This window comes from Silene latifolia, chromosome Y, assembly GCF_048544455.1.
Source record: "Silene latifolia isolate original U9 population chromosome Y, ASM4854445v1, whole genome shotgun sequence".
NCBI classification, from domain to species: domain Eukaryota; kingdom Viridiplantae; phylum Streptophyta; class Magnoliopsida; order Caryophyllales; family Caryophyllaceae; genus Silene; species Silene latifolia.
The window spans coordinates 93,066,723-93,138,811 of record NC_133538.1 but is presented as its reverse complement, the minus strand read 5'-3'; the positions used below and the strand labels follow the sequence as shown (position 1 = coordinate 93,138,811).

Genomic DNA, 72,089 nt, shown 5'->3' with positions numbered 1-72,089 from the left:
ATACGACTCGACAAACATTTCCCCCATGTGATCGCGAGCAGTTTTAAGAGTTTTATACACCTTTTATATGTAGTGTCGGTATGTTTGTCGGGATGAGTTGGGTTAGTATCATGTGGGAGTACCTTTGTTTAGTATTGGTTTGAACTTCGGGGACGAAGTTCCTTTTAAGGAGGGAAGACTGTAATACTCCGTATTTATAAGTCTTGGGGTACTCTATCGAGTAGGCCTTACTCTGTCGAGTAAGGGTAAGTTGCGAAATAGAATAGTTTCTGACCTGTTGGGTACTCGATCGAGTAGCTGGGGTACTCGATCGAGTAAGGGGGTACTCGATCGAGTACCTTGGGTACTCGATCGAGTGTCCGGTTTTACGGGGAGTTTTCTCGGGTTTTGTTAATTATGCGATTAAGGTATTTAAGTATCGTCGTCATTGTTTTAAATCACTTTTACAAAACCTAAAACCCTGTTTAAGAGAGAAAGCAACAAGTTCATCTTCCTAATCGCATTCTTAGCAATTCCGGAGTTCGAGACGGTCGAGTTCTTGTCGTTATTCGTATCGTTGAGTTCCTTGCGTCGAGGGTAAGATCTACGTACCCTTTTTATTGTTTTTCCCTTGATTTGGTTAAACCCTAATTTAGAGATTGGGGGTTTTTGTGTGTAGTATGTGATGTGTAGCCTCTATGTGTTATATGATAGGAGGAGGGTTCGTAGAAGAGGCTTTTTGATACGTTTGTTGTTGATACCGGTCATTTGTTGTGCTTTCGGGTAGGATTTCCTACTCGTATTAGTCCCATAATGGGATATTGGTGATGTGTTGTATTTGGTTGTTTGATATAATGATTGTCCTGTGTTTGTGGTTGTGATTGTTGTTGATGGTTCTCGAGATGCGTTCTCGGTTGAGTGGGGTCACTTGCGGGAGTGACTTCACGCCCTAGTTTTGCCCTTCGTGGAACCCGCCACGGAAGGGGATGTGCACATTAATGGACGGGGTTATCGCTCACTATGTGGAGCGGGGATTTGGTGGGTACGGCTGCGGTCCCCCCTTTGGTGGCGGGTCCAAAGTGGACAATCGGGATTGAGATGATGGGAATTGGTTGGGTGTGTGTGTGTGTGTGATTAAGTTTGTCTATTTATCTTATTATTGTTATACATATTAATTGTGTGATTAGTACTGACCCCGGTGTTGTTTTGTAAACCTGCGGTGATCCATTCGGGGATGGTGAGCAGATATTGAGTAGGTATTGAGATGAGTACTGGGATAGCTGGGATGCCACGACATGATGATATGAGTCTTCCGCTGTAGCCTTTAGTTTATTTACATTTCAGTTAGACAGTCAGTTTGAAATAATGTATCGTGCTTTTGGTTTGGTTTGAGGATTGTATTTATTCACTAAATTATTTATAATAAACGTTGTTTCTTTATTGTTGTTTGATTATCATTGCCTCGGGTAACCGAGTTGGTAATGTCTTCATACCTGAGTGGTCCTGGTAAGGCACTTGGAGTATGGGGGTGTTATAAATGGTATCAGAGCGACCCTGCGACCGTGTGGTGAGCCCGTGGTTGGGAGTACCCGGGTCACACACCTAGTGGGGGATGATTCTGGGCTTTGCTGCGGTCAAGTTGGAGGCACAACGAGGACGTTGTGTTCTTTAAGTGGGGGAGATTGTAACACCCCAAGTTATTGAGAGTAAGGTTGTCCCACATCGGGGAATTGAGGAAGTTGTGATATCTTTATAAGAGATTCTACCCACCACTTAGTAACAAGGCCTTGTGCTTTTGGGCTTAAGTGAGGACAAATATGGGCCCAAAGGTGCACACCCATCTTATTGGGTTGTGTTACGACGGTGGTGAGTAGGGTTGTTATATTGTGATTTATAATTGATAAAACATTTTGTTACAAGTAATTACGAATTACTAGTCGATTTTGTATATGACATATTTTATGAGTATGTTGATTTTTAATATGTTAAAAATACATTAAAATTTCATATGTCAAGTAACATGTCACATATGTTACAATTGACAAATGACAAAATAAAATGGACCATCCATTTTATGTTGAATGTGCCGAAATAATGGAGGGTGTGTAAGATATATATTGTGTTTTTATCTTAAGTGGAAAACACAATGATTATATCTTACTAGTAGCCATGCAAACCTAGCTTTTGAGAAGAGCAAAAATAAAAGGCATTGGGCATGCTACCCAAGGCCATCTTTTTCGGCCACCCATAAGAAAAGGAGAGAGTTTTTCTCTTCTTTAATCTATTATTCATTATAGTCTAAAAATTAGTTCTTCTCTCTAGTTTTTGAGATGATGCTTAAGAGCAAAAATAAACTCTCACATACTCCCTCTTGAACCGAAATTTCAAGAGAAAAAATAACATTTTTGTGTCAAATTTAAGTATGATTAATATTATTACTAGATCATAATAATATTGGTTTTAAGGGTATTCCTTGGGTATATGCTTTTGGGAGAGATTCTAAACTTGAATCTTATTCATCCATATAAGGAAAGCTCAAGAACAAGTAAGAAGGAGATCTTATTTGTGCCCTTTGATCCGAAATCTCAATGTAAGAATGACGATTTCTTCTCTATATTTATTTATGTTTGCATGCATACGATCTAATTAATTTTATGACTAAATTAAAGTGAAACATATATGAATATGTTGAGTATAATGAGATATAGATTTCCAACAAGTGGTATCAGAGCCTTAGGTTGTTTGCATGCAAATCGGTTATTGTTTTCCCGAGTTATACGATTAACAAATAAAACTTATAAATTTGTGTTTATTATAATATATCACGAAATCAATCATGAATGTTAAAGTTTCGGGTCCTAAAATGTATTTAGGATATTTTGGTTAATTTATGGATTTTTATTGTTCATTTTATATAATAATGGCATTAAAATGTGATTTTATGATAAAAATGTCATTTTTGGACTAAAATCAGCTAAACTTCGATTTGTCCAGTGGTTTTTGGATATGTTTTCACATATATTATTTTATGATGACCTCTAATGTTTCATAATTTTATGAGTTTTTATACTCGAAATATGGATTTTTCAAGATAAAATCAAATTTAAATGGAAAAATAGGTTAATATGAGTTATATTTCGAATATTATCATAGAAATTTAGTATGTTGTCACATGCAATGTTACAAGATGTGTGTAAAATAATTGGCTATAATGAAGTCTTTATGCATGATTTATGAATTTTTGATGAAAAATCACATAAATAGTGACTTTAATTAGTAAAAATTGCTAAAACATACTTCATGACTAAGGAAAAACGTCACATGTTTCATTTTATCACCTATTTCAGATTCAAAAGTGAAAAGTAAATTAAAATAATTTTTTTCATATTTTTATGATAATATTGGTAAATCCGATAAACCGCAACATTGTTTTTCTCCATAATTTTCGAAATTTTTAACCTATGTTTTTGAGCATTATGAGTATCATGGTATTTTTCCAGAATTTTCATGAGTTTAAATTTCAAATTTCAAATTTATTTGAAATTTTTATGATTTATTTGAAGTTTACGGCATTATTTTGTAATTTTAAGTCCTTTTATGAACAATATTAAGAAATATAAGTTAATTATTGTCAAATGTTAGTGGAGACTAATTTTGAGTCCTAAAATGGTTAGGGTAATTAACTAGTACATAAATATGATTTTATGTAATTATTGTGATTTTTAAAATGTTGAATCACGCAAATCCGTAAAAACCGATTAATATACGATATTGGCTCCTTAAAGGCGATTTAGCATAAAATTGGGCATGTTCATACATATTATAATGCTGCATTTTATTTATGATTGTCATAATTTTATTTTATGTAATTTTTGAATTATGTAATTTTGCTTAGTATGGCCTTAGTTTTTAATTGATATTACCCGAAATTTATGGGAATATCGATTCGGTTGTAATTTATTGTGATCTCGTATCACCGTTTTGTAATTTAATAGATTTATTTTTATTTAAATTACAAATGTATAATAGGAAATTATGTAATTTGTTATGTAATTTATTTATTTATTCCGGAGATCCTTGAAAACGGTGTCACTCGAGAAGGGGATCCATTAAAGACGGTGTTACCTCGAGATGCGTGCCAAAACCGAAGTTCAAGGGACCAATGGAGTTGGTTTCCGAATTTGTAATAGTTTATTATATTTACTATTTTAGGAAGGCCATACTAGGATTTATATTTTATGCTTTGCATTTTATTTATATGTTGCATGCATCGCTAAATCGCCATAACTAAAACATGCATTATCATTATATCGAGTTTATCGACCGTTTCAATTAAAATTATGGTAGTTCACCGCTTTTGTTCACTTAAAACGTGATAGATAATAAATTGACATGACCTCTCGCTAAATAAACAATTGAGACTTAGCCTTACCAAAAAAGTAGAAACCATGAAAACCTATTTCATGAGGGAGTGCACTCGGCCACACCGGGGTACAAACCTTGTTGCGTAGGGGAAGTGGGTGATAAATGTCTATCCACCGAATTCATGTTGATAAGGGATGAATCGGCCACACCGTGCCCAAGTTAATGTGAATTTGGATCATGGACACATTTATTCGAAATTTGGGTTGAACTCAACAAAAGTATTGATAAGGGATGAATCGGCTACACCGTGCCCTTGTCGGATATGTTTTGGGCTAAAGATAAATGTTAATGTAATTTTATCGACCAAGAGTTCTAAAAGTAGAATCGATTAAAGAGTTAATCCACCGAGTTATATTGATAAGGGATGTATCGGCCACACCGTGCCCAAGTTAATATGAATTTGGATCTTGGAATCATTTAGAATAGTTGGGTAGAGGTAACTATGTAAATGCTTTACTTGTTATTTACAAGTATTAATAAAACGATAAATGTTAAGTTTTCCACTATTCCGTTATCATATTGTTCTATTTCTTTACCACAATTCATATACGATATCATTTCGATTTTTGATTCAAATCTCCATTAAAACATCGTAACTAAAGACAAAATTTGAAATTTTCTTCTAAAAACCTCGTATTATCCATTGTAAGGATCTCTTGTGAAGAGTATAGATAAAAGTTATTCGTGATCAAAAGGGTTTTTGATTCTTGACTAACATATCTACTTACAATGAATTGTTTCTCATATGCTTAATTGAGTTAAGTACTTTGAAACGTTAAATCATTTTGGTAACTAGATTTGTTGGAAATCAAAATTGACCAAAATACCGCAACCACTTCAATGAAAGTTTTAAGACTAAAACGATTGAATTGAAGAGTAGTCTTCATAAGACTCAACTTTGCTTCTCTAAAGTAAAGATTCATTGAATTGAGTGGGAGCATTCTCTTAAACCGTTAAGAAAAGGATAAGGTTTTAAAGAAGTAAAATTAGAATGGAATTGATACAAGGTAATGTTAAAAGTAAAGTTATTGAGAATAACGATACTAAACCTATCAATCTCGACCGATATAGTTTCCATTGTCTTAATTGTTGGACGATAGAAAGGAAACTACCCCAAATTATTGAAGAATCAACAAGTTAGTTGTGGGACATCTAATGGGACCTTCTTCTTTAAATGTTTATTTGATTGACATAAATTTTGCTACTACTACTTCGTCAATATTAGAAATCAGTGGTGGTTTTCGTCATTGTACTTGATACATAGGATGATTAGAATATGACGACTAGCAACAATGATGTTGAGAGATAGAGTCATTGTATACTCAATCTAGTTTTTGGGTTTATAGTTGTACTTAATTGTGACTATTAAGTGCATAAACTCCAAATAAGAATATAAACTTGTTAAGATACAAAAAAAAGGTTTCACTTTTGTGACCTTATATACCATGATTTGATGTATGGCTAGCCCATTATCAAGGTGATTATATTCTAAACCAAACTAGAATGATATATCATGAAGATGATGCAAGACTCAAATTGGTAACCTAAGATTAAAAATTAGATTCTGGAATGATGAACGCAAAGAGTTATCGAGTACTCTTGAAACCATTAGATCTTATGGTATATGCGTATCTTGTATTCAAAGCAAGATGTCTCGTGCCTTTTTGTTGAAAAGGAGATCGAGGTTGTAAATCATTGATCCAAAATAGGTTGATCATTTTCTTTTACCAACGATTTAAGTTGACGCTAATGTGTTTACTTAATAAGGTAAATAGAGAAATCCTTGAAGAAATTCAATGAGTTCAAAGAATCACGATTTAGTCGTGATGTGATTATCAAAGTGAAGACTTTGATATAAGCCAAAGGAAATGTGATATAGTATCACAAATTAATCTCTCTTAGCACACATTATGGGATAATGTGTGGTTGGATAAAGAAATCAAACGCTATTCGATATGGTTTAGACTTCGATCAAGTTACTTTGAGTTACTTGATCCTTTTGGGGATTTTATCATTTTGTCTAAATTATTTTTTTCACTAAATCTAAAAGGAATCATGTGAGATATGAAATGGTAGGGTACCATGGTTGTAAGTTTTCAAAAGAAACAAATGCTCATTTTTCCTTATTATAATCACGAGTACAACCAGTTTGTGGCTCGTGAAGCTGTCTTTCTAAAATACAAGTTTATTTCTAGAAGACAGAGTGGGAGAAATTATTCAAGAGCCACAAAGAATGTTATGTCACAAGAAACTGGTCCTTCTTGGCTACATGAGACGTTTTTGTATAAGACGTTGTTTCTTTAAAACTTAGGAGATTAAAGTCGTCACTTGTTGAAGATGATGAATTCATGTTACTTTTAAGAAAGTAAAGAGCTTACAACTTACAATGAAATTGTTTGATTCAAGTTGATTACTTATGGAAAGTAATGAACATATGACTTACATGAGAGTGTTTAAGTCACAACTCAATACAAGGCTTAGAGCCATGAAAATCCGAAATAAAAGGCTTGATTAGTGACAAAGGGTTTTGCACTAATAAAGAAAGATTTCAAAGCTTGATTGGTTGCAAAGGGTTTTGCACTAGTTGAAATGCTTAAGTCTATTTGGATTTTCTTAGGAACTGTGTTTCATTATGAGATATATATAGCGAGTGAATCTAAAACCCACTTCTTCATAGAAGGAATGTATTCGATACATGTTATGAGTTTTGTAGATTCTTACAATCCTAAGATAATGTGAAACTTAAGAGAGGGTCTTGAGTAGGACATCAATGAGTTGGAATCAATGATTGGACCATGGTATAAATATTTTCCCGATAAGTCGTGAAGTTATGTTTATACATGAAGTTTAGTGGGAGCTACGGTCATTTTAATTAGTCTAATATGTGGATGATATATTGATAATTGGGAATGATTTAAGACTTGGAGATATATAATACATCTTTAATATCCAGATTTATGGAGATAAATCCACATGATATTAGCGTCAAATAAGAAGTCTTATGTTGATGAGATTCATGACTAGTTCAATCAAGTTGAACATATTTGATTGATTCCATTTGCTTCCGCTGCCGAATCAATTAAATAGGAAATGATGTATAACACTTCATATACTTTGAGTATGATGAATTGTTTCAAATCGAATTTAAATAATAGTTACCAAGTAAGCCATGAAGATTACCCTTAAGTGCTTGCAGAAGCATTAAGGATGTAATGCAAAGTGTTTTTTGATGCAATTTTGTGTAAGGGTGTTACACAAGTGACAATTGAAAATTGAGATTGCGCATGGTTTCCGACAAAACCATAATCAAAACACATTAGGATGGTTAAGATACTGATGTGACCATAATTAGAGCATATTTAGTCCCCGAATTAGCCTCGTTCCCATGCTTTTTAGTGCATATTTGGGTCATTTATTGTCTTTAGTTCTTTGTTTTGCATATTCTTTGAGGTTTTGTGTCCTTGGTAGGAAAGGAGTGCAAACCTTGAATTTTCATGGCAAAACGAGACTAAATTGATTGAATCCAATGACCAAGCATCAATGAGAGACAAGATTAGAAGGCCTTTGTACATACTATAATAGATGGGCAATGATGAGAAAAGATCCTTGCATCCCCGAGGAAATCCCCAAGGATTTTATGAAGGAAAGGGAAGAAAAGAAGGAGGAAGCACGCTGCAAGACAATCCGTGCGTCTTCTCAAGAAGACGCCCGTCCACCAAGCCACAATCCGTGCATCTTCCTTACAAGACGCCCGGGCAGCAGCAACCAGAAGACGCCCGTCTTCTCCCAAAGACGCCCGGGAAGCAATTGAAGAATCCGGCCGACCCGTGCCTAAGACGCACGGATTCCAAGACAGCACAACTTTGTTTCGTCAAGCTTCAAGAAAGATGCACATCCTTCCAAAAATACCGGCGTTTCCCTAAGTAGGGACTTAATCGTCATTTAAGCCCTTTGTTAACCCTAATTTCTACACCTAATCCCCACTATAAATACCCCATTAGTCTAATTAGAAGAGCATGTTCTTCTTATCAATTCTTAGAGTAGTTAATATCAATCAAATCTCTCTTTAGTTTTGTAATCAAGAATTAATCAAGTTTTAATACAAGTTTTATTTCCTTAATCTCTCTTTTGTTCATCCTTTATTTTGGGTAATTGAAGATTATTTGGGTTATTATTGGGAGATTGACAACATCTCAATCAAGCATCAAGTACTTCTTTTATTCTTTGCTTTATTTTTGGAATCATTAGTAGGTATAATTCTCTTAATCCCTTTTTAATTATTGCTAATTACTTTCATTTGTTCATCATGTTTCACTTTGTTGGTATGATTGACAACCTTGCTAGCATGTTCAACATGATAATGACTGAGTAGTTCCATAGCTAGGGTTAATGGGTAATTAGGGGAAACCAACATGGGGAATGATTCATGCTTAAATTAATATGCTTTCATGGTTTATTTGCTTGCTTGTTTTGATCTTAACTCATGCACATGTTATGTTTGATGAAATGCGAGCCTATGAATCCTTTCATTTTTTACCCATTACCTATCTTTTCAATGAGACTTGTAAGACATAAACCAACTCGAGTCTCATTAGACCATGCATGTTGTTGAGTAGGGAAGACTAAGTCGACTTGTAGGTGTTGTACAATCTAATCGATTCGGCTCCGGGACCCAAACTTTTCTAGGATTGTAAGATATAACCCAACTCAATCCATCACAACAATAATTGCTTGCTTATAATTTGAGAAAATGTTTGTATGATCAATTCCCATGAATCCCCTATGACCCCATGATACCCTAGTGCTTTTTATCAATTGTTTACAACCCTTTTTAATTCATCTTGCTTATTTACTTTCATTGCTATTTAGTTTAGTGACCTTCTACATCAACCCAAATTGTGACACCCCTAAGACACCACTAGTTGCAATAGAAATCTCATTTCAATTCCCGTCCCTTGGGATCCGACCTTTACTTGCCTCTTTACTAATCCACTACAAAAAAAACGCGGGAAACTGACGGAAAAATAAAGCCCATACTGACGGCATTTCCGTCAAGATTACAATTTCTTGTGGAAATTCCGTCGGGAATCGTGGTCGACTTTTTTCGTCGAAAATACCCTATCTTGACGGAATTTCCGTCGATCTTCCAAAAAACTAACGGATCTCGTGACGGAAAATCCGTCTTTATTTCTAAAAGTGATGACGGAAAATCCGTCGATTTTACGCCTTATCGGACGGAAAATCCGTCGGTGTTATCGACACGTGGCCTTCCACGTAATTTTATGAATTCACAATAAGAAAAAAGGGCGTGACGGAATTTCCGTCGGTAGTTTCTATTTCCGACGGAATTTCCGTCGCTGTCGTGACACGTGGATTGGTGTCAGTTTCCGGGGGAAAATCTTTGAAGAAAAACACCGACGGAAATTCCGTCGTTTTACTAAATTAATGACGGAATTTCCGTCGGATCTATTAAAAAGCTGGAATGGAAAAGCACTGCCTTTGCCCGGCCCACGATCGTTTTTGCATCGTTTCAAATACTGATTTCTTTGCCCAGCCCGCGATGCCTATTTGCATCGTTTCTAATATAAACAAAACCTGCAAAACACATCCAATCGTCGACCGCCAAGCGGGAATCCATTTTCACGTCGACCGCTAATGCGGGAATCAATAGACAACAAAAGAGAAGGGGGCGCAAATTTTTTTACATAAAAACATAGTCAAATTTGTACATTGTCTTACAAATTAAACACGAAAGAGAATTGTCTTACCATGTCTTTCATACTTACTAGACGACAATACTAACTAAACTAAAGTTCTAACCTAAAGGCTCTAACCTAAAGGCTCTAACTTAAAGGCTCTAAGTGTTTATAGGGTCAATAAAACTACCACCAATACCTCCAAACCCGTCATCACCACCCCCAAAGTCATCCCGTCTATGTGAAGTAAATTGTGAACACGTGTTTGGGGGTTGAGATGCTTGCAAATCAGCCCAAGCCTTTCTCATTGCCGCCATTTCTTCAGCCTGTTCACGAACTTTTTGTCTTCAAGAGCAACTCGGCGGATCGCTCATCATTCATTTGGGTGGAAAGGCTGTGAAATCATGCTAGGAGCATAAGATAAAGACCGTCGGCCAGCTTTGTTAGGAGGAAGATCATACCATATTTGGGCCCCTGTATCTCCTGTCCCAAACATCTGGTTCTTCTCGTCAAATCCTCCTACAGCCTTGTAGTAGGCCTGAATCTCATCGGGAGACTGTCCAGGTGGCAATGGCTGGCTCATCTCCTCTTGGAAATCACTTATTTGAAAAAATAGAAAATCGTCAGAAATGATATATATATACCTATCTTTATAAGAAAGAGATTATCGTTCTTTGTAATAAAAATAAATATTAAATTAAATTCAAGAATTTACCTCAATATCAGCCGCTCGAGGGTTAACCCACTCGCCCTTCTTATTTTTCTTCGTCTTCATGAACATCTTGTGGGGGTGGCCTCTTGACCCTGAAATTATTATGGAAACAAGTAAAATCAAGTATATTTTTGTCAATCATATATATTAACCACTTTTTAAAAGCAATATAAACAATACTTACCAATTCCTTGAAAGCATCGGAGCAACTCTTCCGACCAAGAGTGTGGGTGCCCAATTCTTTCCCATCTTTCCCACCCGACTTCTTATTTGCCGTGTTGATTTTCGAATGTTTGGCAAAAGTAGCATCATTTGGCCTATTCCTAAGGTTCTCCAACCAAGAAGCAGGCACCCACTTTGGCGGTTTCTTGTTATATTTTAGTCCATTGATAAGAGTGGTAATCCGCCTCGTTACCCTCGCTTTGCCACTCGGGAATAGGATCATACCCAGGATCGATGGATCTTACATGAGTCTGTTTTAAAAACAAGTGTGAAATTAGTTATATAAAACTTTGGAAAATTCTTATAAACTTAAGAAAATTATTATTGAAAAACATAATTACCGCAAAGTAATTCCACATCTTCCGACGCTGTGCGTTACTCGCTTCACCCCACCTAGTGAAGTACTCATCTCGTGTTACGGGTAACGACGACCAAGTAACATATTTCTTGATTGGTTCGTCATCCCACCTGAAAAACACATAAATATTTGAAATTAAAACTGTAAATGTTAAGTTTTTTAAAAATTAAAAAATTAACATAAACTTACCAAAAATGATCTGGCCGAGCACGGGCCTCTGAGAGAATCACCTGCATGTTCTCCTGTCTATCTATTGGAGGTTCAGGATTTTCCTCATTCTGAACCTCGTCGTCCTCCCGATTCCGTTGAGATGCATTTGCCTTACTATTGCTCCCAATCATACGGCGAAAAATGTTCGGCATAATCACTGCATGTAAATAATTCAAATTGTTAGTTCAAAAAAAAAATCGTTAGTTCAAAACAACCATTTCTGCAGGGTATATATAAACAATTGAAAAAAACACTATGGAAAACTGTGAAGTTATTACCACTTGCCTCTTCTTTAATGCATTTTATTAGGTGAATTGAGAGGTTTCTTATAACCAAATCTTGAAAATTGAAACACACTATTGATGTTAAGCTAAAACGACATGTATAAAACAAAAAACCAAATAGCTTAGAACGACAAGTAATAAAAAACGGAGGGCATATTTTATTGAATGTTTAATAATTGTACAATTACAACTAGTCCTCCTCACTATCACTATCACTACAAATCAAAACAGGTTCATCTTCCGAAAAAGCACTCCCACTTCTTCCTCTCGATTCCTCATTTTCGTATCTAATAAGTTCTTCAACTTCATCTTCATCCCCTTCTTCTTCGACGTCTCTGTCATATTCCCCTTGACCTCTTTCCACTGTCACTTCGTATACATCTTCGTCATCTGTATCTTCCAACAAAATCGGTGAAATTGAGTGATCATTCACAACCACATCTTCTTGAAAGACACTTTCTTCAATAGGATTATCAACTTGTGATCTTGCCTTGGTTTTAAAAACCGCGGACCACTGAATACCTTGATTACCTTTCTTAATGGTTGGATAAGGAGCATAACAAACTTGATCGACTTGAAAAGCTGCCACAAATGGGTTATGTCCACGAAGTTTCTTTTTCTCGTTTACATCTACAAGTCCATAAACCTTATGGATACTAAGTCCTTGTGGGGAATTATCAAGCCAATCACATTTAAACAATATAACCCTATAAACCCTTTGCCCGGCATAATAAGAAAGCTCAATTACTTCATTTAGGGTTCCATAGTAGTCCAACCCTTCAGTTGAATTCACAGAAACCCCATTGCTTAACGTAGACTTCGAAACATCAACTCCCTCCTTATAAGCTCGAAACTTATAGCCGTTGATGGAATACCGTCTCCAAGACTTTACCATGTTACTAGGACCCAATGCTAAAGCTATTATTATAGCCGTTGATGGAATACCGTCTCCAAGACTTTACCATGTTACTAGGACCCAATGCTAAAGCTATTATTAGACGATCCTTCAATCTATGAACCTATGAATAAAAAAATGTTAATTAAGTTGTTATATTTTTTTCAATATCTAATAAGAAATCTAAATGTATAGTTCAATTTCAAAGAAAATGTATCATCACTTACTTGATTTCGGAACCATTTCGGAAAACTTTTCTCATGTGAAGCCCAAACATCATCAGAGGATGTGACATCAGGAAAATTGATTTTGATATGTGCCTCAAATTCCCTATAAGTAGGGAAAGCATGTTTTAGTTATGTATTAATTACCTATAAATTCGATCTAATTTGATAATTAAAAAAACAATTGAGTAATGATTAAGTATTAACATACTTTTCATAAGTATCTAAAAAATCTCCACAGTTCCTTAGCACATAAAAATGAGCTTCTTCATACTCTTTCTCAGTTAAGTACCTCTGTATACATTTTCCGGTTGTAGTTCCCATGTCATCATTGAATAACTCAGGTAACTTAGATTTCAACTGGTCATCGGAATTTACACCAACATCTAAGTCTTTTGCTTTTGTGTCAATGTGATCTTCGAAATAAAAAGAACAGAAATTTGAAATTTCCTCTAACAAAAAAGCGTTGCATATTGAACCCTCCACCCGAGCTTTGTTGCCAATCTTTTTTTTATATGATTAAGAAATCTCTCAAATGGATACATCCATCGATATTGAACAGGTCCTCCAACTTTCGCTTCATAAGGTAGGTGAAGAGGCAAATACTCCATGGAATTGAAAAAAGACGGGGGAAATATCTTCTCTAACTTGCATATTATCTCCGCAATGTTTGACTCTAGACGTTCCATAGAATCAACTCTAATCGTAGAAGTACACAGGTCTCTAAAAAATTGGCTTATCTCAGTTATTGTATTCCAAGGACCTGTCGGGAGCAACTCTTTCAAGGAAACAGGGAGTAGTCGTTCCATAAAGACATGACAATCATGACTTTTCATGGAATGTAACACCATCTTTTTATGGTCAACACACCGACTCAAATCTGAAGCATAACCATCCGGGAATTTTAAGTTAGCAACCCAGTCACATAGAGCCTTCTTCTCCGCGTTTGATAAAACAAACCTAGATGATGTGGTCCGTTTATAGCAAAGTTCATTAAAGTCTTCTTTACCCTTAGTGTCAAATTTAGTTTTTCCTGGTACATCCATGATGGTGTTGATAAGTTGTTCAAAAATTTTTTTCTCAATGTGCATAACATCCAAGTTGTGTCGAATCAGCAACGTTTTCCAATAGGGAAGTTCCCAGAATATGCTTTGTTTCCACCAACCTTCATTCTGATCTTTCAATCTTTTCAATTCTTTATCAGAAGCATCAACTATTTTAGGCAAGTCTTTTACGGATTCCCACACTTCATCACCCGTTAGTTTCGATGCGGCTATGCGATTCTCGTTTTTACATTTTTAAGAAAATGCTTACAATTGTCGCGGAAAGGATGATCAGGTCTTAAGAACTCACGGTGACAATCAAACCAACAAACCTTTTTGCTATTTTTAAGCCAAAAAGATCTATGATCATTTTCTGGACAATAAGGACAGGCACGATATCCACTTGTGGACCAACCAGAAAGCATGCCATATGCCGGGAAATCGTTGATCGTCCACATTAATGTAGCCTTTAATTAAAAATTTTGTTTCTTAGAGACATCATAGGTGCCCACGCCGGTTTCCCAAAGTTGTTTCAACTCTTTGATCAACGGTTGGAGGAAAACATCTAAATTTGACTTCGGGTTCTTAGGACCGGGAACTAGTACAGATAAGAACATAAATTGTCTCTTCATGCATAACCAAGGAGGTAAGTTGTACGGAGTCACAATCACGGGCCAACAAGAGTATTTCGTCCCAAAGCGCCCAAAAGGTTGAAATCCATCCGTACACAAACCTAGCCTAACATTCCGGGGTTCACTTGCAAAATCTGGATGCTCTCTATCGAAATGCTTCCACGCTTCTCCATCACTTGGATGTGCCATTGTCCCCCTTTATCTTAATCGAGAGTTTTTGTAGTGCCAACTCATCTCACTTGCTATGTGCTTGGTTGCATATAGTCGTTGTAACCTTAGCGCAAGCGGAAAATAAGTTATTGGTTTACATGGAATTCGCCTCCCACTTGAATTCTTTTTACCTTTATACCGAGATGCACGACACTTTGTACATTCTTCAAGATTAGAATTTTCCTCCTAGAAAAGCATGCATCCATTGATACATGCATCAATCTTTTCATGGGGAAGTTGGAGTCCCTTCAGAACTTTTTTAATCTCATTAAAATTGCGCGCCATTTGATTTACCTTTGGAATTATGTCACCAACGAACGACACAAAACCATTAGCGCATCTAAGAGATATGTTGTTCTCACATTTGAGTGATAACAACCTAGCAGCTGCTTGCAACAAACTCATATCACTTCCCTCAAACACCTGTTGTTCAGCTTGCTCTAACATTTTAAAGAACGAAGAAACTTGGGGGTTCGGGGTTTCATAACGCACTTCTTCATCGTCAAGGTCATCAGGATTAAGTCGATCCTCCAAAATTTGCTCAACAGTATCACGCAATGCATTTTCCACGAACTCACGGTAAGGATTCTCACTAGCATTTGTACTAGGTAGTTTCTCACCGTGATACGTCCATACATAATAATTATCGGCGAAACCATACGACCAAAGATGAATTTGAACATCTGCTTTCCTTTTAAAACCTAGGTTTTTGCATTTCTTACACGGACACCTCATTTCACCTAAATTCTTGTACTCACTACTTCCTTCCGCGAATTTAATAAACTCTTTCACTCTCTCTGCATATGCTTTCTTGGGTTTCTTTTTTTCGTCTAATCTTTCATACATCCACTGCCGTTCTAATCTTTTCATGTTATTATATATCTACACATTTATATATGTCATTAAAAAAGATAATAACCTAACAACAATCAAAATCAAGCATAATAAACAATAATTTAACATTTTAACCAATATAAATATTGTATTTCTTTGAATTGGGTCCTTATCACTCCAACCTAAACCCATCAATGTACGTTTTAAGTCACTAGCAAACATGTACTTGTGATTTATTAATGAGAAAAAAATTCGGCAGCAATTCCCATCCGTTCTCCAAATACACAATATAGAATAAATAATTACTCTACATATGCATTTAGAGAACATTAAAGGAATTGTCACCAAACTCTTTTCTCATTAACAAATCACAAGCACATGTTTACTACCTATGTGACTTAAAACGTACAAAGACAGTCCCAAAACTGGGACTATTCAAAAATTACTCCTAGTGAGTAATTTTTGAACGGGTACTAGGTCAATATGAATAATAATTTTAACAATATTAAAAACAAAACATACAACAATGACTAGTTTTTCAATTAACATAAACTAACATGATTTACTTTTCATTTCACATATATAGTCTAATTATCATTTTAAAAACTAACATCAATAATTTTTCAATTTACATATCTAGTCTAATTATCATTTTAAAAACATTAACATTTAACAAAATTTAACAATAATTTAATTAACAAAAAAATTAGATGCATACAATAAAACCGTCACAACATACATTTAAACAAAATTGGCTTCTATCCTAAGTCAACATGCATCAACATCAACAATAATTCAACAGTAATTAAAACAATAACTAATATTCTAATTCAATTAAGATAATTAAACAAAAAAAAATTAAAAGAGAAAATACCTAATTAGTTCAACAAAGAAAAAAATGAAAAAGAAGGATGAGAAAGAGGGAAGTGGCGGCGGCTGGCGGCCGCGGCCTACTATTAACAAAAAAAAAGATAAATAAGAAAAGGAGAAGGAAAAGGATGAAGAAGAAGGAAAAAGATAAAGGAAATAGAAAAAAAAGATAAAGTTAATTACCTTATAGTGATGGCGACGGCGTGGTGGTGGTGGTGGTGGTGGTGGCCCCGGAAGTGGAGGAGGGTGGTGGTGGTGTCGGGTTTTAAGGAGGTTAGGAGGGTTGACGATTTTTAATTGATTTGGGGGAAATTTGGTAAAGTGAGGGGAAAGTGTTCCCGTGTTTGAGTTTATAAAGGCATCTGACGGATTTTCCGTCAGTACATTAGGAATCCCGACGGAAATTCCGTCAGTATTTCCATTTAACTGACGGAAAATCCTTCAGTCGCCCACTTTATACGCCAATAATTCAAGTGACAGTACACGTCACAACTATTGGATTACTGACGGAATATCCGTCAGTTTTTTCAAACTACTGACGGAAAATCCGTCAGTTGGCCAATTATTGTGACAGCCTGTTATCAACACAGCATTCAAACATCTTGGCCCACTGACGGATATTCCGTCAGTATTTTGAAAAAACTGACGGATATTCCGTCAGTGGTCCATTAGTTGTTTCTAGCTGTACACCAATTTAACGCGTGAAGCTCACTGACGGATATTCCGTCAGTATTAAGATATTACTGACGGAAATTCCGTCACATCTTTTTTGGCGCCTTTGACTTGGTCAACGCGCCAATAGATACTGACGGGATATCCGTCAGGAAACGTTACTGACGGAATTTCCGTCACAAATCCGTCAGTAACCCGTGTTTTCTGACGGCCTCTTTTTTCCGTCGGTAGGGCCGTCGCTAACCCGCGTTTTTCTTGTAGTGATCGTAGAGTTGTTTGTGAAGCTATAAATTGTGTTTTGGTCTAGGTGCTCTTAATGACAAGTTACCGAAAAGATATAGTCCGACCAAAAATGGCGCCGTTGCCGGGGACGGTGTTAACTTGATTTAGATTTTCTTATATTGTTAGTAGTTGTGTCTTTCTTTGCCTTGGGGAAGTAAAACTCCTCAAGGTTTGTTCTAATTGTTTTCGAGTTGTTTGATATTTTGCATGTCTAGAAGGTCACAAGGTGACTTATTACCCTTTGATCGTGAAATTTAAAGAACTTTGACAACCAATAGAAGACTTGCTAGGAGAAATTTGAGAGGTATTGGTGAGGTTGTAGATATTCAACCATCTATTGAGGTCATCAACCCTTTTTCAAGAGAAGGTGAGGAGAACCCAACACAAAATACGACACAAAATCAACCCACAATGCCTAAGTTTTCATCACATTCCGTACCCACAGAGGAGAACCTATCCAATGGTACTCCCACACCACAACATCTAACCGGAAATTTCATTGCCAAATCTGCATTTATCCAATTAGTCGAAAGAAGCCAATTTGGGGGGATGCCTAGTGAAGACCCTCACTCTCATATGGAGGCTTTTTGTGACTATTGTGATGCGATTTCTCAAACCAGTGTAACTCAAGACCAAATTCGATGAGTCTTATTTCCTTTTTCTCTAATTGGTACCGCGAAACAATGGTTGAAGAGCCTTGATAAGGCCACTCTCGGAATTGATTCTTGGAAGAAATTGGCTCTAGCTTTCTACAAAAAGTTCTACCCACCGGAAAAGACTAACATGCTAAGATCTCAAATTACGGGTTTTAAGCAAAGGGATGAAGAATCTTTGTATGAAGCTTCGGAGCGGTTCAAAGGAATTTGTCGCTCATGTCCTCACCATGGACTTAGCGAGTGGTTCTTGGTACAACAATTTTGGAACGGTCTATATGAAGATTCAAGGAACATTCTCAACATGAGATCAAATGGAATGTTCATCGAAGTTGATGACAATCAAACTTGGAACAAAATTGAGGAAATGGCGGTCCATAACTCACAATATAGTAGACCTCGCAAGGCTACTAGAGGAGGAAAGCATGAAGTGGACTCCGTTACTCAATTGGGTGCTCAACTTAGTGCTCACATTGATACCATCGATTTGAAGTTTGAAAAGGCTATGGCTAGACTTGAAGAAGTCTCAAAATCACCAAAGCATCATGTTAATGCCATGACGGCATCTTCATCAATCCCAAGTGGGATATGTGAGAATTGTGGAACTTTGGGACATGACCCAAGTGAATGTAGGGGAACAAATGAACAAGTAAATGCTTTCCAAGCATACAAGAGTGGTACCCCTTATTGTTGGAGCCGTGTCCTCCAGTTAGTGCGGATAACGTTATTGCACATACACTTGTACGGACAAGTGGGAGCTTGTTGGGGCTGGTGTCCTCTACAGTTCGTGCAATAACATTTAAATCTCTAAAAGGATCAAAGGGTATACTTTTGTATTATTATCAGTTGGTCCACGTTTATCAATAACGGTTGGCTTGCTAGATAAGTTTGACGTTATTGTCATACTGATGGCGGTGATCAACTGGTCCCTAAAAGTCACACCTATAGGATACGTTTGAGAGATGTGACGGTATGAAAATACAGTCATGTTGATGCCTAAGTTGACTAAGCAGTTAGTCGGAGTTATTGACTAATAATTAGTCAAACGCGATGTTGAGATAATTATTTAATACGGATTAAATAATAATGGCTAAAACGAATTAAACAGTTAATTCGTAATTTAAATATAAACGATTATATTTAATTGATGTATATTGAATTAATTATACAATATTGTCTTTGTCGGACATGTAATAATATTTCGACTAAGTCATGTTACTAGTTGATATTTTAATAACCGATAACCGATGACGATTTATAATTAAAAACCCGTCGTATACATATTAGCGAGACGAGTCGGACCACGAGTTAAATGAGGAGAAAGTGGAAAGCCCACTCCCTCCCCTTGAGAACCCACGGACCGAACACAAGAGAACAAAAGGAGAGTTTTCTCTCCTTTTGCCCTAACTCATTTCATATTGAAACAAAATTAGGTTTTTGAGAGCATTCTTCTCTGAAAAACCTAGATCTCACATCTAGCAAAATTCACACAAAACTCTCTCAATATTGCAAGTCAATTAGAGAGTATTTCTAGCACAAGGGGCATAGTCTCAGACGGTCTTGGGTGCAACGATTAGGAGGAAATCTACTTTGATTTCTGTTCTTAGGCCGCATTTCAAAGGACCCGAGGTTGATTCTTTTTCTTTATCGTTTCTCTATTGTTTTTCGTTTATGACCATAAATCGCATGTTAAATTTACGTTATAGTCCTAATTTTTAAGGGTTTTATACGGATATTACCCCACAAGTGGTATCAGAGCGAGGCCACGTAAATTTTTCTTTGTGATTTTCATCAAACGAATTTAATTCGATAATTTTGTGCATAGAAAACCGTGCGGCATTTTTACACGGTGATTTTTTTTTTTCTTGAAAACCGTGCCAAGCGGCTTAATGCATTCGAGGCGATGTATTGTTTTCATTTTGTCCTTTGCATATTGTTATTTTAAACGATAATCATGGCAATATGTTAAATTATTATCAATTGTAAATTCATTTCTATACGGATTAGGTTTATTTGCAATTGGTTTTATCAAATCATTTTTGTTTGATTTTGGCCGCATCAAAATTTGAGCCGCTGAAAAAAAAATTTCTTGCTCTTTTGAGCTCTCGGCAATCAGCAGCCAATAATAAAAAAAAAAAAAAATTTTTTTGCTGCACTGTTCACGTTTCAGCCGTGAAAAAGAAAAAAAAATAATTTTTGTTTCATTTTTTTTCCGGCCTTAACATATGCATAATACGGATTTTATGCATTCGCTTGATAGTGAAACGGTTCACTCACGTACCATTTAGTTATTTTAAAGCGATTTAAAGTAACAGATTATCATGGATTAAAATTAAGTTGATTAAAGCGGTTTTGTCAAATAATTTTAATCATTAAAGGTGGTTTGGATAAATTTAACATAATTACGGAATTATGTCACGAATAAATTTTATTTTAGTTGATGCATTTTTATTTATCGTTATTTTGAATGCCTTGAATGTTTAAATTACGTATTTAATTTTTACAAACGGTTGTAACTTAGTGTGGCCTTAGTAGAACGTGTTACCGTAATGATGGAACACGGTCTTGGTTGTATTTTGAGATCTTGTATCTCCGTTTTGGTTTTTTTCCTTGTAATTACAGTTTTTATTTAGAATGTAAATAGTGTTATATTTTGTAAATTTTAATTGTAATTTTGAGAAGACCAAAGATGGAGACCGGATGCTCACTCCCGCTGCATGGACAAAGATGGAACATCAAGACAAGCTTCTCGGGTCCAACGGTGGATTCCAAAGTTGTATTATGTTCTTTTTACTAGGATAGGCCACACTAGGAATTTTTATTTACGTTTTGCATTCTTTTATTTATTTTATCGTAACGATAGATTGCATCATTTTCCGCCTAAAACCAAACCACCTAATAATTGCATGAAAACTGACTCATATAGAGGTCACACGTTAGTTTTCTTTGATATACAGATATCACACGTTTTTATAAGCCATCACCTAAATTAATTCATTCACGCAATGCTAGTTTTTTTGTTCACTTAAAATGAATTAAAACTAAGTTGATGAGATCTTCCTCGTATAACCAAAAATTGAGAATAGTCTTTATAGGTCAAACTCCAATGAATCCCTTCTTCGCCGGTAGGCATAATATGACCCCTTCTACGTCGGGTAAGTTGGAACTGATTGACCTATTTTATCTCAACACTATGGTCACTCGTACGATCCTGTGATTATGGTGGACTATAGATAGGATTTACGGAAATCTATCGACCAAGAGTTCTAACGATAGAAATAGCTAAACAGTTGGCTTATCAATTTACGGAAATTGAGTCTTGGGATCACTTGTATTATTCTTGAGGGAGATCAATTATACAAGTGCAATGAGTCTACACGATTAAAATGAATTTTAAATAGACTTAAATCACCTCGATGAGTTGCTTATTTCGTTTTGTTTTTCCTTTCTTTTTCAGTGTAGATCACGATCACTTAAACTGCTAATAACAAAATGGCTGGCCGTGCTGACGACCCAATGCCAAGTGCCACCTTTGGACCGTGAGTCCGGCCGGATCTTCATGAATCGGATGAATCGGTCTACTCGATCAAGAATGATGGATCAAACTTCGCGGACTCGGGAGGCGGCATTACGGAATGCCGCCGCCGACGGAAGCTCAAATATCCGACAGAGCCCATCCCGTCAAACCCAGGCCCCACGGCTGGAGCTAACGAGATCGCCAAGTATAACGATTTCGTCATGGAAGCGGGTGCGATTAAAAACGTACTCATTTTTGCAATGGAATCCAATTTGCAGAAACGCTTCATAGCCCAAGGTGCAAACAAGATTTTCACCACGCTCACTAAGGAATTCTCGAAAGCACCGAGAATCGTGACCTATGAGCATACCACTCGCTTCTTTGATGCGAGACTCCAGAAGGGCCAACCGGTTAGCCCACACATTCTCAGCATGATTGAGAATGTCGAGAGACTGGAGGCGCTTGATTATAAAATCAGCGAGAACATCGTGATTGACCGCATGCTTCATTCACTCCACGATGGTTTTGCGCTCTTTAGAGCGAATTACTATATGAATGATTTGAAGAAAAGTCCTCATGAACTACACTCCCTTCTCGTACAGACCGAGAAGGATATGAAGTTTAGTGGGAGCTTGAAACAGGATGTTCTCGTTATGTCAAACAAGGGCAAGGGTAAGGGCAAAGCTCAGGCAGACCTAGTGGTAGGTAAACCGAAGTTTAAGAAGTCGGGATCAGGTAAGAGTGGGCCTGGTGAGTCGAGCAACTCATCAGGCGCGACAAAGAGCAAGACCAAAAACATGGAATGCCATCACTGCCACAAGACTGGGCATTGGAGGCGTACATGTCCTGTTCACCATGAGGACATAAAAGCAGGTCGCGTTAAACCTGTTGGTATGTCTTCTTCCTCTTCTACTTTTATTCATATGATTGGGATTAACCACGCAAGTTACGGAACTTGGGTACTAGATACTGGTTGTGGTTCTCATCTGAGTAATCATGTGCAGGGGCTCCGAAACATCGAACCCCTCGTAAAGGGTGAGGTGGACCTGCGTGTCGGGAATGGAGCACGAGTGGCTGCCGTCTCGAGGGGAACATACGTGATCCAGCTTCCTAGCGGATTTGAGTTATTTTTATATAACTGCTATTATGTACCCAGTCTTTCTAAAAACATTATTTCAATTTATCCACTTGACAAACTTGGTTTTTCATTTGTAATAGAGAATAATACTTGCATTTTCTCATTACACGATATGATTTATGGCAAGGCAGTCTCCATGAATGGAATTTATGTTTTAGATCAGACCACCGAAATATTACACGTAATGAATAAGAAGTTAAAGGTTGGTGACAAAGATCAAACGTATCTATGGCACTGCCGTATGGGACACATTAATGAGAAACGCGTAAAACAGCTCATAAAGAATGGAGCTATATCGGCCTTTGATTTTCAATCATTTGGCACGTGTAAATCATGTCTCATTGGTAAGATGACTCGAATTTCCTTCAAAGGTGTTGGAATGCGTGCTGCTGATCTATTAGGACTCATACATACGGATGTGTGTGGACCTATGTCAATCACCGCACGAGAAGGCTATAGGTATTTCATCACTTTCACGGATGATTTAAGTAGATATGGCTATGTCTACTTAATGAAGCACAAAAGTGAATCCTTTGAGAAATTCAAGGAATACCAGAATCGGGTACAGAACCTACTGGGTAGAAAGATTAAAACACTGCGCTCAGACCGTGGTGGCGAGTATCTTTCTCACGAGTTTGATCAACACCTCAAAGACTGTGGGATTGCCTTGCAGTTAACTCCACCTGGAACACCTCAGTTGAATGGTGTGTCCGAACGGAGAAATCGAACACTACTTGATATGGTTCGATCCATGATGAGTCACACCGTGTTGCCTAACTCATTGTGGGGTTATGCTCTTCTGTCAGCTGCTCTAATACTTAACCGAAGTCCGTCTAAAGCTGTTAACAAGACTCCATATGAACTATGGAAGGGAACGGTCCCTAGCTTGTCCTTTATACGGGTTTGGGGCTGCGAGGCTTATGTCAAGTGGAGACACAAGGATAAGCTCAGCCCGCGATCGGTCAAGACATACTTTATAGGTTATCCAAAAGGAACGCTTGGTCATTACTTTTATTCGCCAACCGAACAACGTGTATTTGTTGCGGCAAGTGCGACATTCTTAGAAAAGGAATTTCTCGAGAATGCAAAGAGTAATAGAACCTTCGAACTGTCGGAGATTCCAGAACCAAATACCGAGCAACCATTGGAGGAACAAATTCCTTCAATTCCGGCTGCGGTTAATATTCCTGAGGAACCTAGGAGGTCGGGAAGAGTCTCTATTCCTCCGGACAGATACATTGGTATGGTCGAGGAACATGACATAGATGACATTCTACTCTTAACGAGTAGTGAACCCGCAACCTATAAAGGTGCCATAACTAGTTCTGACTCAAAGCTATGGCTTGAGGCCATGCAATCCGAGATGGACTCCATGTATGAGAACAACGTATGGGATCTTGTTGACTTACCTGCGAAGGTTCGTCCCCTTCAATGCAAATGGCTTTACAAGATAAAGCATTCTGTGGAAGGTCAACAAGATATCTATAAAGCACGACTAGTTGCTAAAGGTTTCACCCAAGTGCCAGGTTTGCACTACGATGAGATATTTGCACCCGTAGTCATGCTGCGTTCCATTCGGATTATCTTAGCGATTGCCGCTTTTCATGACTATGAAATTTGGCAGATGGATGTGAAAACCGCCTTCTTAAACGGTTTTTTGGAGGAAGAGTTGTACATGGTACAACCCGAAGGTTTCATTGATCCTGAACATCCTAAGAAAGTATGCAAGCTTAAGCGTTTCATTTATGGACTTAAGCAAGCTTCTAGGAGTTGGAATCATCGTTTCGACCAAGTGATAAAAGAAAATGGATTTACTCGATCGGTCGAGGAACCATGTCTATATATCAAGTCGAGTGGGAGCAAGATTGTCTTCCTAATATTGTATGTCGATGACATACTCCCGATTGGGAATGACATACCTCTCTTAACTTCGGTGAAAGTATGGTTGAAAAACCATTTCCGGATGAAAGATCTGGGTGAGGCACAAATAATTTTGGGCATCCGTATCTATCGAGATAGATCACGTCGGATGTTATCTCTCGATCGGGGAGTCTTATATAGACAAGATACTAGAGAGATTCAGCATGACTAACTCCAAAAAGGGGTTTCTTCCTATGGCTCCAGGGGTGCATTTGAGCAAGTCTCAGGCACCAGAGACACCGGAAAAGAAAGAGCGCATGACACGGATTCCTTATGCCTCGGCTATAGGATCAATCATGTATGCCATGATATGCACACGTGCGGACGTGGCATATGCATTGAGTATGACAAGTCGATTCCAACAGCATCCAGGTGAATCACATTGGATGGCTGTCAAGAACATTCTTAAGTACCTACGGAGGACTAAATATTGGGCATTGACTTATGGAGGCGAACAAAAGCTATGCGCAACCGGTTACGCAGATGCTAGCTTCCAAATGGATTGTGATGACTCGAAATCTCAGTCTGGATTCGTTTTTACTCTTAATGGCGCTGCAGTCAGCTGGAAGAGTTCCAAACAAAGTGTTACAGCAGACTCTACGACTGAGTCCGAGTACTATGCCGCGTCTGAAGCTGCAAAGGAAGCGATATGGATGCGTCAATTCTTACAAGGACTATCTGTAGTGCCTAGTTCGAATGACCCGATCACCATCTATTGTGACAATAGAGGTGCCATATTCCAAGCTAAGGAGCCAAAGTCTAGCAACAAGTCTAGACATGTACAACGGAAAGCTCATCTAATCCGAGATTACGTGGAGCAAAAGGAAGTAATGATAGAAAAGATTGCTAAAGATGATAATATAGCAGATCCTCTCACTTAACCATTACGACAAGATAAGCATGAAGGGCATGTTAATTCCATGGGAATTAAACGTGTTCCTGAGTTGTAGTACTCTTTTATGGATTAGATTCATTCTCTTTTGTACTCTATACGACATCATCATTTTGATATTTATATATTCTGTTTTTCATGTGGATTTGTACGACAATTTTGAACACCACAAAGTGAACTGAACAAACATTATATTTTTGGTCCTTAATTGCCCACGTGAGCTGATAACTCTGGCAATTATTTTGTGACGTTGGTTGATGGTGGGTTCAACAAGCCATAAGTCAAAAGGTTGACTGACCAATCACAGAGGCGATTTATACGGATATCTCGTAGGACACAATTGTGACATCGACGTGGAGTCCTAAATGTTTTATAACATTCGGTGCCAAGTCGTGGATAGGACCTCCATGGTGATCCTAAGAGTCGATTCTTTTGACTATCAACTGTCTCTTGAGACTAAGGCAGATTTTGGGTGACTTTGGTTTCTTTCTCACGGTCATCCGTAACAGGGGGCCAAGTAGATTTTTTCTGGGTCATTTCATGCTGTGCTTAGATCGGAAGGAGTCGAGTTGAAGGAAATATTCAGCCTTTATCAGGTACTCGATATTTCTCGGGGCCACTCGAGGAGTCAGAATGAAATGCATGGCCATGCTCGAATACGAATTCGTTTTATCAGTTAAGTTACTCTCTAGTCGGGGAAACCACTCTTGATACAGATCGATTGTAAAATACGACCTTTGTGGATCCGGATCTGCAAATTGTTTTACATTGAGTGGGAGAAATTTTAAATGAATATGAGAATCTATTATCGCACATACACTTGTACGGACAAGTGGGAGTTTGTTGGAGCCGTGTCCTCCAGTTAGTGCGGATAACGTTATTGCACATACACTTGTACGGACAAGTGGGAGCATTCTTCTCTGAAAAACCTAGATCTATCATCTAGCAAAATTCACACAAAACTCTCTCAATATTGCAAGTCAATTAGAGAGTATTTCTAGCACAAGGGGCATAGTCTCAGACGGTCTTGGGTGCAACGATTAGGAGGAAATCTACTTTGATTTCTGTTCTTAGGCCGCATTTCAAAGGACCCGAGGTTGATTCTTGTTCTTTATCGTTTCTCTATTGTTTTTCGTTTATGAGAATAAATCGCATGTTAAATTTACGTTATAGTCCTAATTTTTAAGGGTTTTATACGGATATTACCCCACACTTATTCCAACTATTACAATGAAAATACCAAATTCCATCCAAATCTCTCATACAAAAGCCAAAATTTTCAAAACCCTCAAACAACATACACCCCACCTCCCATGAGAAACCAAAATCAAAGACCCTTTTATAACCAAAACCAAGGTTACCAAAGTCAATCTCCATACAATCAACAAAATGACCAAGGTTTTGATGTTCAAAAAGCGGTCCTTCAAATGCAAAAGAATCAACAAGAGTTTTTCACTCAAATGCAAAAGGATAGTCAAGTAAAGGAAACCACCATCAACAACATCCTAGCTTACACCAAAATGTTGGAAACCCAATTGACTCAACTAGCATCTTCAAGCTCACAAACACAAAAGGAGAAATTACCACCTCAAGGTGATCTCCCAAGACATGAAAAGGTTAGTGCCATTCACTTGAGAAGTGGTACAAGGTATGAAGCACCGAAGAAGCAAGTTGAGGATGAGGTTGTGAAAACTAGTGACAAGGAAGAAATTGTGCAAAACTCCAAAGATGGAGAATCATCAAAAGAAGAAATCTCAAAGAAAAATGAAGACAGGGTCAAGGAGAAGGAGCCCATTGTGATTAGACTTCCTTTTCCGAGTCGTCAAGCCAAGCCTAAATTTGATGACCAACTTGGAAAATTTATGGAAATTGTGAAGAATTTGGAAGTCTCAATTCCTTTCACGGAATTAATCAATCACGTGTCGGCTTATTCGAAATACATGAAAGACATCCTCACAAAGAAGAAGTCAATCCGGAAGCTTGAGACTATCGCCTTCCCCAAAGTGAGTAGTGCAATACTTCAAGTGAGTTCACCTCCAAAACTCAAGGATCCGGGAAGCTTCTCAATACCGTGTACCATTGGCGACACCACGATCAACAAAGCCTTATGTTATCTAGGGGCTAGTGTGAGTGTTATGCCGTACTCGGTGAGTAAAAGGTTGGGGATGGGAGAGCTTAAATGCACCAATATCACACTCCAAATGGCCGATAGATCGACGAAGACACCATTAAAGATATGGGAAGATGTTCCCGTACGAATTGGGAAATTTTTCATCCCGGTGGACTTTGTCATTGTTGATATGTAAGAAGATTCCAACATTCCAATCATTCTAGGAAGACCTTTCTTACACACCGCGGGTGCGGTGATTGATGTGAAACATGGAGAGCTTACTCTAGAAGTGGGAGATGAGAGTATAACTTTCAATCTTGACAAGACTATGAGAGCTCCCCGTTTGCATGAACCATGTTTTATGATTGATCATTATAGCCAGAAGGATGATAGGAAGAAGTCGGAACTCCAATGGAAGAAAAAAATTGAAGATGCTCCATTCAAAGAGCAAATGAATTGTAACAAAGAGAGCTTGTAAAGCTCACCAAAGTCAAGCAATGAAGAGGATGGCCTCATTGGCCAAGACAAGATAATGGGAGAGTTGTCTCTATCAACTCAAGAAATCTTTAGTGATAAAGTAGATGAAGTGTGTGGTCTTTGGGACGATGAGTTTGAAGGGATTTTCAATCCCTATTTTGGTAATGCTATCGATCAAGACCGACAACAAGGGCAAAGATCTATTGCAGATCTTTATCACGACAATGAAGAAGCTTTTGATTACTTCTTCAAGGTGTTGAGCAACATCAACAACACCTTGGACATGCCCCCATGACATCTCACTAAGGATGAGAGTTTGGTGGAGTCCTCCCTAAACCACCATTTGTAAATATTTCTAACTCCCTAACTCGCATTTTAATTCTCATATTGCATTTTTTGTCATTTTTGGATTTTTATGCCTTGATCAAGATAATTATCATGTTTGAGAGAAGTTAGGGAGGGACTAATAATTTTAATTGATGTGTAGTGCTTTAGCTTAGTGTGGGGATAGCAATTGCCTAGGCTATCCATGCCTTAGTAGTGCCCCCACAATGAAGAACATGAGCTTTTGAAGAATGAAAAATGACAAGGGATATGCTAATACACGGATGGAACTGAATCCGGGTAAAAGGGGAAGAACCCGAGCGTTTTCAAGAGAAGACGCCCGTTTTCAGGCAACCCGGGCGTTTTGGTCCGAATCCGCCCATTCTTCATGAGCTGAAATTTTGAAATTTTGGGACTGTTAGCAAATCCGGGCGTCCTGCAAAGAATCCGCCCGTCCTCAGAAAGTCGCCCGTCTTGCAACGGAAGCCGCCCGTCTTTTTGGCTGAGAAAAACAAGAAAAATCCCTGGAAAGGAATCCGCCCGGCTTCACTGAAAGACGCCCGTCCCGCATTTACAAATCCGTTCGTCTTTGCTAGAGTCCGCCCGTCTTTAGGCGAGGATTTCTCAACCCAGAACAGACAAATCCGGGCGTCCCGAAGGAAAGCCGCCCGTCTTCCCCCTGCATTTCAAAATTTTCGGGTCTTTTATAAACCCCCTCCCACATTCATTTCTTCATTCCTTCATTCCAAACACTACCCATAAACCCCTATACTCAAAACCCTCATCCTCTCCATCACAAAAACAAGATTTCCTCAAAACACATTCATCAAAATCAAATCAAATCATCCTTTTAACAAAAATTAATCACTCCTCTTTCAACAAAAATCAAACCAAGCAACAAAATCTTCAACCTTTGAGTCAATTTTTGAATTTATATTATAAAGGCAAAGTCTTTCATCTTTAAATCGATTTGGGTACACTTAGAAATTGAAGATTTTTACTCTTTTCTTGGTTCAAGCATCAATGGCAAGGACAAAAGGAGCAACAAAGGCACCAAAGACAAAGGCACTCTCAACAAGACAAAAGAGTCTTCAAGCAAAGAAAGCCTCATTGGCTATGGTGGTAGCTAACTCAAACTTGGAAGTACAACAAGAACAACCTCCCTTGGAAGCAACTACTTCTACTACTCCGGAAATTGCTCAACTTTCGAACTATCCGGAGGTAATTTTCATTTCCAAATCCCATAGGGATACTTTTGCCAAGTATGCTAGAAAATCATTTCTATCCACCAAGTTTATTTGTGAAGATGCCTTAGATAAGTTGGGTGTCCTTGAGCAAACTAGAGCCTTCTTTAAAGCCATGGGGTTGAAAAAATTGTTTACAACAAAAGAATTGACATACCCCTCCCTTACCTTAAAATTCTTGAGTTCTTTGAAAGTCAATAAGGTAGAGACCATGGAAAACATCGAGTTCCGCCTAGCTAATGTTAGTAGGCACATCTCTTTTGAGGAAATGGGTAAAGCATTGGGTCTTGATGATTCACATATTTATTTCAAGAATGTTGGCAAGTATGACCCCGCCCCTCTTTGGGAGGCGATTTATGGAAGGAAATTTGAGAACTATCATGCTAGTCGCGCTCTATTAGTCCACCATCCGGGCATTAGAGTGTGGCACAAGGTCATAGGAAACACCATCATTGCAGGAAAAGACACCAACCACTTTACCAAGCTCGATTTTTTTCTTCTTGAGTCGGCCTTGAACGTTGGAAGGGAATTCACCAAGCCTTTCAACTCTCTAAGGCTTTTGGTCGATAGATGGCTAAATGTTGATTGTGGGAAAGCAAGGCACTACCGTTATTGTGAATGGAGGTCTAGTCACTCTTTTGGCTAAATACTTTGATCCGAACTTCAACAAGGATAGCAAGTATGTGGCAAAAAAGGGTGGTCATCTCATTGATATTGATACTATGATAAACAAGTAGAAGTGGGTCTCTCATAACCCTCTTGACACCAAGTATGGGTGGCTCACTAGTGAGGCTAGATCTTTTTACTTTGCCTTCGAAGATTTGTCGTTTAAGTGTCCACCGGACCAACTATCTCCCTCCCCTTTCCAAAGAGGCCGAATACATTATCCGACAACAAAAGGGTGAAATTGAAATGCCCTCCTCTTCCATTGTCACACCACCCTATCCTTTCGAGTACCAAGAGTAAAAAACCGGAAGGTGTTGAAGCAAGCAAAGATTATATGACTCTTCTTATGCAAGAGATGCACAAGCAAGCTTTCAAGGATCGGGAAGATGCTTACTTAGCCCAATATCCACCCCTCCTCAATTTAGATAGGCAAGGACTACTTGATCCTTCATGTCCTTTGCCTAGTTGGGCGGATAGGGAAGTCTTCTTTCCGAATGCATCTAGGGATGAGAGTCCGGGTGACGATGAGGTTGTTGGTGATGCGGTTGATGAGGATGATGATGATGGAGAGGCTAGTGAAGAAGAAGAAGAGGATGATGAACAAAGTGAACAACAAAGTGAAGAAGGAAGTGGTGATGAGTCCACTTCTATTGAGGAAGATGATGATAGTGATGATATGATGGAGGATTAGCAAGCTTTGGAGGCTCCTACCCTCTTGAGGTTTGTCTATCTCTCTCTTTGTTTTATTTATTTAATCTTGATCATGATTGGTAGTCCTAGCAACATAGAGGACTAACACCTCGGCCCCATTGAGGTGTTCTTATTTCATTGTTCCCACTTTTGAAAATCAAAAATGACAAATTTAGTTTCATGCATTGCATTGTGTGTGCATGAACTACACCCAACCTTAGGACATTAGAAATAATGTCTAACTCGGTTTGGGGAAGTACATACATACACAACGGGAGGTAATCTAAATTATCCTCTCCGTCATAAAAAAAAAACCATGCATCATGTAGTGTAGATTAGTGTAGCTTGCATTTAGTGTAGAATTCATGCATCATGCTTGCATGATTTCCCATCATTTTGGCCATTGAGGACAATGCCCATATTAGTGTGGGGATGGGGAATTCTAACTTAACTTCTATTCAAAAATCCAAAAAAAAAATGAAAAATTTCGAAAAAACCATAAAAATTTGAAAAATTGAAAAACCAAAAACAAGTTCATTTCCTTTGTAGTGTAGTCATGTATATATTGTTGTATAAATTGTGTTTGTTTTACCCTTGTTCACATTGATCGACTACGCCACATTCGAGACATAAGGATATTGAAGACCGCATGGTATGATCTTTCTAATCTCCTTTTTCCTCTTTATGTTAATGACTATGTGGCTTTATTTTGATTGATGCGGTACAACAATGTGAACTTAGGAAATGCATTTAGTTTATATGTCATAATAGTTGGTAGAATCATTTGCATTAGGATGTTTATATGATAGTTGCATCATGGCATGTAGTTCCGTGTTAGAAAATTTTGCGAAACCGTCTACTTGGGAAGTTTGACAAGTGTATATAGGCCCTAGTAGATGCTTTTTCTTCTTAAGACTTTGCTTGTTAGAATACTTGTAAAACACCCTAGGATGTGTCATGCTAGTATCCTTTGACCCATGGATTAAGGCTTAGTCAACAGTACCTTGTGGTGTGATAACTCCTTGGCTACCGTTTATTCCAAGGTGACCCTTGAAACCATGCATCCATCCATCCATCATCCATGTTCTACCACATTTTTGTCATCAAAGGGAATGGGCACAAAAAGAAATCAATTTGAGTTCAATGAATTGAAAAGTGAAAGAAAGTTTGCAAAAAAATGCATCAAATGAAAAGAGGAGCAAAAATAGAACTCCTAAAGCTTCAAATATAAGCCACCCTCACTACATATGGGGTGACTTTGAAAATGTTCAAAGAGAAATGCAAAGAAAAGTTGAAAGTTGTCAAGTGTTGAAATGCCAAAAATCAAAAAGGAATGGCAAGAAAGTGTTCTCAAATGTTATTTGCCACATGAAATTGGGGGGAAAAACAAAAATGAAAGCAAACTCCCAAAGTGAAACTCAAATATCTATCGATCCCTTTATCCACCGTTTCCATTTTTGTGCATGGTAGAGAGGGGACGACCTTTCTTCTTGTCTAGGCAAGAAGGGGAATTCCGCGATCCTCCAGTGTTTCTAACACCATAGGGAGTCTACTCTTGACAAAAGCATTTAACGATTGAGGACAAAGGTACCCTAGCTTGACACAATTTGGAGGTGATTTATTGGTATCCTTCTAGGCTTAGTCGTTTGAACAAATTGCATCTATGAAGGAGTGTGTACCCTTGAATTGCTTCCCTTGTAGATAATTTCCGCCACTTAGATGAGGAAAGTGGCTATTCTTTTGTAGATGCATCCATTATTTGATTTTGTGTGCTTAATGTTTGGATGTGTCACCATTTTGGCAAGACCCACCTTGCCTTGCAAGAAGGCATCCTACCTCATGGTTGTCTTGTTGTGAGTTGAAGGGGCGGAGTGAGACCCGCTAATTGTCTCATATCGGCTATGTTATTAGGTTAGTTTAAATAATGGTCCTAGTCTTTGTCACCTCTTTACTCGGGACGAGCAAAGGTTTGGTTTGGGGATATTTGATGTGACCATAATTAGAGCATATTTAGTCCCCGAATTAGCCTCGTTCCTATGCTTTTTAGTGCATGTTTGGGTCATTTATTGTCTTTAGTTCTTTGTTTTGCATATTCTTTGAGGTTTTGTGTCCTTGGTAGGAAAGGAGTGCAAACCTTGCATTTGCATGGCAAAACGAGACTAAATTGATTGAATCCTATGACCAAGCATCAAGGAGAGACAAGATTAGAAGGCCTTTGTACATACTATAATAGATGGGTAATGATGAGAAAAGATCCTTGCATCCCCGAGGAAATCCCCAAGGATTTTATGAAGGAAAGGGAAGAAAATAAGAAGGAAGCACGCTGCAATACAATCCGTGCGTCTTCTCAAGAAGACGCCCGTCCACCAAGCCATAATCCGTGCATCTTCCTTACAAGACGCCCGGGCAGCAGCAACCAGAAGACGCCCGAGCAGCAATTGAAGAATCCGGCCGATCCGTGCCTAAGACGCACGGATTCCAAGACAGCACAATTTTGTTTCTTCAAGCTTCAAGAAATATGCCCATCCTTCCAAAAATACCGGCGTTTCCCTAAGTAGGGACTTAATCGTCATTTAAGCCCTTAGTTAACCCTAATTCCTACACCTAATCCCCACTATAAATACCCCATTAGTCTAATTAGAAGAGCATGTTCTTCTTATCAATTCTTAGAGTAGTTAATATCAATCAAATCTCTCTTTAGTTTTGTAATCAACAATTAATCAAGTTTTAATACAAGTTTTATTTCCTTAATCTCTCTTTTGTTCATCCTTTATTTTGGGTAATTGAAGATTATTTGGGTTATTATTGGGAGGTTGACAACCTCTCAATCAAGCATCAAGTACTTCTTTTATTCTTTGCTTTATTATTGGAATCATTAGTAGGTATAATTCTCTTAATCCCTTTTTAATTATTGCTAATTACTTTCATTTGTTCATCATGTTTCACTTTGTTGGTATGATTGACAACCTTGCTAGCATGTTCAACATGATAATGAGTGAGTAGTTCCATAGCTAGGGTTAATGGGTAATTAGGGGAAACCAACATGGGGAATGATTCATGCTTAAATTAATATGCTTTCATGGTTTATTTGCTTGCTTGTTTTGATCTCAACTCATGCACATGTTATGTTTGATGAAATGCGAGCCTATGAATCCTTGCATTTTTTACCAATCACCTATCTTTTCAATGAGACTTGTAAGACATAAACCAACTCGAGTCTCATTAGACCATGCATGTTGTTGAGTAGGGAAGACTAAGTCGACTTGTAGGTGTTGTACAATCTAATCGATTCGGCTCCGGGACCCAAACTTTCCTAGGATTGTAAGATATAACCCAACTCAATCCATCACAACAATAATTGCTTGCTTATAATTTGAGAACATGTTTGTATGATCAATTCCCATGAATCCCCTATGACCCCATGATACCCTAGTGCTTTTTATCAATTGTTTACAACACTTTTTAATTCATCTTGTGTATTTACTTTCATTGCTATTTAGTTTAGTGACCTTCTACATCAACCCAAATTGTGACACCCCTAAGACACCACTAGTTGCAATAGAAATCTCATTCTAATTCCCGTCCCTTGGGATCCGACCTTTACTTGCCTCTTTACTAATTGTAGAGTTGTTTGTGAAGCTATAAATTGTGTTTTGGTCTAGGTGCTCTTAACGATAAGTTACCGAAAAGATATAGTCCGACCAGATACCATTGTGGCTATGTTATTTAAGAAATAGATTTTCTATAATCGTTCTAGGCAATAAAGAACAATGAGAAATTTTTACAACGGAAATTGAGTACACTTGCAATCATGGGATGTGCAAGAGGGATGAGTCCCGCACACTGTGAAAACAGTGGGAGCTATTTTAAGGCAAGAAAGCCTATGTCTAAATTGGATCTAGACACGTACTCAGAAAGTTTTCTAATGCAAATGTATACATTACGAAAGGAAAACAAGTATGTAGCAAGGTTGAGCAGGGAGTTGCTAAGACCTCCTTATAATGCCTATTCATAGGCTTAACATGATGAGTCATGTCATTTCAATTGAATTGACATGAACAACTACATACAAGATCTAAATTGGATTATAGAATATGAAGTAGTAATCAAGTATTGACTACTCATATGATAATCACATTTGTCGTTCGAGTTTTTAAATCTAAAAAACTCCTTTTATACTTTGTTACATCCAAACGGGTTGTGGAGACAATATTGAACCCCATTAAAGTGAACCCGGATTAACATGGTATTCGCCCATAGTCACTTGTATGAGGTGACGTCTCGAAGTGACTAGAGTGTGATGCGATTGATGGCAAGTTCAAGTGCCATAGGGTCATGTGAGATGACTAGTCGATCACATAGGCAGACTGTTAGGAACACTTTGTCGAGCCTTATGACCGCTTATAGAGTTATGGCAAATTTATATCGCCTGGTCGTGGCGAGAGCTACTATAGTATTCTAATGAGTCGATTCTTTTGACTAAAGACTTTTAGCCTATGATGGCACAGTTTCAGATTAACTTTGATTTGTGTTACTACGACCTTTATAAATGGGGTCAAATGGGCATATTTTGGGTTATGATGGCTGTGGCTAGTCGAAGGGAATAAGTGCAATAGGAATTGTCTACCCCTTGTCAGGGTTATAACAATATCTCAGGGCCACTCAAGGAGTAATGAACTGGAAATGCGTGGCCACGCTCGGAAGGTATCTATGGTAGATAATTCCGGTAAATCAGTTATTCTCCAGATCGAGGAAACCACTCTCGATATGATCACTTGCAACTACGACCTAAAAGACACCTTGCATTGAGTGGGAGATAGTAATAGGACAAGAGAATTGGTGACGCACACTTGTCGAGGACAATTGGGAGATTGTTGGAATATGTGTCCTCCGACAATAATGCGATCACAACTGTTGATCATGATGATCACATGTTTAGATCTCGTTTTAAGAATACATGTGGGATGTCATATTTTATAGTCAACTGGTCCACACATATCGGTAATGATTGGCTGACTAGAGTTTGACATTACTGTCGTGCGACGGTGGTGATCAGTTGATCCCCTTAGGTCATACCTATAAGGAAATAATCTTAATTGATTATTTAATTAATCGTATGCCGGTACGAGTTAATTAAATTGCTTAAAATTGACGGGTGATTTGTGAGTTAAGTTTACGTGTCTTATTGTAATTTTATTAAATGAGATACGGTCTAAGTAATCGAATTGTTTTATTACTTGGATAAAATTATTGTTTACGAAACAATTGATATTGAATTAAGATTGAATGAATGATTTATTATAAATACAAGATATTGTGATTTATAATTGATAAAACATTTTGGTACAAGTAATTACGAATTACTAGTCGATTTTGTATATGACATATTTTATGAGTATGTTTATTTTTAATATGTTAAAAATATATTACAATTTCATATGTCAAGTAACATGTCACATATGTTACAATTGACAAATGACAAAATAAAATGGACCATCCATTTTATGTTGAATGTGCCGAAATAATGGAGGGTGTGTAAGATATATATTGTGTTTTTATCTTAACTGGAAAACACAATGATTATATCTTACTAGCTAGTAGCCATGCAAACCTAGCTTTTGAGAAGAGCAAAAATAAAAGGCATTGGGCATGCTACCCAAGGCCATCTTTTTCGGCCACCCATAAGAAAAAGAGAGAGTTTTTCTCTTCTTTAATCTATTATTCATTCTATTCTAAAAATTAGTTCTTCTCTCTAGTTTTTGAGATGATGCTTAAGAGAAAAAATAAACTCTCACATACTCCCTCTTGAACCGAAATTTCAAGAGCAAAAATAACATTTTTGTGTCAAATTTAAGTATGATTAATATTATTACTAGATCATAATAATATTGGTTTTAAAGGTATTCCTTGGGTATATGCTTTTGGGAGAGATTCTAAACTTGAATCTTGTTCATCCATATAAGGAAATCTCAAGAACAAGTAAGAAGGAGATCTTATTTGTGCCCTTTGATCCGAAATCTCAATGTAAGAATGACGATTTCTTTCTATATTTATTTATGTTTGCATGCATAAGATCTAATTAATTTTATGACTAAATTAAAGTGAAATATATATGAATATGTTGAGTATAATGAGATATAGATTTCCAACAGCTATAAGTGTAGCACCAGCAGCTGCAGACACTTTAGGGCCAGTAGAGAGGATTCTGTCATTTATAGGCTCCACTGGGATAGCTCCATTAAGAAGCCCAATGTAATATTCAACAAAAGCAGAGTTTACATTTTCAGTACCATATCTTAGAGTACCCCCCTTATCCTGAATCATTCCAATAGTGCTATGATGCTTCCTTAGTGCAACTTTAGAAAAAAAGAAGCTAGATGGATAGTGTCCTTTCTTAATATTGTTCACCTTGGCTCTTTGAAATAAAACATCCAATTCCTTTTCACTTAACTCAGCATATTGAGTGGCCAATTACTTTTCTTTCTCAATTAACTCAGGTGAGAATAAATCTGCTTAAAGTGCAGTCTGACAAGCATCCAACTGCTTCTTAAGAGTTTGAACTTTACCAGAAATGTTTGAGAAATCTTTTTTATGTAGAAGTTGAAGGGAGTGTCTCACATTCTTAAACTTATGGAACAACTGAAACATAGGTGAGCCATAACTGGGAGTTTTCCAAGCATTATCAATGATACTCTTATAATCTGGATGACCCTGCCAAACATTGAGGAAGCTGAACCTCCTTTGAATTGGACTAGCAGGTGCCACTGAGACTAACAGAGGGGAGTGATCAGAGATTCCAGGAGACAGCCATACCACAAAGGAAGAGGGAAACATAGTTAACCAGTCAGGATTAACAAGGACCCTGTCCAGTCTAGCCCAAGTTCTAGTATCAGCATCTTGCTTGTTGGTCCATGTAAACTCAGACCCTATGCTATGCATGTCATCCAAGTAGCAATGATCCAAACAAGCATTAAAATCCAACATATCATGAGTGGCAGCGGGATTTGGGCCAACCCTTTCACTTAACCGCTTAACAACATTAAAATCAGCTAAGACAACCCAGGCTTGAGTCATAGTGGCTGAAATGGAAGACAACTCATCCCATAGTCCCACCCTAGCCCTGGGATCATTTAAGCCATAAACAAAAGTAACAGCAATAGTCTGAGTACTAGCCTTAAACCAGACATCACAATGTATCAACTGCTCATGAAGGATCACATTACTAATTGCAACTATGGTAGGATTATAGAAAAGCCAAATCCTACCTTTAGTTTTATTGCTAACCACACCATAATTAGGAAACTGAAACATTATTTCATCCTCTTTATTATGCTTGACATGGGTCTCAACCAGGCCAAAAACATCTACTTATTATTAGATAAAAACCTACCAACCTCCAACTCCTTTAGGCTATTATTAATCCCTCGAATGTTCCAGACAACAATTTTCATGATTTATCAGGGGGCATAGGTTCGACATTAGCCACCAACTTTTGATTAGTTCCAACTGGCATTTCTGGACCACACTTATCCTCTTGAAGGACAGTATAATAATTCTGAAGTGAGACCTCAGAACTAGATGCATCATCTTTATCTGTAGCCTCAGTATGACTCTCCACTACAACTGGTCTTTTACCCCTTGCTTTTGAAGATCCAGACTTACTGGGTCCAGCAGAGCTAGGTCCACCTGCAGCAGGTGCTTGGCCAGTGACAGGAGGGGGAATATCAGGTGTTTTAATAGGATTTTTCTTCTTCCACACAGCCTGTACTATCACCCTATCCTTATTTAGTTTATAAAAGTTTTTTGTGTGACCTAGTTTTCCACATCACTTACAGTAGAAAGGTTTCCATTCATAGGTAATCTTTTGCACTATCTGTCCATGGTAAGGGGTATTAAGAATGACTTGTTCAGGGAGCTCAGATGCCAAGTCAGCCTCCACTAATACTCTTGCAAAAGACAAGCGAGCTTTACAAGTAGTTGTCATGTCAGCATATAATGGCTTCCCAACCTTACTAGCAATCTTACTCAACACCACACCAGACCACATCACAGGATCCAACTCAGGGAAAAGGATCCAAATTGGGACAATAGAAAGCTTACCCATCTCCAAAGAGAAGTTGGGAGACCATTTCTTCAACACCAAAGAGTTACTGCGTAAGGACCAGGGGCCACCCTTCAAGACTTCATCCATATCCTCAGCACTGGTAAATCTAAAGCAAAACCACCCCCTTCTGAAATACTGAACTGCAGGTAAGAAGACATGGTTCCAGGACTTAGTAACATATGCTTGAATTTGGGCAACAATAGGACGAGCACCCAACACATTACCCATTAAAGTATACTGCCAAAACCTCAACTCACCCTCCACATCATCTTCTGAGACATCAATCTCAGTAGAATCAGCACTGTGCTCACAATAATGAAGACTCATCCCAACCTTAGGCTTAACAACCTTATTCAAACTTGGGGCCTCAGCAGTAGGAGCTTCTACTGTAGCCGCAGGACTAGAAGTAGGACCTTTCCCCAAGCCTAATGTTGTATCCATGGGGGGAGGTTCAAATGTTGGCTCAATTTCATCCATCAAAGCATCACCAGAAGCACGAAGCGAACTAATTACCGAATTATAAGTCTTAGGACGACTATTACTATGGGCTACAGACCCTACCAAACCATTAACAACAAAGGGAGTTCTGATAACATCACCTGAATCCACATTAGCATCCAAATTTGGAACGTCCACCGTTACCTGATGCAACACTGGACGTCCACGAGCACGGCCTCGAGGTCTAGCCATGATCAAAACAAGAAAAAGAAAGAAAAATAAGCAGATTTAGATCAAAAAAGGAAAAAAATCGAAGAAATTAGGATTTATCGCAGAATCGCAGGTTTTTAGAAAGAAGGCGCTTTCTCTCATTATGGCTATTATTATTATTATTATTATTATTATTATTATTATTATTATTATTATTATTATTATTATTATTATTATTATTATTATTATTATGATTATTATTATTATTATTATTATTATTATTATTATTATTATTATTATTATTATTATTATTATTATTATTATTATTATTATTATTATTGTTATTATTATTGTTATTGTTATTGTTATTGTTATTGTTATTGTTATTGTTATTGTTATTGTTATTGTTATTGTTATTGTTATTGTTATCATCATCATCATCATCATCATCATCATCATCATCATCATCATCATCATCATTATTATTATTATTACTATTATTATTAAATACTTCCGTCACCAGTCAACACCGTCTTACACGCATACTATTACTCCGCCTCATTATTTTATTTTTCTTATTATTTCCGTCTTACAACATCATTCGTAAAATATAATATAATAAATATAATTTCATAAAATACATTTTCACATTTTACCGTTGACTACTCTTTGACCAAGACTTAAAAATACAGGTTATTACAGTCTTCCCTCCTTAAAGAGAACTTCGTCCCGAAGTTCACCCAAAAAACTCTCAACAACATGACTAACTCGAACTATACTAAAAAAAGGTCTCTTTTATTATCAAAATGTTATCAAAAATGCAACAAAATACAGAGGTATTACATTCTACCCCCCCTAAAAATAAGGGTTACGTCCCCGTAACTAACTCAACTAAACAAAAAGATTGGGATATTTTCCCTTCATAGTAGCTTCCTAAGTAAATTCCTCCACGTTATGATTAGTCTACAGAACCTTCACTAGCACAGTTTCACCATTACGGGTCTTTCTCACCTTCCTATCCAAAATCTCCATAAGCACTTCTATATAAGACAACTGCTCATCTATCTCAACATGCTCAGGTCCAACACATGTGTAGGATCACTCACATGCCTTCTTAGTTGAGAAATATGGAACATATTATGGACTTTGTCCAAAGCTTGAGGTAGTGCTAAACGATATGCTACCTCTCCAACTCTGTACAAAACCTCATATGGTTCAATAAAATTCTGGCTCAACTTTCTTTTCTTCTCAAATCTCATTACCCCCCCCCCCCCCTTCATAGGAGATACTTTTAGCAACACCTTATCTCCCACAGCAAATTCTATCTCACTTCTCTTCAAATCAGCATAACTCTTCTGTTTGTCTTGTGCAACTCTCATCTTCTGCCGAATGATATGAACTTGCTCCACCATCTCTTGGATCATCTCAGTACCCAACACCACTACATCAGATCTGTCATCCCAATATACTAGACTCCTACACTTCCTCTCATACAGTGCCTCAAAAGGTGTCATGCCAATGCTAGCATGGTAACTGTTATTATATGACAACTCTATCAAATCTAGCCTCTCCTCCCAAGATCCTTCAAACTCCATCACACACGCTCTCAACATGTCCTCCAGTGTCTGAATAGTCCTCTCTGTCTGGCCATCAGTAGCTGGATAAAATGTTGTACTCATCTTCAACTGGTTCCAATCAAAGCTTGCAACACTTACCAAAACTTAGAGATAAACCTTGAATCACAAACAGAAATAATGTCTTTCGGTACACCATGAAGATTGACCACATTCTTAACATAAGCCTTAGCCAACTCAGCCTTACTCTAAATGTCTTTCATAGGAATGAAGTGAGCTGACTTAGTCAAACGATTCACTATAACCCAGATCATATTATTCCCTCTTTGCGTTCTAGGCACCCAACAATGAAATCCATGGAAATGCTCTCCCACTTCCACTCGGGTACATCTAAAGACTAAACTTTCCCTTGTGGTCTCTTGTGCTCTCTCTCTTTTTTTTTTGGTAAAATGTGAGTATGTATATTATAAAATAAAATCAATGTTACGTATGGTGATCAAGAATCAATTAAGCATCTATTACATATAACTTATTATGCCTTAACTAATCTAAATCCGTCTTAGTTATAACTTTGTAATCCCTTCCTCGTAATATAGCTTTCACTTCTTCAATGACTTGGTCTGCTAATCTCTTAGGCCTTATCAGGATTCCTTCCATGTTGCTTTTATTCCTCTGCTGCCAAATATGATATACCACTCCCCACATCAATGCTGCCTGTATCCCTTGCTGCAATTTCGTGCATGTCCTCTGTGTACAGCAGTCAATCATATTAGTGACAGGAAAACTTATCTGCATCTTCTGACTGATGGATTGTATGACTCTCCTACTGTACACACATTCACACAACAGATGATCTATGCATTCAGCATCCTGCTCACAAAGAAGGCACCTATCATCAACATCCAGTCTATATTTAATCAACTTATCCCTTGTTCTCAAGGCTCCATGTGCATATAACCAGCCTATGAATTGATGCTTTGGTATCACATGCTCATTCCAAAGCCATTTATACCATGTAACAGTTGGCTTTCTCCCCTTTAGCCAATCATAATAGGCAGCAGGAGAGTAGGTAGTCTGTGCAGTCCAGTTGCCAGCATCATAACCAGGGAGCATTTCCTCCTTGACCTTGCATATCCTTCTTCAGACCCAACTAGAGTTAGCAGTAGGTTTATATTCCAGCCAATCCTTCCCCTTTAGGTAATTCTTTTGCACCCATTGCACCCAGATTGAATCTTTCTCCTCAATAATCCAATGTACTAGTCTGCTAATCATTGCCTTGTTCATGGTTTCCTGATCTTTGAGACCTAGCCCTCCCTCTTCTTTTGGACTGCATATCTTATCCCAAGCTACCAGTGGCACTCTCCTGTAATCTGCACTATTGTTCCAGAGGAAGTTTATGCAGGTAGCTTCAATCCTGCCAATGATCCCTTTTGGGAGAATGAACATTGAGGCCCAATACGAGTGTAGAGAATAAAGAACAACCTTGACTTGCACCAACCTCCCAGCATAAGAGAATTTCTTTGCCACATAGTTATGGATTCTACAACAAATCTTCTCAACCAGGCACTCACAGTCTATTTTCTTCAATCTAGTGGTTTGTATAGGCATGCCCAAGTATTTGAAAGGCAGCAGTCCCTCCACAAACCCTGATACTCTCAATATATCCTGTTTAATGTGCTCAAGTACCCCCTGAAAATATGCATTAGACTTGGCTTCACTTACCTTCAACCCAGATGCCTTGGAAAAGGTAGTAAAGGACTTTAACAAGAGCATCATAGATTGAGTATCACCCCTCCTGAAAAGTAGAACATCATCTGCAAACATCAGGTTTGCCAATTTTAATTCTTTACAAAGAGGGTGATATTTAAATTCAAATTTGTCTGCTGCATACTTCAAAGTCCTTGTCAGGTATTCCATACATAGTTTAAAGATTAGAGGGGAGAGTGGGTTTCCTTGTCTAAGGCCCCTCTTACCTTGAAAGTACCCAAATATGTCCCCATTGAGTGAAAGAGAGAAGCTAGCTGTGGTGATACACTGCAGAACCATAACTTTGAACTCAGCAGGAAACATGAATGCATCTAACAATTGTTCAACAAAGGACCATTCCACTGTGTCATATGCTTTTTGCAAATCAATCTTGAACATACATCTGGGAGTAGCATTTGGCCTTTCATAAAGTCTGATCAAGTCTTGGCAAATGAGAATGTTCTCCTGAATGCTCCTATTTTGAATGAATGCCCCCTGATTTTGATCAATATTACCAGGCAACACCTCAGCTAGTCTAGCACATAACAGCTTTGAAATGATTTTGTAGATGACATTGCAGCAGGCTATAGGACGAAACTGCATTAAACTTTGAGGCCTCTCACATTTGGGTACAAGAGTTAGGGTTGTGGCATTGATTTGCCTAAGGAGTCTTTTCTGGATAAAGAAATCCTGGACAGCATTGATACATCCCCACCTATCACATCCCAGGCATCTTTGAAAAATTTACTCGTGTATCCATCAGGTCCAGGAAACTTGATGTCAGGAATGCTGAACAAGGTGTCCCTAACCTCCTTGCCAGTGACTGGCCTGGTCAGCTGCACATAATGGTCTGCATTGTACCTGGGTCCTTGGTCTATTATTTTTCTGTGAATCTTTTTTATCTCCTGACTGGCACCAAGTAAGTGTTGGTAGTACTCCAGGAAGACATTGTGTACCTGCTCTGGGGTGTCACAGATTTTACCAGTCCTGTCCTCAATCATAATGACTCTATTCCTATTTCTTCTTTTTTTGAGCAATCCATGAAAGTAAGCACTGTTAGAGTCCCCCTTCTACAGCCATTGCATCTTAGCTTTCTAAGCTAGGAAGCTATCCCTGGCTACACTCAATTCCCTTAAAGTTTGAGAGGTCTCAAACTCCTCTGAGATTAAGTGCAAAGTAGTAGGATCCTTTCCAATCATTTCCTGCAATTCAGACACCCTTCTCTGCAAAATGGAGGTGGAATTCTCAATGTCACTATAATTCTCCATGTTCAAAGGTTTCAGTGCAGGCTTCAGGAGCTTCAGATTCTTTGCTAGCCTGAATAGAGGAGTACCAGGGTTGCTGTTACTCCAACATCTTTTGATGATAGGAAACAATTCCTTAGATGCTCCCCACATAGTATAATACTTGAAGCTTCTTGCTTTCTGGACCTGGGTAGAACTGCTGATCAAGCAAGGAGTGTGATCAAGCATGCCTTCAGGTAGAAAATTGGCATATAAATCAGGAAAATGATCACTCTAGGCTTTATTAGTCATAAATCTGTCAATCCTGCTATAAATCCTATCTTCAGGCTTTTGCTTATTATTCCAAGTAAAAAGTGGGCCAATAGCAGGTATATCCACTACTCCACAGTCAATAACACAATTCCTGAAGGATTCAATCTCAGCATTGGGGGTATTGCCTCCCACTCTCTCAGTGGCAGAAAGCACACAGTTAAAATCACCTGCTATGGCCCAAGGGCCATCAACTTGGCCAGAGAATCTCCTTAGATGATCCCACATGGGGGTCCTGTCTTGAATGCCATTAAATGCATAGATCATAGTTAAATAAAAAACACTTCTACTCACCAATGCCTCAATTTTCATATGAATGAATTGAGCATTATACTCAAAAAATTGAATTCTGAAGAGCTTAGGGTCCCATAGAATCCAAATTCTCCCATTGTTATGGTACCTATTATTTTTTGAAATGCACCAATTATTGAAATTATTTACAGCTCTAGCAAAAGACTTGCTTTTTATTTTTGTTTCTAACAAACCTAATCCCTTATTTTGCAAGAAAAAATTTATGAACTTCTGCTTATTTACCCTATTCATGCCTTTCACATTCCAAAATCCTATTTTATCCATTAGAAATAGGAGGAGAATTACTATTACCATTATTATCACCATTCAGTTTTGAGGGAGAGGCCAAGACTTCCTTATAGGAGTGAGCTCCAAATGTTTCAGTACTATATCCACTCTTGTCTCCCTCCTGCCTATACATCCTAACCAATCTTTTGCGTGGTGTACCAGTCCCAGGCATCAGCTGAGATTTTTGAGCTGGATTGGTCAGGATCAAAGCGCCCTCTTGTGCTCTCCTTTCACCCTTTAACAAACTAAACATCGAGCAACAAACTCTGCCACCTCCTTCTTCATCCTTGGCCACCAGATTGTTTTCTTCAAATCTTTATAGAACTTATCTCCTCCAGGATGCACAGAATACGGAGTAGAATGAGCTTCAGTTAGTATCTTTCTCTTTAATTCCTCATCATCGGGCGCATACAATCTCTTATCGAATCTAAGACTCCCATCACCTGCAAAGAAAACCGAGACTCCACACTACAAGCCACGGCCGCGTGCCACTTCTTCAGTTTTAGGTTCTCCTTCTGCTTCTCCCTGATCTCAGCGTATAACTCAAGTTCCACAGTCAAATCTCCTATTGTATCTCCCTTCCTTATCCTGCAAATACCCATCTTTTCCACCTCTTCATACAACTTCACCCTTGACATAGCAGTACATAAAGCATGGACATATTTCCTACTTAATGCATCTGCTACTACATTAGCTTTCTGTAACATCCCCACTTATTTAAGAGCCTTTACTAGGCATTCCTAGATAAATGTAAGTGTTACCATCTCAGTTGCCTGTGGTAGTGATTACAAAGATTAACAAAACCATAGTATTTTAAATAAATTTAACGATTAAAGGCCTTTATTACATTGTTCCAAACTTAATAACTTTAAAGTAATTAAATACAACTACAGCGGAAACTAAATAAAGAGAAAAATAAAATAATGAATGTACAAGCTAGATGATCTAGACTCTTAAGTGTCCGTCCAACCTTACGCCCGTCTATGCTCCCGTCTAGGCTAACTCAATTACCTATCAGTCAATCTGCTCCCCAATAATGGTTCATCACAAGTGTTTAATGAATACACTATCAACCAAATGGCTAAGTAGGATATATAAACAACAGTACAACAAAACAATAAATATGCAAGATATGCAAATGCAATATAACAACGCTTATCACCGGAGACACCCATTCATCCCGCCAATCCATGGCCCGGTAAAAGCCCTCAACCGTTGTTGAGCAAACCAGGATACACCTAAGGACACCAGAGACAAGTCTGCAGAACCAGCCTGGGCCTTAAACCAGAATAAATCTAAGGACACCAGCGACAAGTCTACAAATGTAGCACCAACTTGGGCCTAAATCACAATAACTGATACCAATATGCATATGCCATGCCAATGATCATAATAATGATAATATACCTTTAAGAACAATCCAATACCAATAACTCAGCCAAAGGCTACAAACAATCTGTTAAGCAGGCCAAATAGACGATATAAGGATAGATAAATACAGTTGATTAGATATCCTACCTTTTCAGCAATCCAACAAAGCAAGCAATCCAATTAATCAACTAAAAGTATTCCTTCGTAAATCCGCCACCTAATACGAATAACAATTATAATTACTAACTTAACCAATTCATTTAAATTAATTAAACTAATTATAATTCAATTACTTTAATTATATCTTTCCATATAATTAATAACACAAAACCCGTGTCAAAACCCGAATTCCAAACCCACAATAGCCATTAGCCAAACACGGTATAACCTCTGTTACTCATATGCCAAAACAACACTCAACCCGCGGTCACATGCCTCAACAACCACCACCTTCACACACCGCCATGAGCATCCATTTCCTTGTACTCAATCCTACCCTAAACACCAGCCCTAGCCACCACCCACGGCCGTTACGGCTCAGCCCTAGCATCCTTACAACACGATTCCAACAACGACATCAACAATTCACAACACCCATTACCCGCTACCACGCACCACTAGCGGCCACCACCGTTGTCTCCCTTGACCCACGGTGGTCCCACCAGCAGCCACCCATCCTAGGTTAAGTCAAGGTCAAGACACAATGGTCCCATGGCTTGCTATACACGGTGTTATAACCAACTACACACAACCATCAACAATTGTGAAACTCCGACAACCACCGCGCAAGGTGTCGCCTTTAACCACCCCACTGCCACCACCATGGTCGAAAACAACCACTAGTAAACCACCCAACCTAACCCAGGTCCAAGGCGAGTACAAATAAAGCGGTAAAACCCGTCTTTCCCTTTACAGCTCAACCCGACAACAACCCAACTAACACCCCATAAACCAACCTTAGGTCCATTAATCGTCGGTCAAGGGTGGGTCCGATCAGGTCACGGCAGCAGTCACGGTCATGGCTTAGTCTTACAGTGTATAATTTACGAGTTTAAAAAATTAATAAAGTATGAGTTATATTATGAGATGGTTTCTTACCTTGAGGCGATAAGATGAATCCCCTTATTCTCTCTCTCTCTCTCTCTCTCTCTCTCTCTCTCTCTCTCTCTCTCTCTCTCTCTCTCTTATTAGGGAATTATTGTGTTTGTGAATTAAATAAGGTCTATTGGTGGGTCTTTCCTTACTTTTATTGTGGTAATAAGGAAGATGGAAGGAAACTTCCTTGTTTAAATATTATTATTATTATTATTGTAGTATTAGTTTGTATTAATTAGTATCGCCATACCACTAGTCTTACACGAGCCATACATGGCTACCTTCCACGCCCAACTCGACACCCCGACTCATTTATTATTTTATTATTTTATTTCCATCTCACAATATACTTCTCTAATTAATATAATTAATTAAGTACTCCCTCCAATCCGCTATTTTCTTCCCCTTTGATGTGGGCACAACAATTAATGGTGGGAGTATTATATTGATAAAGGACATGTGGGGTTGGGGGATTAGAGATGGGTAGTAGTAATTAGAAATAAAATAAGAGTAAAAGAATTGGGTGGGGTTTGGTGATAGAAGAGAGGGATGAATAATTAGGAGATAAATAATGAATTGTGGGCTACAAACATTAAAGTAAGGATTGAAATAGGAGTAAAAGAGTTGGGTGGAGTTGGGTGATAGAAGAGAGGGGTGAATAAAATAAGAGTAAAAGTTACCAAAAATAGAATGGGAAAGAAAATTTGAATAATACATTTTATGAAATAGGGAAGAATATAGTGAATTGGAGGGAGTGCCTTTTGAAAATACATTTTAATATTTCCACCGTCTGACTAACCATTAACCTTGTCTTAAAATACGGGGTATTACACTTTTTCTTGGTATACTATTTCCATATCATAATCTCCAATCAATTATATCCACCTACTCCGTCTCATATTCAACTGCTTTTGAGTATAAATGTATTTAAGGCTCTTGTGATCATAAAACACCTTAAATGTAGCTCCATAAAGATAATGCCTCCACAATTTCAGGGCAAACACTACTGCTCCCAACTCCAAATCATGAGTAGATAATTCTCCTCATAAGATTTCAACTGTCTCGAAGCATAGGTTATAACCTTCCCATTTTGCATCAACACACACCCCATCCATTCTTAGAAGCATCAGTATATACCTCAAAATTCTCACTTCCTTCAGGTAAAGCTAAGATAGGAGCTGTAGTCAGGCGTTCCTTTAAGGTTAGAAATGCCTTCTCACAAATCTTCTGTAATGGCCAGCCAACCCCCATAAAACTTCGAATACCCCCCACTTTCTTCGGCCTTTCCCACTTAACAACTGCTTCAATCTTACTCGGATCCACCGACACACCCTCCTTAGACACAACATGTCCCAGAAAAGCCACTTTCTCCGACCAGAACTCACACTTAATCAATTTAGCATATAAGTTATTCTCCCTCAAAGTCTGCAACATTATCCTCAAATGCTTCTCATGTTCTTCTTTATTCGTTGAGTACACCAGTATATCATCAATAAACACAACCACAAACTGATCCAAATAGAGACTAAATACTTTATTCATCAAATCCATAAATACTGCAGGTGCATTAGTGAACCCAAATGGCATCACCACAAACTCATAATGCCCATATCTTGTCCTAAAGGCAGTCTTAGGTATATCTCCCTCTTTAATCCTTTCTCGATGGTATCCCGACCTCAAGTCAATCTTAGAAAAGATTCCAGCCTCACTCAATCTGTCGAAAAGATCGTCTATCCAAGGTAAAGGGTATTTATTATTAATTGTCACATTGTTCAACTCCTTGTAGTCTATACACAACCTCATACTCCCATCCTTCTTCTTGACAAATAACATAGGTGCTCCCCAGGGTGACACACTTGGTCTCACGTAGCCCTTATCTAACAACTCCTCTCGCTGCTTCTTAAGCTCCTCCAGCTCCTTAGGTCCCATTCTATAAGGTGCCTTACAAATAGATCCCGTCCCAGGTTTCAGGTCAATGCCAAAGTTTATGTCCCTTTTTGGTGGTAACCCCGGAATATCAACTGGAAACACATCTTGAAAGTACCTTACCACCTCAATGTCGTCCGCCCCTCTCACCTCTTCTGTCATATCTATTACATGACACAGAAATAACTGTCCTTTGTTCCTTAAGCATGATTTTAGGGTAACAGTTGAAATAAGCTTCACCTTAGGTTTCACCATAAATCCCTTATAAGACACCCTTACTCCCTTGGGTCCCCTTAAGGTAACTTTCTTTTGATAATAGTCTATAAAGCCTCTATATTTCCGCGACCAGTCCATCACCAGAATCACATCAAAACCTCCCATAGGAAATTCAATTAAGTTTGAAAGAAAGACAACCTCCTCAACTTTAACGGTCACAGTTTTATATAAACGGCAACAAGGTATAGATTCCCCATAAGGTATATCAACTACATCTTTTATAACTTAAAGTTTTTTTTAAATATAACACCCTAGCATGCTCATTGGATATAAAAGAATTGGTAGCTCCCGAGTCAAACAAAACAAAAGTAGGTTTAGAGCTGACAAGAAAGGTACCCGTAACCACATGAGCATCCTCCCCAACAGCTTCCTTTCCCATCATGAATAACTTCCCACTGCTCTTAGCTTCACCCCGAACCGCTCCATTAGATGATGCCACACTTCTCGCCACACTATGCTGGTTTCCCTCATTACCTTGCTTTTGATAAGATCCATTCCCATTGCCCTGGTTGGTGTAGTTGCTCTAGGGGTTCTGATTAGCATAATTGTTGACACTTCACTGATTGCTCCAACCTCCAGATTGTTGGTTGCTCCCATAACTTGGCATAAATGTACGATAACCTCCTCCTTGGTTGCCATTTCCATATCCTCCACCTTGATTTCCCTAGTTAATTCTGCAAGTAATGGCTTTGTGACCCATTTTCCCACACCTCAAACAGTTAACTCCACTTGGCGCACTGAAACTGGATCGACCGCCAGCTGCACGGTTGTAACTCCCTCATGACAATGCACCACCCGAGGTATTGGCCGAAATTTATTATTATTCGGCCTCTTGCTTCCTCCCGCACCTTCACTTGCCGCCTCTGTCTTCCTCTTTTCTCCCTTTTCCTTCTTCTCCACCTCAGCATCTCCACAATTCTTTCGGCATGCCCTGCTCTTCGGTATACCTCATCCATACTGGTTGATACCCCAGCAGATAGTCTCTTCTTGATTGTGGCCCCTTCTCACATCTCACAGCTAGACTCTCATCCCCATAGTTCAGGTCAGCCACATACTCTAACAGCTCCATAATCTTATTGTGGTAGTCCTCTACAGTCATCTCCCCAGTCATCTTAAAAGAGTCAAACTGGGATCTCATCTTGCTTATAATATGCCTTTGAACGAAGGTCACCCTGAGTATAACCTTTAAGTTCTTCCATGGTATGAAAGGCTCTTCACTTAGCTAAAATGCTTCCCTCATAGTCCCCTTGTTCGTATTCCACCATATCCCTGCCTTTCCTCTCAGATAAAAGCCAGCCTAATTAACTTGTAGCTCCTTAGGACAGGCTATCAGCTCAAATATATTATCAAACTCTCTGCACCACTCTCCCAACTGTGTTGGTTCTCCTGTGCCCTCATACTTAGTTAGATTGTATTTAGCCACAACGGATTCAACCTTAGATGGATTCATCTCATCATTCTTGCTCTTTAAAGCTTTAGTCAATGCCGCATTCATTTTTAGCAGCTTCTCGAACTCCTCAGCTGACATGGTTGTAGGGATAGATTTCTTTGGTGGTGTTTTTTTATTTCAGGAGTAAAAATAAAAACATAATCTTCTGCTTAGGAAATCGGGTCATAAGGTTTAAAATAAAGTTCCTGCAAACAAAACAACATGTGGTTGATTGGACTGGCCCATGCCCCACTAACCACGATGACATAGCACCCGGCCACACACAGCCTTACTCCACCACGACCAAAGCCGTGCCCCTTCCCTTTTACACTATCATAAATCAATACTTCCTTGGCCAAATAATGTAAGCATGATTTCGGGGAAACACGTTCCGCATATCACTGGACATGAAAATTCTAAGAACATAACATGTTCATCCATACACTTTGGAGATCCAATTAATTACACTACACATGTCCTTACTCATGTTCAAATTCAATTAATAAAATGAGTCACCAGATGAGTCACAACATATACTAAATCATCAACATATCAATGCCATATTCATCCGTATTAACACAACCCTAGGCCAATTTTTACTATCATCACAATTGACTTATCTTAATCTCACATCCTGCAACAAGGCTAGAATTTCTAACCTCAAAAAAATCATTGACCCTTAAAGAAATACACTTTCTTTCTAACTACCCCACTCTCTTTTAACCTTCCCCGAGGTGACCGGTTCAAAACTGAGAGGGCCAGGGTTTGGAGTGAGGGGCCCTACTCATCCTAAGCTAAATGGGGCTCCTAACATTTTCTACTCGGGTTCAATACCGATGTTCAAATGACCATCCTTCATTGTTTCCTGAAAAATCATATAAGAGTACGTAATTAGATCTCATTGCATAAAAAAATATATTCACTATAACAAATACTAACATGCATTACAACAAAAATTAGAGATGAAATATTCCCTCCAATCCAATCCAAATGTAACACTTATTTTTGGGTGGTCTTCATACGATACTTTGACCCGATTTTTCTTCATTTAAACACGACTTTTTTTTACGAAAATTTTTATTTTACGAAAGACTTTTTCGTAACAAATATGAATATGTTAGTATCAATCTACTCATACTTTAATAATAAAGAATATAGTATACAGAGTGCGTCTTTTACTTCTACTAGATGTTGCGCCGCGCCCTCTCGGGCGCGGAGCCCCAATTTGGAGAATCGTTTATAAAAGACTAACAGGAATCCTGTTGAGATACCGTGCGTTGGCGTATAGAATAGAATGTTAATTACTTTGCCAATTTGCCATCAAAACAGGTTACCTTAAACGCCTTAGTTGTCCTTTGTGCATCTTCAATGGTCTCGTGTAAGGAGGACGTTTTATATTGAAAACTGATAATGAGCCATATGATACATTCCCATTTAAATAACGGCTTGTAATAGAAAAACAAATCAGTAAACCGGTTAAAACTACCTCTATAATTACGTGTTCCCTAAGATACATTCCCATTTAAATAACGGCTTCTTGAAAGATGCAATGCGAATAGTGTAATCCCCTATAAAATCTAGTGCAAAACAGTGGCGGAAACACTGTCGAATGGGATTAAATACACAAAGATAAAAGTTATAAATGTTACAAATTGAGAATGTGTAAAATTCTCAAGGATAAAATTAAATGGTTAAGTCTAAACAAATGCCACTTTTATAAAAGGGCGAAAATAAAGAAAACCTCCAAAAGTGTTCAAGACTAAAACCATAAAAGAAAGCAGAAAGAACAGAGTAGGATCTGCAAACTACTCGCTAGCTCACACAGAAATCCCAAACAAAGCTAACTTTTTGTCATGTTATAAACATAACAGCCACAATCAGTGGGGAGTAACTCGACGTTTTCCCAGCCATATCACATGATATAATTATTATAGAAGCAGATAATATATCAAAGTAAATTGAAACGTTATAAAACATAAGTAACAAAATATGATTACCAAATCACGTTAACCAACGTGTTGCATGCTTAAAAGCAAAAAATTCAAAAGACAGAATGGAAATAATTTAGTTCAGGCTAGATATCCACTTTAGCTATACTTTTGACACCGCAACATCTTTACTAGTTTCGGGAACCCAGTGTCACGTGAAGATGACCAACTCCAAGCTCACTAACTAGACAACAAACTATAATAGGACACGACTTACCACGCAGTGCGAGGTCCTAGTCTAAGTACATGTACATGACTCTACGACGATTTGTACCGCCCGCAGGATACCCAACCATATAGCTGTTTTAGTAAAACCGTATGCCTTAGTTTATTATTCTTTGCCGTTACTTTCATTACTCCAAACTTAAAAATATCCAAAGTGATATAGTATATTATTCAAATGGTTCGTAAGTGAACTACACTTTTATTTTCTTCGAATTAGAAAACTTAAACTTAAAACCAAAAGTATAAAATTTATTTAAGGACTTTAAATAAATTAAGTTACTGAAATTAAACTTTAAAGACCATCCTTTGACTTAAGGTACTTTAGTAAAGACTTATTACTTAGGCTTAAATGAGACGGAGCTCTACATTAGTTTGTAAAACTGAACAGCAATATTGTAAAATTCATAATTAATTAAAGAAAAATCGAAATGACGCCAAGGCCAATTTTCATGGTTTTCTGTAGCTTTTGGCTACAACTTTCATTTTTTAACAAACTTTAAACTAGGAAAGTATCAGGGGTCTACAAATTCATTTCTAAAACCTGCCAGGAAACGTCACCCATAATGTTTCAGTTCATAAATCAACTTTTAAAAAAATATTTTAAGGCAAGGCATAATTTTAAACATAATTAAACATGATAAATCTTCATTGGGAAAAAGATTAGCTACTGTATCAAAAGCAAAATATCTTTTAAAAATGAATCTTTGAGAGAAGTCGGAAACGCGTTTTACAGGCGAGCGGTTCACAAATAATTTATTCTGACCAAACCGTAAGTCTAAATATTATGAAATTTTTTATGCAGACTCCACACTTTAAAATAACAGGAGTTTATTCTTTACACTTTTGCAAATTCGAAATAGAAACAGGTGATATGAGTTTTACAAACAGACGAACATAATTGACAGATTTAACAACGGTTTTCATCAAACTTGTAAAATACACCATAAATCGAAAATAATGATTGAAGACCTACAAATTTATACACAACCTAATACTCCATGTCTCTGCCATATACTAAAATATTGTAAATTTACAATTTTATTTAGTATTTTTAACATAATTAAAACCGAACAGAATCGCTATAATCGCGTAAATCTGCGTCAATACTTTAAATTACGAAATAAATACTAAAACTCCAAAATAATTACCACGAAAATTCATGGTATTTTAAAATCTATCATTGAACCCAGAAAAATAATTTAAACCTCCTGGAAATCACAAAAACGAAGTTATACCATCTTTATATCATATTAAACGGTTTAAACATAAAACTTGCAAATCAACCAAATAAATTCCTATTGACAAAATAAAATTTATACATAGTCAAAATAATTTATGAACATTAAGGGATCAGAAATTATATGGTTCAAAAATCATATTAATGAATAAATCTTTATAAACCACAAAAATGCAATAATACTTACAACAACAACAACTAAATCGATGTAATACCGAGTAACGTCGTAGTTACCTTGTTACGAATCCGAATCCACATATGTTAGCCTTCAATATCTCCTCTAAAAACCTTGAAAAACATAAATTACATATGTGTAAAACATATGAATCATTAATCTAGATAAAAACTAGGATAAGAAAGATAAGAGTAATCAATTTACCCTTAGAATAGGATGAACGGATGATGAGAGAAAGTCGATCCGAAGAAAGAAGCAAGAAGGCAAGCACGTACGTAGAATGATTTGTAAAACGTAAATAAAGAAGCAAGAAGGCAAGAAGGCAAGCACGTACGTAGATTTGTTTTAGCAGCAGAGAACGGCGGAAGTAGGGTTATGTTCCATATTTTTTTGCAAAAGGGATAGATATGTGAATGATAAGATATTATGTGAACAAATAAAATAAAAAGATGCTAGACACTTTTCAACATATCTCGACAAAAGGCCTATGCTTTGATGTTAAAATGATCATTTAAATAAAACTCGGTCCATTTGAGAAATTGGACTGCAAATCCAGTAAGAACGGATTTAATTAAATCAAAACCGTAAATCAAAGAATAAAAATTAAATCTCATAAATAAGAATTAAAATATATGAGATTAGAAATGAATAAAAATAAAAATAGGGTTCAATAGAAATAATTTCCGAAGTCCAACGAATTAACTCGGAGCAGAATTAGAATACGAATTAAATGAATAAATAAGGCGAAGCTGAAATAGATAGAAATAACAATAATTCTCGAAAACAAGGAAATATTCGAGACATAAGAGAACTTAAGAATTCAAAGGAAGAAAAGAAATGGCTCACAGATAAATTCTGAGTCATACAAATCAAATCGTAATCGTAAATAAAATACGGTTACAAAAATAGATTACAAAATTGGCGGGTGTTACAACCTCTCCCACTAAGAAAAAGTTTCGTCCTCGAACTTAAAAGTAGAAAACAAACTTTAAAGAACACGATTTTTTTGCTTTTTTTTTTTCTAAATCATTTGAGTTTACACTTAAATTCAGAAAAATCATCGTTGAGGTCATACAATTTTTAAACCAGTTTTCAAAATTGAACTATTAAAAATGACTTGTCTCATCTCATGGAACGTGGGAATACTGTCGTGAACCAGGGTTCTGTCGTCCAAGATAAGGGTAAGTCAACATTGGAAAAATCAAATCTTACAACCATGCATCAGCAAGCACTGAAACAGTCATTAGACGTCTTTAATGACAAGTCCTAGCATCCACCAATGTCGAAATTCAAAAGTAAATGTGCCAATTTTACTTAAAACCTTTGAACAAACCAAATTTTGAAAATACAACACCACTTTTGAAAGTTTCTCAAGGCATCAAAGTATTGAAAAACAAAACTCGGAAGTATTTTCAAACGAATTTCAAGTCATTTCGAAACAAAACCAAATTTAAATGATAACCCAAAACTAAAAGAGAAAGAGAAGTTCAAAACTTTGAAACTAGTCATAATTCAAAATTTCTAAGATAATCAAAATATTTTTATAAAAGTCAAAATATTTTGTGTCAAATGGAATTTCTCAAATAAAAAGGTTAACGAGAAATCAAATTCGTATATACAACATAACATTTGAATGGTTTTTTTTTTTTTGCATTAAATAACTTTATTTGAAACAATACCGGTATTTTTCCAAACGAGTTTTATGACATTTTGAAACAAAACAAGGTTTAGACACTAATCCAGAGTAGCACTAAATATGAAATTAAAGTTTTTAAATCATAACTCAAAATTTAAATTTTCCGAGAACCAAACTTTGTAAAAGCCGAAACTCTTGTATAAAATGGAAATCTCCGAGGAAAAAGGTCAAGGGTAATTCAAGACAAAAGTTTTGAAAGTAAAGCAAGGGAGAGAAGGATTTAAGAGTCATATATAACTCTCTCAAGGATTATAAAAGGGGATAAACATCTCGAGATTCAAAAGAAGGAATGCAAAATTTACTTAAAACCTTTGTACAAATCGAATTTGTAAATACCACATAACTCTTGAAAGTTTTAGAAGCATCCAAACAAAATTTTTCGAAATAATTCCGAAATACTTTCAAACGAGTTTTAAAAACATTTCAAGACAAGACAAAATTTAGATACTAACCAAGAGTAAAACGAAAATAGAAGTTTAACACTTTGAAATCGTAAATTTTCAAGATAATCAAAACTTTGGAGTCAAACCTTGTATAAAACAGAAATATTCGAGGAAAAAGGCTAAAGGTAAAAGTTTTCAAACTTAAGACAAGGTTAAGGTAGTAACAGATGCTCAGGTGAAGAAGTGAGAATGAGATATTCAAGAGCTATACAAAGCTCTATCAAGGATTACAGAAGAGGTTAAAGATCTCAAGATTCTTGATACGACTCCTCTATGGAACCCAAGCTTTTGCTATTTCCATCGAAAATAACACCAAGGTTATAAAACTCAGGCAACTAAGTTGTCAAGCTCGAAGTTGCCAAACTTCATAATCTACATCCTCCAAAATTATCGATTAACACAACTTCCATCTCAAATCCTTACATGACTGATCATCCTCTCAAAACATCATGGTAAAAATCCATCAAGTACTTCAACATCCAACCGACTAACTAAATTCCTCAAGTTATCAAATCCATAAGACTCCTCGAAACACCAAACAGAAAACATCGTCTAACAAAGCTCTGATGAGAATTCCTCTGAACTGAAAGCAACAATGCCTCTAACATCCACAAGTACAATCTAAAGAAAATAAAGCTCTCTTAGAAGTCCATCAAAGTCTTTTAGAAGTTCATTAAATTCCCAATCATAACACCGCAAATGTGACTAGGGGTTAAGAACTCAACCAAGCAACAATTTCGATCATATAAGGTCATCAAACAACAATTTCCTTTAAGGTAATACAGACCAAAATATTCTTCAGAGAAATACATGTACTAGGGCTAAGACATTAAGATATGATACGTATACATAATTCCCAACTCCGAGTTCATAATTCTTAAAATCAATATAATCAATCCAAACTGCAGTTGGGCTAAGACACTCCTTACTCTCGAGGTTAACACTAAACAACCCAAATGAAGTTAAGTCACACAACCAAAAGTTCCAAGGTTACAACCTTACATCAGAACTCAACAATCTAAATCCATAAGAATAGAAACTGAGATTAATCCAGATCAACCAAAAATGACACATGGATACTATAAAGCCTTAATCACCTCCAATCCAAAATATGTAAGTTACCTATAATCCGAAACCATTAACTATGCCAAAATTCTAACTCCATAATCCACTACTCACCATTCAAGTTAATCCTCAAGAAATAACAGTTCTTATAAGATAGACATTAAGGGTAAAACTCACTATTCTCAAACCATAAGTAACAGTGCTTCACTAGGCCTCAAACCTACTTAACTTCCGTCACATTTCTCCAAGAAAGAGTCAGTTTAACCAATGAATCTGAAGAGAATAGATAACAATGCGGAGGAATCACAAAGAAGGATTAATTCATCAGAATAGGAGGTGAAAATTTATAATAAGGGCATAGGAATCAGCTAGGACTGAAAAAGATTGAAGGAATAGGAATGATGATCACAGACTAATAAAGTCTGAGATCAGAGAAGGAATCTTCAGGCATCCAGAGTGCGCAATATGGCTCGTTGGATCACTCCATCACCATGTAGAGAAAACAAACACACCAGTCTTGGCTCGCTCCATCAGATCGATCCACAGTGTAATTACTCTGGGTGTACTGCACCATTATGGAACTTGAGTCTTCTCTCAACCAACTGGTCTGTAGCTTGAGCAGAACTGAATCTGGGCTGGAACCACCATTATCTCTTCCTTGTAGCATCAAGTTTTCCAAGCGGTTAGCTAGGTTGTTGAGCGAGTTCAATAACACCATAATGATCGCGTTCCGGTTCGGAAAAACACAACGTTCATGTTCACCTTCTTTCATCTTCTTTGTCGGAGAAAAAAAAAACAAAACATAGATTCAATGCTAGTCATTGATTTTGCAGGAACACATAAACTAACATTCAAGTCCTTATGGTTTCTACCCATCTCTCACTAAACCATTTATTTAGTCAAATCATTTATTAGGCATTTTGCTAAAGATCAATGTGTGAGCGTCGGGAGCAGTGATGCTCTGATACCAACTGTAATCCCCTATAAAATCTAGTGCAAAACAGTGGCTGAAACACTGTCGAATGGGATTAAATACACAAAGATAAAAGTTCTAAATGTTACAAATTGAGAATGTGTAAAATTCTCAAGGATAAAATTAAATGGTTAAGTCTAAACAAATGCCACTTTTATAAAAGGGCAAAAATAAAGAAAACTCCAAAAGTATTCAAGACTAAAACCATAAAAGAAAGCAGAAAGAACAGAGTAGGATCTGCAAACTACTCGCTAGCTCACACAGAAATCCCAGCAAAGCTAACACCTGTCATGTTATAAACATAATGACCCACAATCGATGGGGAGTAACTCGACGTTCTCCGGCCATATCACATGATATAATTATTATAGAAGCAGATAATATATCAAAGTAAATTGAAACGTTATAAAACATAAGTAACAAAATATGATTACCAAATCACGTTAACCAACGTGCTGCATGCTTAAAAGCAAAATATTCAAAAGACAGAATGGAAATAATTTAGTTCAGGCTAGATATCCACTTTAGCTATACTTTTGACACCGCAACATCTTTACTAGTTTCAGGAACCCAGTGTCACGTGAAGATGACCAACTCCAAGCTCACTAACTAGACAACAAACTATAATAGGACACGACTTACCACGCAGTGCGAAGTCCTAGTCTAAGTACATGTACATGACTCTATGACGATCAGTACCGCCCGCAGGATACCCAACCATATAGCTGTTTTAGTAAAACCGTATGCCTTAGTTTATTATTCTTTGCCTTTACTTTCATTACTCCAAACTTAAAAATATCCAAAGTGATATAGTATATTATTCAAATGGTTCGTAAGTGAACTACACTTTTATTTTCTTCGAATTAGAAAACTTAAACTTAAAACCAAAAGTATAAAATTTATTTAAGGACTTTAAATAAATTAAGTTACTGAAATTAAACTTTAAAGACCATCCTTTGACTTAAGGTACTTTAGTAAAGACTTATTACTTAGGCTTAAATGAGACGGAGCTCTACATTAGTTTGTAAAACTGAACAGCAATATTGTAAAATTCATAATTAATTAAAGAAAAATTGAAATGACGCAAGGCCAATTTTCATGGTTTTCTGTAGCTTTTGGCTACAACTTTCATTTTTTAACAAACTTTAAATTAGGAAAGTATCAGGGGTCTACAAATTCATTTCTAAAACCTGTCAGAAAACGTCACCCATAATGTTTCAGTTCATAAATCCACTTTTAAAAAAACATTTTAAGGCAAGGCATAAATTTAAACATAATTAAACATGATAAATCTTCATTAGGAAAAAGATTAGCTACTGTATCAAAAGCAAAATATCTTTTAAAAATGAATCTTTGAGAGAAGTCGGAAACGCGTTTTACAGGCGAGCGGTTCACAAATAATTTATTCTGACCAAACCGTAAGTCTAAATATTATGAAAATTTTTATGCAGACTCCACACTTTAAAATAACAGGAGTTTATTCTTTACACTTTTGCAAATTCGAAACAGAAACAGGTGATATGAGTTTTACAAACAGACGAACATAATTGACAGATTTAACAACGGTTTTCATCAAACTTGTAAAATACACCATAAATCGAAAATAATGATTGAAGACCTACAAATTTATACACAACCTAATACTCCATGTCTCTGCCATATACTAAAATATTGTAAATTTACAATTTTATTTAGTATTTTTAACATAATTAAAACCGAACAGAATCGCTATAATCACAGAAACTGCGTCAATACTTTAAATTACGAAATAAATACTAAAACTCCAAAATAATTACCACGAAAATTCATGGTATTTTAAAATCTATCATTGAACCCAGAAAAATAATTTAAACCTCATGGAAATCACAAAAACGAAGTTATACCATCTTTATATCATATTAAACGGTTTAAACATAAAACTTGCCAATCAACCAAATAAATTCCTATTGACAAAATAAAATTTATACATAGTCAAAATAATTTATAAACATTAAGGGATCATAAATTATATGGTTCAAAAATCATATTAATGAATAAATCTTTATAAACCACAAAAATGCAATAATACATACAACAACAACAACTAAATCGATGTAATACCGAGTAACGTCGTAGTTACCTTGTTACGAATCCGAATCCACATATGTTAGCCTTCAATATCTCCTCTACAAACCTTGAAAAACATAAATTACATATGTGTAAAACATATGAATCATTAATCTAGATAAAAACTAGGATAAGAAAGATAAGAGTAATCAATTTACCCTTAGAATAGGATGAACGGATGTTGAGAGAAAGTCGATCCGAAGAAAGAATCAAGAAGGCAAGCACGTACGTAGAATGATTTGTAAAACTAAATAAAGAAGCAAGAAGGCAAGCACGTACGTAGAATGATTTGTAAAACTAAATAAAGAAGCAAGAAGGCAAGCACGTACGTAGATTTGTTTTAGCAGAAGAACGGCGGAAGTAGGGTTATGTTCCATATTTTTTTTGCAAAAGGGATAGATATGTGAATGATAAGATATTATGTGAACAAATAAAATAAAAAGATGCTAGACACTTTTCAACATATCTCGACAAAAGGCCTATGCTTTGATGTTAAAATGATCATTTAAATAAAACTCGGTCCATTTGAGAAATTGGACTGCAAATCCAGTAAGAACGGATTTAATTAATTCAAAACCGTAAATCAAAGAATAAAAATTAAATCTCATAAATAAGAATTAAAATATATGAGATTAGAAATGAATAAAAATAAAAATAGGGTTCAATAGAAATAATTTCCGAAGTCCAACGAATTAACTCGGAGCAGAATTACAATACGAATTAAATGAATAAATAAGGCGAAGCTGAAATAGATAGAAATAACAATAATTCTCGAAAACAAGGAAATATTCGAGACATAAGAGAACTTAAGAATTCAAAGGAAGAAAAGAAATGGCTCACAGATATATTCTGAGTCATACAAATCAAATCGTAATCGTAAATAAAATACGGTTACAAAAATAGATTACAAAATTGGCGGGTGTTACAAATAGCTACCTTTATCTCCCCGATCTTCTCTTGTTGATTTGAGCTATAGTCCTTCAACTTCTGAGATTCACCCCCGCTCTTTCAGTTTCCGAACTTCACCAAAAACGTCCACCTTGTCAGGTTCTAGTATTAGGTCGGATTCTATAAACTAAGCATGATTAAAAAAGTGGTCACATACAATACATATGCACCTCTACTTACACATACATTTGAGAGTTAAAAGGAAACTTTACTTGTCATCCAGGCTGTCCCTACGTGTCTTCTCCCAACAAGCTTTAAGGCTAGAAGGTCAACATAAATCGGATCTCCCTCTGTGACGAGGAAAGCATTCAAATTCAGTGAAAAGAAGGTATGAGTTTCTCAAATGGACAGTCGACCACAGACAAAATCATATACGCTTTTGCCTTGCGAAAAAACTTAGAAAGAGATACACCATTCAATTTCAGCGAATTCTCTTAGACTGTGCTTTTTATGTCGAGGATGTCGCGGTCTCTGAACAAACAATTTCCGTAACCAAAGAGACCTATTTTTGGTGTACCTAGGCGTAAAATAATCAAATGACTCTATACAAGGATGGAGGAAAAACACAAAAAGAAAAGTTGTACACCTTTTCTTTAAGGTGTTCTTATTTGGCCTTGAAGTCTCTGTTAGTTTCATATTGTACAACAATTAGACAATAACAAGGGCAACCAAAGCTAATGATAGGTGTAGAATACAATTAGTCAATATAAGGGCCACCAAAGCTCATGATAGGTGTAGAGCAAAGGAACCGTCACAATAAGCTCATGTTAAAATCTACTCAATAAGCATAATAGGAGTCTTACAATTTGCCAAATGACCTAGTCATTTTGCACCTTGATCGATAAACTAAAGCTAAAACCGATTACGATACTTGAAGAGACAAGTTAATGTAAGGTTATTTATATTACTCCCTCCATCCCGATCATTTCTTTACCATTTACATTTTGGAGTGTCTAAGGTATTTGTTTACCTATCTATATTAGGTATGTTTCTAATGAGTTACTAATCATCCAATTTCAATGTTGTCCACTTGTCATCCAATAAGACTACCTTTAAACGGTCCCCGCCTATAATATGGTGAGAAACAAAGATATGTGAAAAATTGAAAAGAGTAAATTATACCAGTGTATATAGAGCTCAGAGCTCAAGCCAACAGGCCGTCAAAGCACTAAAAAAAGCCTGAAAATTTAAGGATTATGTTGTCAACAAGTACTCTCAAAATTTTAGGGCCACGTCGCTGCCTAAACGACAACCAACAATTCAAAGTAAAAGAAGTGCTAAATAAACGCAATATCACAGTAAACCACAATTCAACCTAAAAAAATAACCCAAACAAACATCGACGATTCGCTCAACTGGAAAACAACAGCCCACGACAGAATCATATATTGACTTGACATGTGAACTGCCACATTGGTCTGAGTCGCTTCCATGTGAACTTTAAACATTGAGGTTCAATGTCCTCATAGAGGAAAGTGGGATAGCACCATGGTCAATCACTACCCTCGTGTGCTCTAAAGTCCCAGATGCCAGCCATATTGGTCAGCGCACACAACCTCAAACTGCATAGTATTGTGAAATAAATCATCTGCTAATAAATATCAAATCTAAAACATGAGAGAATCACATATTGACTTGACAAGAATTGCATACCTGAAACTATGGTAGATCATGTCTGTCCAAGCATTTTATAAACCTCATTAATTGTAGGACAGCATTCTAAGCACAAAATCAATCAATTGTCAAAAATGTAAGTACTCAGAAGTCACAAAAGTGAGTCAAAAGAATTGTGTGTTCAAATATACCAATGGATAAAAGCTTTCTAAAATTAGTGGTTACCTCCAATTGAAACGTCGGATGTTAGCAGATGCTACTCCTTGGACCATGACAAGAATGCTCTCCAACTGTCAAAGAAAGCAGAAGATACTACATGAATACAGAAACTGAGAAAAGTAACTTACTCCCACAGACCACATGTTATTAGTATCTACCGAGTATCATATCCTCATTTAGCATTCAACTACTTTCATCACCATCACCAACAATAACAATAAGAGATCTAAATTAAATGATCCAACAAACCTACAACTCATGCATCATAGTAAGAGATGGTATTAGTAATAATACAAGGTACATTGCTGTATAAATAAATAGTGGTAAACCCATAAATATCAGAAATTGGAAAAGTGGAAGATTATGTATGGCACACTTATTAGTGCAAAGAGCCAAATATGGCCTAGTTTTAATAAGTAAACTCGATTAATCTGAATCCATTGTATTGTATCTTCAATTGTCCAAACATGTATGACAACCTTAAAACAAGATGCAATAAAATGACAATTAGTTACAAGGATCAATTATATATTAGAATGTCAATAATTAAATTACTAAATGACGGCAGAAACTCGCCCTCATAATAGACTCGACCTAATGGTTCAGAAAGAGGTACATTTCCCTCATTATATTATATTGCTCTTGTGGCTCATTTGACTCATTTGACATTGACACCAAAAAATAAATAAATATAAGAGTGGCAATAGGTCAATTGGATGATGATTAAAAAGGCCATTTGGTTATTGAAAAGACGTAATAAAATGCCCAATCAATTCAACATTTCAATCCATTAATCTAAACGTGGAAACAAGTCGGAATTATTAAGAAATGGTCTCCATAATTGCCATTATAACTACCAATAATCCCCTATAAATACTATGGAATGTTTTTTCTTAATCCACAACAAAAATCATAAAAATCATACAACTTGTTAATTAATGAAGGAGCTTAATTAAACATGGTTAAAACAAGTTCTTTAACTTCATTTTTAGCCTTATGCCTACTACTAATGACCCTTGATGCCAATTGCTATGGTGAACTACGTCAAAACTACTACTCTGGCAAGTGTGGTAAGGTTAATGTCGAGTAAGCGGTTTTCTATATCGTCAAGCAAAGTTATACCTAGGATGAAGATACCGTTGTTGCTGATCTTATTCGTCTCCAATTCATGCTAATAATAACATTCATAGTAGTTTCCGCATCATACCATTACTCAACAAGAACTTACCATATTATGAAAAAGCCAGCAATCTATTTTGCAGACGAGCGCCGAACCGTAAGCTCATTTAAGCATCACCATTAAACGTAGGGCTGACATCACAATCCAACCAGCAATTTTGCAACACTCTGCACCAAAACAAAAAACTGAGTGGAATTCAAGACATTCAAAATGAATTACTGAATAACAAAGTAGAGTAAAGAAGGCAGATGTCTACCAGACAGTACCTGAGTGAACAACTACCGAGTCGTAAAGGACATCACACACAAATCCCGAAACACTCCCCATGCCCGTGCCCCACCACACACATCAGAAATTGCCAGAAGAAGCCTGAGTGAGGGCTGGTATCACCTTGTACTCCTAGCACCGTATTACACGAGAACTGCAATCAAAACAAGGTTAACCCGTCTTAATATAACACAATAAAATTAAGGTAACAATGTTTATGGTACCGCACAATAAAGAGTATTTAGCACTGTGATTTAGGCACGGTATACCCAAGACATCCGCTAGTCCTAGTGACATGGCTTGAACAACATGTGACCACCAGGCATGCAAGCAGCAAGCGGGTTGGAGCTGCAATTAGCTGTAAACGGAATTTGAGTAAGCGTAGAGACATGTAGTATCCAATAAAACCATAAGCGAGAGTAAGAAGTGAACATAAACGGTATTTGGGTTTTGTAAAAGCCAACATGAATGGCAAGCCAGCAAGCCTAGCCGAGCGACAAATACAAAATGGGCCAGCTTAAAACGCGGTGGTATTGCAATAGTAACCATGTGTAAACGTACACAGAGTAAATAAAGGCAAAAGTAATAGGCGAGGAAAGAAAAGGATCCCAAACAAACTAAAGAATCACATACAGTGACATCCCAACATAGACAGCTAAGGGTTTGAAGCTGCCACAAGTTAGCAGGCGCTTAAACTTTGGACACCATGAGTACCTGTAGTCACCAATAACAAATTAGGAAGACCATCAAACAACAGATGAAGACAGTGACTGTGCTGCTACAAGAATTAAAGCATAACCAAAATAAAAAAAAAAATCTAACGCACCGCTCCAAATCAATGTCCTTTCAGTTATACCTTTAACCCCACTAAAAAAACAGCCACATCTCTCAAAACCTAAAATCATAAAAAAACACACTTAAATTAAAATGCAAATCAAAACAAATCTTTAATACAAACACTTCTACCAACACCCCGGAGGGATTGATAGTTGTACGGAACAATTTATAATTGAATATACCAACACATAACACAACATCGGAGCTAAAGGGCGTAACTAAGTAACAAGCTTACAAATGTCCGGACATCTTTACAGTAAGCCAGCATCCGAAATGCCAAAACCGAAACGAGAATCTGCAAATATGTAACCATAACACTAATTTAAACCACAATGAACAGCAAAACAACGAGATACTCAGAACTGTCAAAATGACAACATCCACATAAACCAAAGCAATACTTGGCCGCTCAATTGCTAACCTTTGAGGAGAACTTAACGAATCTCGAGTTCCAAGCTCATGCCGAAAACGTCAGCCTCATAAAATAACCATCTCAAAATTCGGCAAACAAAATAATAAACAATAAGAAAAGGAATTTGTTGATGAAAAACAACTTCTAAACACCAAAAGATGATACCCCTTCAACCAAATAAAACATAATATCCCATCACAATCTAAGCTACACTGTGCAATAAAAATTCACCCAGGCGACATTCAGACACCAATTTATATTCTCATATAAAGGCAAACTCAAATAGACACATTTTCAATCCAATAACCTTATCAATTGCGAAAATTAGCTCAACATTGTACGCCTAGAAAATTACCTGAGCAAAACCAAGCCGGAGTGAAATACAAAATCCCGAACCGCGAAAGCCAGTGTCGAAGTTAGATCAATCAAGTGTCCGGTAACACCACAGAATGATACCCCTTCAACCAAATAAAACACAATACCACATCACAATCCAAGTTACAATTTCGCAACACTATGCAAAAAAAAAAAAATTAACCCGGACGACATTCAAGACACCAATTTACATTACCCCATAAAATCAAACTCAAATAGACATATTTCCAATCCCATAACCCTATCAATTACAAAAATTAGCTCAACGTTGTATGCCTAGAAAATTACCTGAGCAAAATCAAGCCAGTTCGAAACACAAAATCCTGATCCGCGAAAGCCATTGTCGAGGTTAGATCTATGGACGTATAAAAATATTGTGAAGTATTTTGAGCAGAACGTAATAATAATAATAATAATAATAATAATAATAATAATAATAATAATAATAACAATGAAATCAGATATCAGATCGAAATAACAAACAACAAAATTAAATACCTTTCGGAGGATGTGAGATACTGAGCTTTGTTGAGAGATTTGTGAAGAGTGAAGATAGAGAGACGGATGAGAATGAATGGAGTGGAATGACTGAAAGGAAAGTTAATAGTGTGGCTGTGAGTAAAGGAGACATGGAGGGACGAGATCTTAAGGAGGAATCCAACGGTGTAGGAGGAAATTGCTTAGCCACTATGAATTGCTACAGTTCATAGAGGTTGGCTCTTTTTAAGAAGTAAGGATTTGGACATTACATTAGTTTTATACAAATTGATTAAAAAAATAGCGCATTAGAATGGCCTATAATACAAGGATTTGGTGACCACATAAAAACTCAACAAAGAGATGAGTATGACGCCTATCATAGAAATCACAAATTGTGATGTTAAAATTAAGTATTATTTTCCCAATAGAACAAAAGATAATATAAATTTAGCAATTTGGTTTTGACTGAAAATATTAATTAAATGTTATACTTTAAGTCTTTAAAGAATTGATTTTAATAAGAAACTTACCAATCATTTTTTTCACAATATATTTTATTGTCAGCTTAAAAAAAAAATTAAATGTGACGACATTATGTCTAGGCTCATGCATCAAGTGGGCATTAAATCTAGTATATAAATAAAAGAGTCTTTTTTCGAGTGATATAAAAGCGTCCATATCATCAAAATTTAATTTAGAAAAGTATAATAAATAATATTTTTGATGTAAAAATATAGTGGAGAATCTTTTAATTACTATAATATATATGTAACACCCCCATTTTTACAAGACTTTTTAGTAAGGCATTCCCAGATAATTAGGGTAGTTACCATCTCGGTTACCCGAGACAGTGAATAACAAAGATAATAAACTAAAGGTACTTTATTAAAATACAGTGCTTAACGGTTTTATTACAAGTTTAGTGAATAACTGAATTAATATAAATTACATCTCGCAGCGGAAATAAAGTTAACTAAACAAAAAAATGTTTATTGACTGAATAATTAAGTGAAACTAGACGTCATTGCCTTCCAAGCTCACACGCTCCATTTATCCATCCCAGCTAACAAGTACCTGTTATTTTAATCTGCTCCCCATTTAACCTGAAATATTAAATGGTTCACCACAGGACGCCATCAATTAAAACAGTCATCAATTTTATTTTGACACAGAAGCAAACACGCCAACCAAAGGGTTGAGTAGAATAACCAAATAACAGTAGTTGTAGTAGTAGTAATAATAATAATAATAATAATAATAATAATAATAATAATAATAATAATAATAATAATAATAATAATAATAATAATAATAATAATAATAATAATTTCTAACCCATTTCTGTTAGTTTGTTGTTTATTTTGGCTCTTATTTAAGGTAGCCACACTGGTTTCCTTGTAGCATGGTTGTGGATCTGTATCTTTATTGTTCATGATTAATGAGAATGATCCTAATTTTTCTGCAAAAATAAAAATAAAAATAATAATAATAAAAATAATAATAATAATAATAATAATAATAATAATAATAATAATAATAATAATAATAATAATAATAATAATAATAATAATAATAATAATAATAATAATTTTAGAGGGCAAGGTCAACAAATGAGATGCTTTGGTTTAAACTGCAGTTATGGAAACTGAGTTTAAACCTCAAGGGATCTGAGTTGTTTGGGTTAATAACAATTTACTAAAAGGGGTTGAGGTCTGGCATGCCTCAGCTAACATTACCAATTCTTAGTTCTGGAATTCCATTGTCCATGTCAAGGATGCTTTGGTTACTCTTGTTGGCTCTCAAACTGAAGCTTGTAATTGGCTGACAACTAGTACAATGTAATACCCGTCCTTTTAGGGACTCGTTGACCAACCTTGACCGACCTTGGGATCAGGTGGTATCACTTAGTGATGCGTGCTAGAGTTACTGTTTGCCTTGTTTGCCTTTCTATGTGGGTGGTACTTGATAGAGTAGAGGCTACTCGATCGAGTAGCTTGGGCACTCGATCGAGTAGGGATCACTCGATCGAGTACGTTAGTTACTCGATCGAGTAGCGTTTTTTTCAGCGAGGGTTTATAATCGTGTTTTGTCCAAACCGTAAATCATGTCCGCCTCTTTCCTCTAAACCTAGATGTTGTCCCTTCCTTTCCCTTCACCTTAATTCTTTCCATGGGAGCCTTTGAGGATGCTAGTGCCTTGTAGATGGGTTGCTTGAGTCGGGTAGCGGTCTTAACACCGATCTAGGATGCGTAGGTATGTCATCATCATCATCTTTGTCTTTGTTGTTCCTTGTAGGGTTGTGTTGGTAGTAATAGGCTTGTATACTGTTTGTATAGGGATTGCTTGCTTGGTTGATGTCGCATGGTTGATCGAGGAATCGTTGCTTTTGGTTAAAGGTAGGTTTGTCTACTCAGTCTCTGTTGGTTGTTTAGAGTGTCGGTTGTTGTTAATGATTGATGTTGTTGTTGCTGTGGTTATTGTTGTTGTCGTTGTTGTGGTTGTTGTTGTTGTTGTCGTTGTGGTCGTCGTTGTTGTGATACAGCTGTTTGTGACTGTTTTTCTGTGGTTCTCGAGGTGCGTCCTCGGCTGAGTGGAGTCACTTGCGGGAGTGACTTCACGCCCTAGTTTTGCCCTCCGTGGAACCCGCCACGAGAGGGGATGTGCACATTAATGGGACAGGGTTATCGCTCAGTATGATGAGTGGGGATTTGGTGGGTACGACTGCGGTCCCCCACTGGCAGGGCTGGTCCAGTGGACAGTCGGTGACGGAGATTGATTGGAGTGGCTGTGATTGTGTGTGTGTTTGGTTGTGTATGTTTTTTGTGATAATTGATTGTTGTGTTTCACCTCAGTACTGACCTTGTGTGGTTGTCTTGTTTGTCTTGTGTGTCTGATGTGATCCCTTATGGTGAGCAGTCCATCTTAGCAGGTGTTGTCTTGGATGCTAACTGGAGTCCGGGTTGGGATGAGTCCTCACGATAATGTCAAAAGTAGTTGTCTGGCTTTGACGAGTTGTACCTTTGTTTAGTAGTTTGGCTGTAACACTTGTAAAATAACTGTAATTGTTCTTTTATAGACTTTTGATGATTACTTACCTCGGGTAACCGAGATGGTGATGCCCTTATATGCTAAGGAAGGTCTGGTTAAGGCTCCTCGGTATATGGGGGTGTCACAAAGTAGTATCAGAGCGATGATTTTGGAACCTGAACAAATGAACCCAATGAACGTAGTTTGTCTAATAAAATGAACCTGGTGTATGTATAATGGGAGCCCCAGATGATGCTAGATTTTGGGTGAGTAGGCGCCCTCATTTAAAAATCTTGGCCCCATTGTGCTTAAGCCAGTCACTGGGTATGGAAAGGTGGAGTCGGTAATCATGTGTTTAATGTGTATGGCGATTATGTTGAAATTGATTGTGGTCGAGTCTATATGGTGAGGTGTACCTGTTGAAGTTAGCATATGCGTAATAGTTAAGTTAGAAGTCTATATGGTAAAATTTAGTTGGAACTTATATGTGAGTGGGATGATAATGAGGATCGTAAAAAGGTCTAATACGATAGAAGTACGCGAAAGAGTAGAAAAGTGTGATGTGATCCGGGATTGAGTAACGACTATATTTGCTTCAGCTTGTTGGTAATGGTAGTTTTATACGATTTTATAAGTTCTATAATAGTGCTAATGTTAGTAATTGAGATAGTTATAGAATTGTAATGAGAATTATAAAACGTTAATGGATGAATGTGATACATGTATGGCTGAAAGTTTCCGCGTATGATGTGATTAATTTGAGTAGATTAGTTGTTTAGGTTGAAGCATAATCACGTTGCTAGTACATTTGAATGATACCTGTAAATTCAACGTTAAAGGAGCGATTAGAGTAATGTGTTTATAAGTTCGTTGGCGGTATGGTAGGCAAAGGTTTAATTATAAGGTAATGCGTTAAATGTATACAGGAACGATTTAATAATGTGGTACATAATGTCGTGTGAAGTTTGTTATAGAATAATATGATATGAATCCGAGTGATGAAACCATTGCGAGACATTTGAGTAGTAACGGTATAATGTGTATGAATATGATAACAAGTGACGACTTCCGAACTTGGTTTGGAATCGGCACGTGATATTGTTTTGCAGGAATCTTTAGTTAACCTTGGAATTCCGACCGTGTACCCAACCTTACTTGACCGAGTGTGAGTTCTTACTAGACCGAGTAGACCTCACTCGATCTAGTTAGGAAGCTATGACGTCGAGAATGTAGGAATTTCCTACGAATACTCGATCAAATAGCGCCTACTCGATCGAGTAGAGGGCACTCGATCGAGTACCCTAGACACTTGATCAGGTAAGCTACAGTACCGGAAATCATA

The 72,089-nt window shown here is 37.0% G+C and overlaps 2 protein-coding genes, 1 long non-coding RNA gene and 1 other non-coding gene across 4 annotated transcripts; all 4 read right to left on the bottom strand.

Annotated features, from left to right (window-relative positions):
• Positions 1-18,331: 18,331 nt before the first annotated feature.
• LOC141634897 (small nucleolar RNA R71) lies at positions 18,332-18,438 on the bottom strand. The gene has a single exon (XR_012539613.1). It is a non-coding gene; the product is annotated as a small nucleolar RNA R71 (small nucleolar RNA).
• Positions 18,439-37,692: 19,254 nt separating this feature from the next.
• On the bottom strand, positions 37,693-38,490 carry LOC141628523 (uncharacterized). The gene has a single exon (XM_074441653.1). The coding sequence runs from the start codon at positions 38,488-38,490 to the stop codon at positions 37,693-37,695; it is 798 nt and encodes a 265-aa protein (XP_074297754.1).
• A 3,558-nt stretch (positions 38,491-42,048) lies between these two features.
• LOC141628521 (uncharacterized) lies at positions 42,049-42,618 on the bottom strand. Its single transcript, XM_074441652.1, has one exon. It carries the CDS (start codon positions 42,616-42,618, stop codon positions 42,049-42,051), a length of 570 nt encoding a protein of 189 aa, XP_074297753.1.
• Positions 42,619-66,170: 23,552 nt separating this feature from the next.
• Positions 66,171-66,745, bottom strand: LOC141627308 (uncharacterized). The gene is made up of 3 exons (XR_012536874.1): positions 66,689-66,745; positions 66,443-66,511; positions 66,171-66,330 (listed from the first exon to the last, which is right to left on the bottom strand). It is a non-coding gene; the product is annotated as an uncharacterized LOC141627308 (long non-coding RNA).
• Between the last annotated feature and the right edge of the window lie 5,344 nt (positions 66,746-72,089).

What these genes read in the sequence shown, in the direction of transcription:
- LOC141628521 (XM_074441652.1), bottom strand. Translation starts at nt 42,618, where the DNA reads ATGCTCCCTGGTTATGATGCTGGCAACTGGACTGCACAGACTACCTAC.
- LOC141628523 (XM_074441653.1), bottom strand. Translation starts at nt 38,490, where the DNA reads ATGTTTCAGTTTCCTAATTATGGTGTGGTTAGCAATAAAACTAAAGGT.